The sequence below is a fragment of the Lampetra planeri genome, chromosome 8 (genome assembly GCF_965212315.1).
Source record: "Lampetra planeri chromosome 8, kcLamPlan1.2.h2, whole genome shotgun sequence".
Lineage (NCBI taxonomy): Eukaryota > Metazoa > Chordata > Hyperoartia > Petromyzontiformes > Petromyzontidae > Lampetra > Lampetra planeri.
In genome coordinates, this window is record NC_136114.1 from 4901889 (window position 1) to 4973977 (window position 72089).

General features: G+C 45.6%; 1 protein-coding gene and 1 pseudogene across 1 annotated transcript; one reads left to right on the forward strand and one right to left on the reverse strand.

Moving 5' to 3' along the window:
* Positions 1-21580: 21580 nt before the first annotated feature.
* LOC144720475 (fin bud initiation factor-like) lies at positions 21581-33750 on the forward strand. The gene is made up of 2 exons (XM_078597275.1): positions 21581-22270; positions 32589-33750. The coding sequence occupies exons 1-2, from the start codon at positions 21959-21961 to the stop codon at positions 32925-32927; spliced, it is 651 nt and encodes a 216-aa protein (XP_078453401.1). The 5' UTR covers positions 21581-21958; the 3' UTR covers positions 32928-33750.
* Positions 33751-71370: 37620 nt separating this feature from the next.
* On the reverse strand, positions 71371-71448 carry LOC144720486 (U2 spliceosomal RNA; annotated as a pseudogene).
* Between the last annotated feature and the right edge of the window lie 641 nt (positions 71449-72089).

The window sequence follows — 72089 nt, forward strand, 5'->3', positions numbered from 1 at the left end:
TTCAATGTTTTAACCGCCGCGCTCAGGGATAAAATCGAACCGGCTTGCAAGTCTGCTGCACCGATGATTACACCAACACCACGGCTGCAAACCGTGCGGACGAACAGGAAACTATGCAGGAAACGAGGGATGAAAACAAAACCAAGAATAATTAATTCTAGATTTGAAGCTTTCGTGACTGCAAGGAATCATATTCTTAGGTTTTTTCGGTAAAGTCACGGAGGTAAAACATCAAAATTAATGAAAATAAAATAAAATAAAAACAAAAATCACGACGTTTCGGAGGCAACACAAGTCTCCGTCATCAGGTGGGACCGTCACAGCCAGATTGTGACGGTCCCACCTGATGACGGAGACTTGTGTTGCCTCCGAAACGTCGTGATTTTTGTTTTTATTTTATTTTATTTTCATTAATTTTGATGTTTTACCTACGTGACTTTACCGAAAAAACCTAAGAATACAAGAATAATTATTCGCATTCTTGGTCTTGTTTTCATTCAATTCAAGCATAATCGATGCTGGAATTGAATCGTGACACTGTCTCATGGCAATTCCTGGGATTGCTGGGAGGGTGACTCGTTGCACGATATGAACAGAAGAAGACAAGAGTCATTTTTTCCAACATGAAAGAAATGTATATTTAACTCCATCAGCCTATGATCTTTCTGGACAAGTGGTTTCCATCAGCATGTGTTTAGCGATACTCTGGATTGCCTTAAATATCTTGTAAGTGAACAGCACCTCCCTCCTGTAACGCATAAGGGAGCATGTTATGTTATACACCGATTAATTTATTTATATGCACAATTACTACCAACAAAGCTTTTACCCGGATGGAAATTTGGTGGTAAATCTATTTTTCTATTATTCCAACAAAAGTCTGCTCAAAGGAGCAGTAGGGGTTATGCTCACATCGGACGTGAGTTATGAACCAGTGGTGTAAATTCCACATTTTTATGGCAGAGGCCAGTCTTCCCATAAGACGAGAAAAATTCACGACTTGATTTGTATATTTTATAGTCAGTAACAACACTCGACGAACAATCCGAGCAGTGAGTTCTAATCCCGGTTCGGGGTGGATTCATCCTGTAATCCTCCGGTGCTGATAAATGATGTACCATTTTGTAGAATGGTAAATGTTATCCTCTGGAAAGCCTGGCCACTGCAACACCAATATAATTGTTTTACTTCTGACTCTGGGTCACCAATTGAAATGAGGCTAGCCAAACCCAAGCTGCATCATGTTTTATTTATTGATTGGTCTTAAACTAGTTAATTATCTCCAAATTACTCACTAGTATGATAGAAAACGGTTCTGTTTTCATTTGATTAGCTCAAATGGGGTGCGCACGTGGAGAAAGCAGTCTCAGGCACAGTTTAGAGCTTCACATTTGTCCATTTCCATTTGTTGTGCATATTGTCTAAACTGTACTCTATTGTAATTGCGCACTGCATTTGGTCGGCAATGCCTTCTTTGCAGAGTAATTATCTCAAATACCCCTTTGCTATGACGCCTCCAGATGGGGTGCATTGGCCACGCCATGTAATAAATAATGATGATGATGACAAGAGAAATGATTACATGTGAGATGTCATGATTGTAATATAAAGCAGGGACGCACCAAGACCAACAAGTTTAATCTCACTCACAAATGTGTTTGGTCTTCTCTCTCTCTCTTTTGGCCATGGGTTCCCAGAGAGAAGGAAGATAATTACAAAACAAAACTCAGCCAATGCTGCTTGTGGCTCCAATTAGCCGGCTAAACCTAACCCAGGGTGCTAATTCCCACTAACACTCTAAGCTGGCTTAGGCTCCCTAACCCAACTCAGATGGGAGATGGAACTGCTAATGCTGACTCGGTCAATCCGGCCAGGGCCCATCCATCGCTCTCCACCCCAGGAGGGGAGAGCTTGAGACAGATAAACCTTCGAGGTTTACATTCCCGATAAGCCCCCCCCCCCTCCTCGCTTAAGGCGTCACTGCCGATCGGCCACTCACGATGATTTCACAACACCCCCTGCTGCACCGCTTCTGCGATTCCAACCCCCCCTCCGTTCCATTCGTCCTTTTTTCTGTTTTTGCTTGGCTTCGGTTTTCGCTCCCAGTGGCCGAGCAGCGCAGCTGGACAGCGAGACCCCCGCGGAGGGAGATGCGGTCTAAATTTGGAATGATGTCGAGGCGCCCTCGGTTCCGACCTCCTCAATAATTTCGGGCGGAGTCCTGCACGTGTTTTCCAGTTACAGAGCAGATAACCGTGTGTACTTAGCGCCCCTCGCTTAAGCGACCGCTTCCAATTGCTCATGCCCACGTGTGGGTGCGACGGCGTGTCAGGCTGGCACGCGTGCTGTCGACTGTGTCCGAGTTTGTGAGAGTTGTGGAATGGCGTTGAAACGTCGCAGCACACCTTGGGATTCATATTGCGTCTCATGCGACCACTTCTAAAGAAAGCCGTACAGGATCCGTGGGGGATTTTTATTTTCTAGAGAGAAAAAAAACAGCAGCAGCAATCATAGGCAGAGCTCAAATAGGAGGGTCTTGATGCCACACTTGAACAGGGGCAGGGAGTCAACAGCACAGGAGGCTGGGGTAAGGACGTTCTAGACTGTGGGGACAGCAGAGGAGAATGAATATCCTCCCACTCATGGGAGTGAATTTGTTTGTTAATCCATCGGATTGACAACGTACGATGAGCCATTGAAAAGTCTGTGCTCTGACACGGGAGTGGTTCTACTATAAATACCGGAAATTCTGATCACGAACCATTATTTTAAATAGGTATCAAATCTTATTTGTCATAGATTAACCACAAAATTGTTCTATGTTGTTTGAAATCATCTTGTTGTTTACTGAAATATTCAGAGAACTGAACAATCCAAAATAAGTCATAGGTAGTAAAAATTACATATCGTCCATAGAAATGTTGACAAAGGCAATGCAATACTTATTAAACATGCTTTTTCCAGTGACTGCGCTTATTTTACACCGAAAAATAATAATTTGTGGGGAACACTTTTTTTCGAGTGATAATGAAGCGATTTTTGCCAGCGAACAAGCGGTGTGAGGAATACAACCTACGTCTAATCTGGTGGTCGCCACCATGGCGAGATGTTAACTACCACGCCTGGTCTACAGAAGGTCGTGGGTTCAATCCCGACCCTGACGCCTGCTGTATATTTAGAGTTTGCATGTCCTCTCTGTGGTCGCGTGGACTTTTCTTCGGGTCCTCCGATTTTCCCCTCCACATTTACAAACATGCGCTTAGATTATTTGGCTTGCTGTACATTTCCACGTGATGAGCCCGCTACGTTGAGCTATCATCTGTGGCCAGGTCGCTTCTAAAAAAACAGCTATACAGCTGGGTTGGCCTTACCTGGTGAAATAAAAATAGTTTATAAGTTTTTTTTATAGTTTGCAATCTCGCAGTGCCACTGCTATCGCATGTTGTGATGGGCAGTGCAACAGCACTTGAGGCGCGTGGGCTGGAAGGGCCCAGGTGCCGGGGCTACGACGGGGTTGTGTTGAAATCAGACAGGGAGGCCGCGTTTCATGCCATAGTTCATTGTCCATCTGCTGATGGATGAAAGCCTCCCCACGTGTCGCGCATCCCTCACCGACCTGTGGTACCACACTCCATCTCACTCCTGCACAGGAAGTAACCTCATCGCTCCATCTCCACGGTGGTCGTTCTGTCGGGAACTCCCTCTCATGTGGCCGCCGTTCTATCACTACATGTTTGTCCAATGATTCATAATTGATTCGTTGGGTCAAATCGCGTGAGTGCAATGTGTGTTGTAAACCCTCCACCACCTGTCACAGCCGATTGATACAGTTGTCAGGTGAACGCGCGTTTAACAATTCGAAAAATGTTGTGGATTGCCCCCCAACACACCACTGTTTAGGTAAAGGTGCAGACCTGCAATGGTTTACTCGGTCCACTGCTGGTGGAAGGACCTCCAGTTGGGGGCAGCTCTGGAGAGCCACTCTACAGGCAATCACCGGTCACTCCTCACAAATCACTACTCCATTATTCAACTAAACAATTGTTCTTCTATTTTAACAGGTAAGACCACTGAGCTATCTCTTTTTCAGAAGCAACCTGGCCACAAATGACAGCTCAACGAACTCGCTTATAAAGTGTAAATATAAGGCAAATTCTCAAAACCCGTTGATTCTAAATGTGGAGGGAAAAAACCGGAGGACCCAGAGAAAAATAAACTCGACCACGGGGAGAGAGACACGCAAACTCAAAATATACACGCGTCAGGGTTGGGATCGAGCACCATGACCTCCTGTATACCAGGCGAGGTAGTTAACATCTCGCCACCATGGCGAGTACCTATATATGTGCATGTATGTTGAACTTATTTCACACCGCACGTAGCCAACCGTGCTGATCGTAGGTGCGGGGGGTATACAACCAACCAAACTAAACGCTATTCTAACGAAACTAGTTTTCAATCCAGATGTGAAAGTACATAGCTCCTGTGGCTTCCCAATATCGCACGAGCAGCGGTGTGCATAGCGAGCGTGCGCCGTGCCAAGAATGCCCTAATGGAGTTTGGTGACACCGCAGAGGATAAATGACTTCTCACAGATGCCGGGATTTTCAGCTACGAACGGCGGCGCTGGGTGCAGATTAATAACGTGGGAGACAGCTCTTTTATTTACTCTCCTCCCGCTTGCAGGTGTTCAATAATAAATCAAACTTTTTGAAAACATTTACATTTTTTCGTTATACATTTATTACGGGATCTACGATTCCCACATTTGCGCAGAAACCATCTACTCAACTGCAGCTATGATATTGTTTACATGCAACATGGTGAAATAAGGTAAAGGTGCAGCCCTGTAATTGCTTGCTCACACCACTGCTGAAGACAGGGTCTCGACTAGAGGCAACTCCGATCAGCACGGTTGGTTACGTACGGTGCAAAAGAAGTTCAACATACATACATACATACAAACATACATAAATACATTATTTGGTGCTATTGCTGCAGCAGCTGCGTTGGTTGTGGTGCACAATGATAAACAACAAAAAACTCAAAAACATGTGTCCGTAACTGTTTAAATAAATATATGTACTCGCTGACGTTTTGGACATTGGCCCTTCTTCATAGCACTTAAATAGAGTGGCTAAGTGGATTATACGAATTGGAGACTGCCTTTACACCATGGAGCTTCGTGAGAATAAATAAAGCCAATGCTCTATGAGATCTCTTTTACCAGTGGCAAAATATAGTAGTAGGTTTTTACCCTTTTAAACTGGTACAATAATAATAAAGCCTATGCTCTCTGATGGCGTATAAAAAGTTACCTAATTAGTGGCTGCATAGTTACGTAGGAGATAAAACCTTCAATATTGGTGCCGGCACGCGTTTTTATTTTTCCATAGCCAAGTGGTGAGAGTACAAAACGTGGCATTGGCCACACACAGAAAAACACAGCTGCCTACGCAGGGAAACTGCACCATCAACTGGGCAGGTAAAGCAGAGGGAAGCGGACGACGTTGGGAGTGTGTCGTGGTCTGTGTTCACATGCACATGTAAGGCCCATTTGTGATTCCACTCCTGGATGAGGGCTTCGTTATGCCAGGGTGGCGAGATGTTACCGACATCGCCTGGTATACATGGAGGACGTGGGTTCGATTCCGACCCTGACACCTGCATATTTAGAGTTTGCTTGTTCTCCCTATGGCCACAGTGATTTTTCTCCGAGTCCTCCTGTTTTTCCTTCCACATTAAGGAAAATGCGTTTGGAGTATGTATGTAGAACTTTCGCACCGTACATGCTAATTGGACTACGTAGCCAACCATGCTAATCGGAGGTGGCTGCTTTAAATATCCACGTAATAATCCACGTCTGCTATCATTCGTGGCCAGGGCGCTTCTGAAAAAAAAAGCTAGAAAGCTCAGTGGGCCTTACCTGGTTAAAAAAAAAATCGTTAACAAAAATAGTTTACTCTGCAGTCTAGGTCATGGGGATTCTACCATACTTCACCATGCTGATCAATGGGGGGTGGTGGGTTGTCTAAAGGAGGACCCAGGACCGGTTCGGATATGTTAGTCCTGGTCGGTAATTGTGACTCAGGTTGTTAGATTCACAAACGCAGCATGCGAACAACTGCGCCACTGTTCAGCCTGAGCAATTTCCCATAACAAAATGCTGTCCTGAGTGTCAAACAAGCCCTTGACACTGCCAGTGAATTTCCATTAGTTTTATTTCGGCAAAAAATGTGGCTATAAAACGACTAATACATCAATGTATTTATTTGCACGAAACAAAATAAAACCCAGGCAGGTTAGAGATGCATGAACATAGAGGTATTCACTTTCACAGTCCCTGTTTGAAGCTCCAAAGCCCTCAAGTTGCACGAGCCAATCAAGCCCAAAGCAGACCCAATGAATCCCAACTTCTGCTGGCTAACGTAATGCCCAGTGTTTAAAAAAACACTCCAACGTGCGTGGGGGTGCTGCCGCTGTATAATGGTCAGCACACTGGATCAATTGGCGACGTAAATCTACATGAGATGTGATGAGAAAGCAGCTGGCTTGATCTCCCAGCCCTGGCAGTTGAATCAGTGGAGACGTTTATAAAATTCTAGATTTGAAGCTTTCGTGACTGCAAGGATTGATACTCTTTGTTTTATTTTCGGTAAAGTCACGTAGGTAAAATAAATGAAAACACCTACATTAAAATTAAATTAGTTGTATTCATTTATTTTATTTTTTACCTACAAAGAGTAAGTTTATCAAATGACCACACCTCATTCTGCCTAGCAGTATAAATGGGTGCGACAGTCGTTAAATCGGCAAGTGCCTTGTTGGTGGAGTAAAGTGTGGGTACTCCCGTCTTTTCCAAAGATCAGTTGAACACGTAGGCTTTCGCAACTAATTGTGTCCATAATAAAGGTGTATTTGGGGTTAGATCGTGTACATATAAAAGTTGTCTGGCCAGCTTGGAAGAGTAGGCCAAATGCCCTCTAACGGGGACTCAGGAGCCCACTCTAATGGAGGCCCTTCTGCCAGCAGTGGTGAAAGCAAGACATTGCAGGGCTGCACCTTCACCTTGAGTGTACACGGGTGTTGATTTTGCCCCCACACTCACACCCATGCCTACGGACTTCAGAACGCGTTCCTGTAGACGTCTTTTCATTCTCAAGGTGACACGGATCTCAGGGTATTATTATATCCATTTGCCCACGTTGTGTTTTTCTGACCCACTTTCCATGCGCTGATGACCTCAGTCATCATGGTATTTGGATTATATGGGCCACTTCAACACATCTTCTTTATAGCGCAGATGGTGGAGTCCGAATGGTACTTAAGTATAGTAAAATGTTAGGAGAGCAGTAAAATACTAAATACAGCTCGTAAATGTAAAATGATACATAACGCAGCATGTGAATGGCAAGATCATTGGAACCGCAATGGCGTTCTGTTTCGAATGTCCCATTCTCTAGTTGTGTACATGTCGGTCAACATTTTTAGAACAATGACTACAACATGTACCATCGGACTGGAATTTGAAAGCGTTTCTCTGAGTGCGCTATAAATAAGGCAGTGTGAGGAATCATTGTTTAAATAAAGCCAACGTTTAGACATTTAACAAGTGTGCGCACGACTCACTGGGGATGGCGTATCGCTTTTGTCGATATTGCGAGAACATTGGGTGTCGGGTCAGAGTCGACAGATTTTCACTCTGTCATTTAGGCGCTTGGAACAAACCTTTGCGCTCATTATAACGCGCGTAGATCTCTCCGGGGCTTCAACGGGGAAACACGACACGTCGTTTTTGTCCTGACCGCTCTCGTGCATGCGATGGACATGCCATTAACAGCTGAGTGGGGATTCGTGCACGTGAAGTCTGCGTGTGAGACAGGCGTCAGAGCAACAATGGCTTTGCTACTCGCCCCTGAAGGCGGAAGAACGCCCCACGATATTCTGTACCAGTAAACGGCATATCGCTGTCAGTCGATGATTGAAGGTGGACGGGCTTTGCCTACTTTAACGTCGGTTTTAGTGGCACATTCTTACAAAAAGGTAACCGCAAAATTAAAATGTAGCTATTGGAAAGTATGACATCGCAGTTGTTCTCAGCACTTGAAAAAAAACGTCTGAAGGTCAAACTTAAAAACCAAAGTAGTAAATAACAAACAAAAATTGAGTCTTCAACGTTTGTGCGGTGTGAGGGAGGGAGGTGTGGACGGTGCGGCAAATTTGAAAATCAGGCTTTTGTATTTTAAAAAAAATAATGTTTTGTGTGTTGATTCAATAGCCTTACAAACCTCCAGATGCAACCTTTTGTCGGGCTCGGTCACGAAAATGTGCATTCAATGTTTAGGGGCCAAACAATCGGGAATTGTTAGTCAAACTTCAAAACCCGATGTCATCTTGGTTCAGTACCTTTGCAATCTGGGGTTGTGCGTAAATATCCTCGCTGCAGGTTTACCCTTTCCATCGAACAAAGACGGTCACCGCATCATGCGCTTTCAGATGCGCTTCTGCGACCGTCTGAAATGCTCTTCCTTCCGATATTAGGAAGCCACTGGAGCTATGCACTTTTAAATCTAGATCGAATACTCATTTATTTAGAACTGCTTTTTGTGTTTAGTGTGTTGTCCTTCTCCCGCACATCCAATTAGCATGGTTGGCTGCGTACGGTGTGAAATAAAGTCAACATACATATAGCAGATGCACCACCATCCGCTCGCGTGACACAGCCGATGCATCGACACCGAGTGAAAGTTTTGCAAGTGCACAAGTTGCGATATCGTGTCCTCGCACGCATGGTCCATGGTCCATCTCGTGTAATAAAATGTCAGCGCGTCTCCTTGCTTGAGCCTCTTGACCTTGGGGGTGGTGATCATCTCATTTTCTGGCACGGACTTTTGGCCATTCCCATGTAGGGAGACAGTCTTTGCATCAGATTTTTTAAATAAAAAAATTGACTTCCCACAGTGTGGTGCTCATTTTCTCAACTCTGGTGGGATGATGGTTAAAGTATAAACGCACTACATTCCGATTCGCACACCACATGGCTGGATTGACATTGAAGTGCAATGCCTCTTATCTGAACAGCTGTTATGCGCCTCCTATCACAGTACCTATACCCCCAAAAATAGGTCCAAGCATAAATTCATACGAACCTTTTTGGAGTGCTCTTGCCAATAACATCTGATAAGCCAGCAGCATATTTACTGACGGGTACCAAGATGCACGAAACTGGTGCAAAATTTACTTGCGTAAAACCAACGCAACTTGTTAATATTGGTCCAGAAAGCCAAGAGGACACTGGGCCGAACTCGCTCGTGTTTATATGTACGTATGTTGAACTTATTTCGTGCATAGCCAACCTTGCTAATCGTAGGCGTGTAGCCAACCGTGATAAAATGTGTAAACAGAGCGACGTACTCCTCACATTTGGTTTTTGCACACAAAGCCCTAATATCGGTGCCTCAATTCTTCCCATTGTTCACGTTTAACCGTGGATGGGTCCATACTCTTTTGTTCTTTCGGTAAAGTCACGTAGGTAGAAATAAAATTAAATAAAACAAATCACGACGTTTCGATCGCAACACAAGCAATCTTCATCAGGTGGAACAACCACAGCAAGAAAACTGCTGCAGTAGGCGAGAGAGCTGCCGTGGCAAGAGGTTATATAGGTAAGAAAGGGGGGAGAAGCAAGGGGGGGAGAGAGGATGGGTCATCTGACAAATAAAAGGGAGGTCCACTTTAAGCAACCACACTAAAATTTGAGGAATAAATGAGAGAAATCTCTCAAGTATTTCAAATCCTCTATATCGATCTACATGTCGCGCTACACGTATGCCACACGAGGACCAGTCGGTGGTATCGAGATTGCGTGATGAACGGTCCTCTCCATACAACAGGAACCACTTGCTAATCGCCGACCCCACCGTTCATCTGTAGGGGTTGTTACGGGGGGAAAGGCGGACAGAAACACAAGGGTGTCTGCACCCACACACGGGTGTCTACATCCACGCCCGCATCGGTTAACCCTGGGGGGGCATGGGGGCGCTGTGATCCCCCATAGCCCCACCCCTCGGAGAGGATTCCAGTGAAGACTGAAGACCGGCAGAATAGGCCCTGGGACTCCCCTGGCTCGCTGTCCTTGTCAGGGCCGAGCACGGCAAGCCAGTGGCGCGGCCCCAAGAGCTCCAGGACCGCTGCTCTTGTAAGAGCACGGCCTGGTTAGCTGGGTGCCAGGATCCGTGCTTGACCAGGGCCGGATCAGATAGCCTCCCATAGCACTCGTAGCGGAGGACTGGGAATAAGACAGTCAGGGAATAGTGCTAGGGGTGTTTCCCATTGAGTACGGGTGAAGGGGCCGTTACCCCTTCAAGTATTGCTACCGCCTTTTGGTTAAATTAAAGAGTGTGCCTCAACTACGTCGTCTGTCTCCCTGGGAACTCGCTACACATCTACCGGGCGAGGTGCTGCCGCACCAGCCTCAACTACGTCGTCTGTCTCCCTGGGAACTCGCTACACATCTACCGGGCGAGGTTCTGCCACACCAGCCTCAACTACGTCGTCTGTCTCCCTGGGAACTCGCTAAACATCTACCGGGCGAGGTGCTGCCGCACCAGCCTCAACTACGTCGTCTGTCTCCCTGGGAACTCGCTACACATCTACCGGGCGAGGTTCTGCCACACCAGCCTCAACTACGTCGTCTGTCTCCATGGGAACTCGCTACACATCTACCGGGCGAGGTGCTGCCGCACCAGCCTCAACTACGTCGTCTGTCTCCATGGGAACTCGCTACACATCTACCGGGCGAGGTCCTGCCACACCAGGCTCAACTACGTCGTCTGTCTCCATGGGAACTCGCTACACATCTACCGGGCGAGGTCCTGCCACACCAGCCTCAACTACGTCGTCTGTCTCCATGAGAACTCGCTACACATCTACCGGGCGAGGTGCTGCCGCACCAGCCTCAACTACGTCGTCTGTCTCCATGGGAACTCGCTACACATCTACCGGGCGAGGTCTTGCCACACCAGCCACGGGACCTGTTCAAGAGGTTCCACACCGGCCTGCAGGGACCTTGTGCAGTCAACCTCCATGCCCAGGGCACACGTGATCACAGCTCACTGTGGATGTGGTCACGCCTGGACTGGCCATAGGGCAGACCGGGCAAATGCACCGGTGGGCCGGTACCATTCAGAGGGCTGGTGGGCCGGTCTGTGTAAGTAACAAAAAAAAGTATATTTTTAGTATTAAAATATTTTACTACCTCTAATGTGCATGCTTCATTGCTTATTTACGCTCTCAGTTGGAATTAAGTCCGGCAACCTCAAATATTTCACCTGAACGTCCCATTTGTTTTCTGGACCAAATTGGCCAATGAGATCGCAAGACAATTCGGGCCGGTTTGTTGACAAATGCCTGAGCCGATTTTTAGTCCCAGTCCGTCCACTGGATGTGGTCGGCGACAGGCCGTGTCACACATTGTCGACAAGTGGCCCCTGATTGGGCATGACGGTGGACTCCTCAGGTGGACTCATCAGATGGACGACTCAGTGGTTCCTTCCTCCACACTGCTGATGAAGCGCCTATCATCTGGCTCCGAAAGCTACGCCTAAATATTCAAATTCTCTCATCCCTCTGCAAACATATGGAGCCATCGATGTATTTATAACTGCATTCAATTGTCTGTTGTGGAGAGGGGAATCAGAAATCAGTGGGGAAATATAGACAAATAAGCACGTTGAGATATTTTCAAAAAGCCCAACATACTAAACATAGGCTCACTAAAACATAAACGAATCGCGAATACTTACAAGCGTTTTCCCGGCTACATTGGTGACAAATAATGTTTAGTGTTATTCGCTTATCAATGCGTTTGATGGATAATGCTTACTGTCGACCAATGTTAATTCCCTTGCTAGTCCAATGAAAGAGAAACCCTCATTGCAACAGAAGGCAATGCAGGCTGCACACTTTTTTGCACACTGCAGAACAAAGTCCGCAATATGTGTTACCGAAATTCCACGGCGTGAGTGGAGACAGAGTGCCCCCCATTGGCCACAATTCTGCTCCACCGAACGGCGCGTGAAGAAGCCGAAGTGCGCGCATGAACCTTGCAGACGGTTGGGACCTATGAGGCCATGCCCAGGGGTGGGCAACCAAACTAACAAGTAGAGACATTTTTTTTTTCGAATTCGGTACGAACAAAAAAAAACAGGGTGCTTCAAAAAAATTTTAACGCTTCCGAGAATTTGCAACAATGCCCACGGGAAATGTGCTGCCTTTGGGCTCTGGAGACCACCTGGAGAAGATTCCAGGCACGCGTTGAGAACGACGGCGAACAAGTGGAGACTCATACTCTGAGGTTTTTTCGGTAAAGTCACGTAGGTAAACAATACAGTAAATTTAGCTGTGACGGTCCCACCTGAAGACGGAGACTTGTGTTGCCTCCGGAACGTCGTGATTTATTTTATTTATATTTTTATTATTATTTTCTACCTACGTGACTTTAGCGAAACAACCTAAGAGTATGAATCCTTGCAATCACGAAAGCTTCAAATCTAGAATTAAGTGGAGACTCTTTGACTTTGTAAAGCTATTAACATACATTTGTTATCATGTTACAGTGTATTAGCCGTTCTTTTTGCATTAAAAACGATAGTCCCATATAAGTATTAACATTTTTTTTAAGCACCCTGTTTATGTTTCAAAAGGCACCAATCCGCGTGAATACGCAACGGTGTTCCTTAATAAATAACAGAACGAAGCGGTCCTTAAAGAGCCGAATGCAGACGCCTGATGCCGCAGGTTGCGTCAGTCCATGGCAATTAGTGTGGGCCCACGATTCTGCATTTTTATTCGAGATTTCATGATTCTGCCCCACTGTGATTCGATTAATCTGTCACGAATCTGCGTCCCAATTCGATTGAAAAAAATCATTTTTAGATGTAAAGCTTTCGTGACTGCAGGGATTCATATTCTTGGTTTTTTCGGTAAAGTCACGTAGAAGGGAAATAATTAAATAATAATGAAATACAACGTAATAATAGGACGCTGTCTTTCCGACAGCTCTGTTTCTTCACCTGAAGATGGCTGCTTGCGTTGTGGCCGAAACGTCGTGAGAATTTTGATTATGTTTTATTTTTATTATTTTATTATTTCCCTTCTACGTGACTTTACCGAAAGAACCACGAATATGACAAAAAATCATACTTGTTAACAGAAAGTCACATTCGTCAACAACGATGTGACCAACAAATAAATATAGGTATATATTTACTTGGTGACGTTTCAGGCACTAGCCCTTGTTCACGGCATATAAAATCAAATGCCTGTGTATATTGCGGTGAACATAGCGCCTCCGGTGTCTGCAGCGATCACACGAGCCAATGTCCAGACAAGTCAAACACATTTGGACCATTGATTATCACGTAATCCAGTGAACGTACAGTATGTCTGATTACGTGTCCACAGTTAAAGTAATGAAAGCAAACCTCAACACCACCGCCAGCGTACGTTCGTCAATAGTTACCCCACAAACGCGTCGGAATTCAACGCATTCAAAGACTATGAAGAGTAAGAAGAAAATGGAGACACGGGTAATCGTAATGTTTTAAGTGCACCTCTTCCTTTCATGTTAACAAAGCGCACATGTGCCGTGATGGACAACGCTGATGAATAATGCCACCTCACTCAGCGGCAGGCAGCACTGTGGTCAAAAATGCACCGCCCCCTGTAACATCCCACCTGTTTTCAAGTATTCTTTAATATCGCATTTTTTTCATACAATATCCAGACCATCCCCCGTGGTGATGAATTGTAAGCATGTGTGGCTCGCACAGTTTCGGTCCATGTGAATTTCATGATAAATGTAAGACTTGAGTATTCAGACTTTTAAAGTTTTAGCAACATAAAAAATATTTACTTTTACAATTTTCCCTTACACCTTATTTTAAATCTTTAGATTCTTATTTTAATTCCGCGATTGGCATCACGTCATGAGATCGAATATCGATCTGGGACTCGATTTGGTGAACGACCCGCAGGACGAGAGATTACAGAATTTCTTTCGAAACCTCTTCCAGTGACCTCTAGTGCACACTAGGGGTGATGCACTTACCCGCGCCTTGCTGTGGATATCTTTTGGTGACTACATTCACACACACACACATTGATGACTGTACTGCACTGATGGGTCTTAATGAGGATGAAACCGGTCCAGTTGTATTTCTTTGTCTCACTGCTGCCTGTGTTGATGGCGTTTGGACAATGCACGAATTCCGCCTGTTTTCGTACGCGCTTTTGAGTTGTTTGAAATGTGTACAGATGTTTGTAGTTAAATTGTTTTTTTTTATTCTCAGCGCTGCATTTTTTGCGTGTGAAAAATTAATTGAACAGCCGCACTTTAATACAATTTCGCATAACTGTACGCATTTATAGTGAGCTTAAGAATTATGTTTAATTCATGAATCGGTACATTGTTACATGTTCACTATTTCATGCAATTAAAGTCATCTTAAAAGTTAGCAATGACGGGAAGAGGGAAGGATCTGATTAATTGGCAATTAATTATGCATCGATTCAATGCATAAGTGATCGTCTTCCTGAAGCGATCGCTTGTGTTGTGATCGAAACGTCGTGGTTTTTATTTTTGTTGTATTTTAATTCACTTTATTATTTTTTTCTACCTACGTGACTTTACCAAAAGAACCAAAGAATATGAACTCCTGCAGTCACGAAAGTTTAAAGTCAAAGTTGAGGAAATCTATTGTTCGAATTTCTAACCATCAGCCATGGTCAACACCCCTCCTCCGCCCCCCCCCAAGACAATGCCACATCTCACGATTGTGCCACGTAGTAAAACACCTGCACACAACCGGATGGTGGCGTGGCATCTCCTCGGTGCGCGTCCTCTCGGGAGCCTTCAAACACTTTGGCCGCCACAAACCATCATCCCGTCGAGCTCGCCACGTTTTCTGTCAATATTGTAAAATATACACACACACACTGCTTCGTCAATCTCTCTCGGCGCAGAGCCTGCCCGCGTAGTATCAGTCGTGCACGTTGTTTGTGCATACTTCACCACGCTGACCAATGGGTGTTGGTGAATGGGTGGGCGTCCAGGACTGATTGAGACACCACTGACGGGTGATGTTAGCCGTGGGTGGGAATCAAACTCAGGTAGTGATGAATATATAATCCCCACTTATGCACAATGGTGCACAAAAAAACTGCGAAACAAAAACGTAAGTTCACCAAAGCCAGCAGTGCAAATTTGTATTGGGTGTGTACACTGACCATGGCCTTTACAAAGCGCATGTGTGTGTGTGCATTGCAGCAGGGCCAATTGTCGTTTGTTGATAGGAAACCAACAATCAGTGACATTCGTGCCCAAAGACTACGTGACTTGGTACCGCTCCGTTTATTGCAAATGTGGAAACCGAACTGACTTTCCACTTTTCGTTTTCCAAGACCAACAATGTCGTGTCTGCTGACGGTTATTTATTTACTTGCCAACTTAGTCGTGGCCTCATAAAAATAATGTACGGTTGGGTGGCCCTGCGGTTGTGGCATTTGGCTCATCCCCTAAAACTCATTTCTTCTACCTAAACCATCCATAGCTACCTCTAACCCTACCCTCTACCTAACTCTACCTCGATCTAGTCTCAAACGGTGTTAGACCAGAGGACACCAAAAGGAGACGAGGCTCGAAAGAAAGCTGACTGGTGTGGACCAATCAGTTTCAAAGACAATGCATCTATTATCAAAGGATGTTTTTGGTTTGCATTCTGACCACAGGTATTGTGGTTAATGCAGACATGATTCCTTGCAAAAGGCTTCTGTTTGGCGTTTTAACATCTTAACACAGCTGTTTTGTTGCCAAATAAATAGGGGAAACCTATTCTCATATAAGAATTCACTTTGCCATAGTTGCCATTGTTGGGGCCCCTCTCTCTCCTATATACAATGACGTGGTAGCAGTGGTAGCAGTAGCAGTTTTATTGAACCCGAGGAGGGATGATGTGATGAGTCAACATCCAAGCAATATTAACGTTTCTCATTGTGAGGCGAACAATGTGGAGACAGATTTCCCCATGAAAGTTTTTGTTTTTGTCGCAATTCAAATTGCGATTCCTGCCATGGACACTTGGTGGCACTCGTAGCTATCACAGCAGAAGGACTTGCATAAGAAACACATTGTCCTGCGGAGGGAGCTGGTAGGAACGTTGGGTTGCTCGGTCAATGGCCAAAATGCCCGACTGTGAGGGCGGGCACAAGCCGTCGTGAGTAGGTTAAAGGTTGAGTTTTATAAGGGCACCACGGGGTGACCAGCCCCTCCCCACCCAGCCCCACCCCTCCCACCTCCCACCCAGCCCCACCCTCCCCACCCAGCCCCTCCCCCCCTCGCCACCCAGCCCCTCCCCACCCAGCCCCACCCCTCCCACCCCCCACCCAGCCCCATCATCCCCACTCAGCCCCTCCCCACCTTCCCCACCCAGCACCTCCCCACCCAGCCCCTCCCCACCCTCCCCTTCCCACCCAGCCCCTCCCTCCCCACCCAGCCACTCCCTGCACGACGGAGGGACACAATAATCCCCTGTGGGCTGGTGTAACCAGGAGGTTCCTACCAGTATAATGTCCGACACTGTGATAGCGGAACAGCTCATGAGAAATAATTCTCACGTCAGAACAATGAGCAGACACCACTGAGATAATTTGGTCACAATAACCTAGCGTTAAAACAGAGTTCGCAAGGGCAGCGAGGTGATAGTTTCGTCCCAGTAGAAATAAAATCAACGACAATTTGGGTTTCAATTAATCGTCAATTTCCCAGCATTGAATATTAAATATGCAGATGTGATTATAATGCGCAAAATTCCTTTGCAATGCGTTTCAGGGTGCAGTGAATGATATTTAAGGGATTAAAGAGATGAAATAACATGATGGCGTTTCTCTTTATGATAAAAAGGCGATGAATGATTATGATGAAAATCAAGGCAATATTGATGCATGTGTGTTGAATGTATCTTTGGGTGTTTGTGTATATACGTTGAGTAGATATTACGCACGTGTATCCACGGCTATTGGATGATTTTAGTACATATAACAAAGATAAAGATCCCCCGTATAGCATTTAATAGACTATTGGGGAAAGTCCTGTTAGCCGGAACGGCACACGAGGAGGTGGGTGGCCAGCACCACGCGATGTTTAAACTTCGCACCAGGTTCTCATTTGAGGATGAGTCGACATAGGCAAGGCCCATGACCTGTTTTGATAAGCGTCACTGGTGTTGCCGTGATCGGGAATCGAACCAGGGTCGTCGGGTTCAAAGCGCTGCACGCTAACCACTGCACCATCGCTCCCCACGAATTAAAATAAGAATCATAAAAGGTGTAAAGACGCGTGGATATATTTCGCCACAGGGTGGCAGAGTGTACGTACTGATAGCGGCAAGAAAGGCCCCATGTTGTACGAACTGCATACGGAGCCTGCACCGCCACGCACTCTCTGCTGCCGCTGCTGGGGGCTCAACGCCCAAGACGCTCCATCACGCAGGCAGCGGTGTGGCACGATGTGGTGTGCGTGGAGTGGACGCCACAGCTTCGTGAAATGCAAACGGTGGAATCCGGATTCCCCCCCGTGAACTTCCTGGAATTAGCCAAACATTTGAATGAAGCACTAGGGTGGTATGAAGTTTTCCAAATATCGCAGTTCAAAGAATATTTTCTATGTAAATCACGTCAAATTAAGTATCAGTTTTACACGTTTACCAAATAATTAATATATTACTCGGAATATTTTTTCCCCACGAAATGACCAATGGCTTACGTAAACCTCAAACTCGACCATCCTTTCACCCGCACCAAAAAAAAATTACCAACTCATCCCAAAACCTTCAGACATCTGCCCGAAGAGCATCATCTCCAGATGACGACAGCGCACAAAGAGCACTGGACATAACCTCCAAGACTGCACGACTGCATATCATAGTCTCAAAATCCAGCATCGTCCGTCCTTTCTCGTATCCATCGCCTCGGCCGCGGCCTCCAGCCCTACCCCGTAAGCTGCTTTGATTTAAGTCGTTTCGATATCCGTCGCGCCTTTCAGGAACGCATCCCCCGATGCATTCACTCCGTCTGACTTCTCGTCATTTTGCTGTCTGCATCAACACTAAAATATATATTCTTGGTTCTTTCGGTAAAGTCACGTAGATTAAAATAATAAAATACATTTTTAAGTAAAAATAATAAAAGCTTTTATTATTTTAAATGTAATATTTTTATTTTAAAATAAAATGTGACTTTACCGAAAGAACCAAGAACATGAATTCCTGCAGTCACAAAAGTTTTAAGACTAAACTATATACAAGCTTCGAAATTCACTCCCATGCAAGTGTAAAACATACACGTAATCATCCCAAATTAGCACGCGTGCTTCACAAGGCATGTACGTCTAAGTGTTTGCGTGCGCGCGTTTGTCTTTGCCAAGTCGAAATACCCGGACGAAATGGATCCTTACTTAAGAGACTGCGTTTGCCAGCTTATTTATAGGTTAATAAAACAAAAGGTTTGCGTGGCAAAGAAAGACTCACGGATGTTAAAAGAAGAGTCAACAAATTCTAGAGGGAATTCAAAGGATAATCAAAGCTGCATGGAGTAGGGAGCGGTTGCCACAATCATGAAAAATGTTGTCATCCCATTACATAAGTAGGATAGTGGTATAATTTTTTTGTACTTTTTTTAGCAGTTCCCTGGAATGTAAGGTTGCACCAATTCCATTTGAGTGTTTGGCTTGTGGGGTGCTGCAGTGCCGATATGTTAACTGCCTTGCCTGGTTTACAGGAAGTCGTGGATATACAGGTTATCAATCCCAACCCTGACGCCTGTATATTTGAAGATTGCATGTTCTCCCCAAGGGCGCGTGGATTTTCCTTCCGTTTCTCCGTTTGTTCCCTCCACATTTAGAAACTTGCGCTTAGTTTTAATAATTTAGTTTAGTACCAGAGAAAACCAGTTCACATTACAGGATAACACTGAAAGTTCTGCAGAGATAGATTTAATCCATTTATGTCCGTGCATGCTATCCTTCTCCATATATACAGTACACGGTAGACATCTAATGATGCATCTATTCAGAATAAAAAAAAAATTCTTATTATTATCTGCGGGATGTATTCGTCAATCGTTCAAGTTAACACTCCGGTAAAACTTCGTATCTGCACCTATATGAAGGGAATATCGATCCTGCATCCATCACATGTTCCCTCCATAGCATAATAATAATCGCATGTAGTTTTGGAAATTGGATGCTTATTTCGGTAATATCTTCATTCTACACACGTGTTGACCACCACGACCTTGTGATTGCATTCACACTTTCCATGTGTGTGTGCGTTTCGATCAGCGCATATTGATGTTGGTGTTTGTAAGGTAAACAACCACTGCTGACGTCTCTCAAAATGGAGCTGCTTTTATTGTCATAACGGACGAATTTTCAGCATTCTAATCGCATCTAACAGATCAAGCCTCCCGTAATTCACGTCACAATGTAGCAATCCCTCCCCTCTCCTTCCCCATGAAAACAAGCTCCATGCAGCTCACGTCTGCCTGCTCCTCCTCCCTCCCTCTCATCACCGTCTCATCCGCCACTTCTTGGCCGAGTCATTCCTTCACCACCTCCGCCACTTCTTGCACGGCGCTCCTCATGTATTCCCGCAGCCCGTCTTGTGAGACGGGCCCTCGGAATCTGTCTTGGACTTTCGTCCTTGAGTCCCTTGCGTTTTCCGCTTCTCTTGCCCGGTCCACCCATTCATTCTTTGCCATAATTTATAAATCCTTCACTTCACGTGGAGTGCCTTGTGGGTAAACGTTTCATATCTTGATTTGAAGATTTCGTGACTGCAGGAATTACTCCGTGGTTCTTTCGGTAAAGTCACGTAGAAAGAAAATAGATTAAATAATATAATAGGACGTTTCGATTGCAACACAAGCAATCGTCATAAGGTAGAAAACAAACCTAGTGAACTTCTAAATTTGAGAGTCAAAACACAGACAGACACACAAGCAGAGGGTGTGTCTCTCTCTGTGTGTCTCTGTGTTGTCTCTCTCTGCTTGTGTGTCTGTCTGTGTGTCTCCGTGTCTGTGTATTGTCTCTCTCTCAAATTTAGTTCTACCTGATGACGACTGCTTGTGCCGCAATTGAAACGTTGTATTATATTACTTAATTTATTTTTTTCTACGTGACTTTACCGAAAGAACCAAAGAGTTTCATATCTTCCTTTATTTTAAAAGTAACAAAATGTGAACGCAATGACACGCCATTTGTGCTCGTAATATGAAGGGGGCTCAACCTTTACACCCCTGCATTTGAACGTTTTAATGTACGTCTCGAATTTGTTATATATATATGGCTGGAGATATTTTATGATTATGAATAAATCTAGTTATGAGCGAGTTATGGTGCCTTTGAAGAACAAGACACATTTTGGAGCAAGGCAAGGATTTGAGTGGAGATAAATTAATTGATTCATTAATGGTGACTTTGAAGGTCGTCGTGGGTACTTAATAATTGATCCTGGAACAGCATGCCCGTTGGTAGCGATGGTTCTAGCGATACTGGTGGTAGTGGTGTGTTGTTTTCTTAATTTTTCTAAATCGATGGTCACTTCACATGGCCTCAACACAAAGTGTATCTAGCTCAGGGCTCGGCAATCCTGCGGCTCTGTGGTTTAACCTCTTGTAAATCTTCAATGTAGTTTTACGTCAAGATAATTTATTAAATATCGCAGAGATTGTGTCACCTGTATGGGATGTCTTGGTGACAACAAAATGTACCAACTGTAGTGTTAAAGAATATCTAGGGGGGGGGACTAAATAGACGCAGTTTATCCCATCACCGATTTTGTTTAAGTCAGAATTTTGTTGCCATCTTCTGCTGTGTTTGTGTATAAGTAGCTTTGCGTGTGATGCTGCTCTCGAATTATTTTGGTCAAAATACATGTTTTATCTTCTTCTTTGAAAGGTTGCCGATCCCTGGTCCAGCCTGTTTCCAGCCCTGTTGCCAAGGCTGGATGCACTTGTCCAAGCCGCAACGGCGATAAGGTCACAAGGAACACTCAGCCCAGAGAGCGGTCTGACAGGCAGGGCCGCCGTGAGCAGAGCTCTGGGGTGGGCCTCAAATCGCTGACACAACTGCTTTTACTGGGCATGAAGGTCCATTATGGAGAAGGGCCATTGACTGAAACGTCGCCTTCCTTTATATTTGTTTTCCTTTCAAGGCCACAGTGATATTGACGTTCATGTTGAGTTTGATTTAATAAATGTAATTCACCGATTTTTTAGAAAGCTAACATGTTATAGCGCGTAATGACCACGTGGCGGCACACTCAGCTGCTAAATGAACGTTTGCAAAAGCGTGGAGCTCACACGCGAAGAGTGCAATAATAAATAATAATAAATGTAGAAATTACAGCAACAGATGGATGATTTAGGGATGCGAGTGTGTGGGGAGTGGGCGTTTACACATCCCAATGGCCCCACGATAAAAAAAAAGGACCAGAACATTGACCACCCCAGTAACGCTCTCGACAACACGCAGACAAAACCACTTCGCAAACGACGCGTCTCCTGAAGGCTTCAGATTGCAAAGCAAATAGCGCAGCGCACGTAAACCGACAGCCGATGCCCTCCCTACATTACCATACACACCATCACGAGCTTCAAGGGCAGCAAGGGAGTCCCACACACTTGGAACCAAGGTGACAAAAACATTAGGCGCGCGCGCGCGCGGACGCATCTACGCAGCGACGTTTGTGAAATCCTCAGCGGTGAAAGTCAGGAAAGGTCAGAAACAACTCTGACGCGCCGGTGGGAAACCCGTCAGAGCCGAGAGCAAATCCCGCAAACGCTCGTCTCTGCGACGGGAGCTGACATCGTCGGCAGGCGGTGGCGGCGTCAGACGCCGACAATGAGCGTGTACACGTTGACCGGTGCGCTTCTTCTCCTGTGCGCCCTCGAGTCCTCTCTGACCGCGGTGGAGGCTGGCGTCTTCGACAACATCTACCCCGAGGTGATCAACAACACGCTGCACTACTACTTCGTGCCGGACGGCGTCTACGACGACGAGGAGGGCATCGACAAGTGCCTCGTCGAGTTCGACCTCAGCGGACGCAGGCTGGACCTCGACGATCGGCGGAGGAGTTCGTGGAGCGGCTCCGACTTCGATGGCTTCAGGCGTGAGACGAAGGACGACTCACGCGTCCTTGAGAGTCTGCTCAAGGCAAGGGGAGGGGGGGCACGACCTGGTGGTGGGTGGAGATGTTAACTACCTCGCCCGGTGTACGGGAGGTGCGGGGTTCGATTACCTGAGCCCTGACGCCTGTTGTGTATTTGTTCATGCAGTTGACACTTCTTCGCTTGTTTCGATAATCGACCCGATGAAGCTGGCTGTAGTCACCGGCGAAACGTCGTACTCGAATTGTAAGTGTTGTGTGTTTACTCTCCAACACACCGGTGTGCTGAAGTAGCAACTAATCGGCACGTTTTGCTTACGTGACAAAGCTTACTAATTGGCTGTGTCGGTTCGTGGCAGGTTTAACAACACATTTATATTTACACGATGTGACAAACAAACAAACCTTATTATGGATTATTATATATTTATTTTCATTCGCATGTCTCTCTCTCTCTCCCCGTGGTCTGGTGTATCTTTCTCCGGGTCCTCGGGTTTAGAATCAACATCACGCGTTTAGAGTGCTTGGCTGCTATACATCTCCACATGCTAAGCGACTTCGCTGAGCAATCATTTGTGGCCAGGTCGCTTCTGAAAAAGAACTATACAGCTCAGCGGCTCCTACCTGACTTAGTTGAGTTTGATTTAGAGCGCAGCATTTAGCAAGGCTAGAGGCCAGCGTGAGTAGTATATCATTCAGGGCTCGGAAATCTGCGGCCCCAGCGTACAAGTGCGGCTCTTTAAATAAGGACTGTCTCATATTCACATGCATTGTGGATCACGAACTATTGGTTTTACCGATTTCGAAATAATATATTTTCTTTTGGTAGCCGAACCCTGGTGTCTATACAGGACTGTGTATCTTCAGTCTATTTAGAGTACAGTATATCTCAAGGCAAGCGAATAAGCAGTAAGATTGAATAATCTTCTTGTGTGTAGACTGTTTTGCAGGGTGGCTCAAAACCCTACTTAGCTTCCCAGATCTCAGAAGATCGTGATCACACGCATGTCCTTACATCACTTCTTCTGGGACGTCTGGCAAAGGTGGAAGAGTAGGCCAGATACCCTCTAGACAGGCTCTCTAGAGCTCCCCCTACTGGAGGCCATTCCGCCAGCAGTGGCACGAGCAGGGAATTGCAGGGCTGCCCCTTGTTCACATTTCTATACAGAAGACACCCACACGCATAAACCATCACGCAAACTCCGGTCATCCTCGCAGCGGCTTTTGGCTAAGCATTGAACAAAGACGGTCAGTGCATCGCGTGCTTTCAGATGTGTTTCTGCGGCCGTCTGGAACGCACTTCCTTCCGATATGAGAAAACCACTGGAGCTATGCACTTTAAATCATCGAGATTGACAAAGTAGAACTCCTTTTTGTGTTGAGTTTGCTGTCCTTCCCCACATCCTCCGATTAGCACGGTTGGCTTCGTGCGGTGCAAAAGAAGTTCAACATACCTACACGTGGTATAGCGATGTGTATCGCAAGGCTAGGGGCCACGCCAGTGGGATGGACGCCTTGGGTGACACTTTGTACATTTGAAACGGTGTTTAGTCGGCTTCTAATGACGATGTGACTTGACGAAAACGTCCACGGTTTTTTCTGTCAACTAAACTCTGTCGAGATATCGATTCATGATTGCGACACACTTTCAATCCATATGAAAGAAGACGTAAAACTAGACGAAGACTAAACATATTTGAATCCTGACCAAATAAACACCAATCTCAAGCCCATGGTCTCACCAACACCACGTGGACCTCCGTGTTGCAGAGGTGCATGCGGTTCCTACAGCGTCCCATCGAACATGGAACGTTGGGGTCAACGTTGGCGTCGGTCCAGTTCTAACCACGTGCCAATGTTGGCCGCACGTTGCATGCGTATTGGGTTTGTCCTTGTGGTTCTGTAGAAGGCAAGGGGCCATCGACGAGGTGGGCATCTTAGCTGTGTTGTCTAAAGTGTGATTGATGATGGCACCAACAAATTCTGAAATATAAAAACAAATGTCACGGACACTTTGTCAATCTACTGCTGGATGAAACCCGCTTTCCATGCCGTGCTATTTGCTGGGGACGGGTTTCTTGCCAGAGCTGGTTCACATATCACGTGTGCCACTGATGTGAGTCGTGGCCTGGAATCCACATCAGGTGGCCGGGCTCGTACTTATTCATAGCCCAGCGCACGCACTTGTTGTTATGTATGGATGTATGTTGAACTTCTTTCGCACCGTACATAGCCGACCGTGCTTATCGGAGGTGCGGGGAAGGACAACAAACTAAACACAAAAAGCAGTTCTAGTGAAATAAGTTTTACATTTATATTTAAAAGTAATATTGGAAGAGCGTTCCAAACGGCCGCAGAAGCGCATCTGAAAGCGCGCGGTACGGTGACCGTCTTTGTTCCATGGCCAGCCAAGAGCCGCTGCGAGGATGACCGGAGTTCGCGTGATGGTTTATGCTCTTGGACGAGATCAGCAAAGTATTGTGCTTCATTTGTGGCACGAACTTTGTGTATAACACTGGTCAACAAAAAAAGCATTTTTTTCTGGCCTGGACTTTTGCAGCTGTTGTAGACTAATTTCAGGGTGCTGATTCCAAATCTGATCTCAGATTTGCTCTATCACATCTCATTTTTATGCTATCGGCATACCCCATTTTCATTGATTTTACCCGAAATTAATTCTGTCACTTATGATTGCAAGTTGTTGCGAGTCAGTGACTGCTTTGGTGTTAAAATATAGTGTTGTATATTAAGGATAGTCTGTTTATAATATATTTTTATGTAGATATCCAGATTTATTTAATATATTTCTTCTGCAGTTTTTATTGAAAATGCAATATTTGATATCTCAAAAACCTCATGTGATAGACAAAAACTGATGCCAGATTTGGAATCAGCACCCCAAAAATTACCTTACAACCGTTGGAATACCTTATGCCAGAAAAAGTGTGTTGACCAGTGTGATGAGTGTGACGGCTCCACTTCCATCGCTGTGCATGGTGAAGTATGGTCAAACACCTCGTGCTCCAACACAGCGTGCGGAGCCGTTCATCCAGCAGTGGATGATTGACATCGTGGTTACCTTATATACAGTTGTGATTGTGATCTCCATCAACATCGTCGACGTCATCATCTCTGTAGCATAGTCCAGTTAAACTATCTCTAGAAGCTGGGCGTCTTGGCGAAATTCACCTCTGTATCGCTGCAGTACAGAGTTACATCTCAATGTCAGGTAGCACCAATTGAGATTAATACATTTCTACATTTTTATAAATGTACTATCGTATACTATATCAGTGTAGACCACCAGACGCAATATTTGTCTCTCCGCCTCTGAAATCAGGGAGAAAGCAGGAACATGAATCTCTGCCTCTATGTGTGTAAATACAGTATATAGTTCGAACGTTATATGTGAAGGCAACGGGACCATCATTGAGGCTGATCAGGTCAACTGTGTCTACGTAGTCCAACTCAAATCATGGCGTTATCGTGTGATTTATATGTCCAGCGCTGTATATTGTTGGATGCTGCCAAATATCCGCAGTGATGTGGGGACGGGTTTCCGAGATCTAATAACACTGTGTAACATTTTTTTTTCCTAGGTAGTAAGTGTTATTTCCTAGTTGATTATGCCTCAAAAGTACAGAAAATAGCTATTATTCCCTACAAACTTTACTTTTGTGACCAGGACAGTGATATTTTGAAATGTACCTATTTTCAATGAGAAAACGGGCGAATTCGTGTCTTTTCGCTCACATAAAGTCAGAAAACAACAACATATGAATAAAAATTAACATGTCTTTATACTAAAGTAATACAAAATTAGTACAAAATATTTAGACACCAAGGCGCACTACCACAGGCGGGACTGGCCACAGCGGACCGAGTTCTCTGTGTGAAGGAACAACGTCAAGTGGGAGCCACTGGTGGACCCCCGGAAGGTGCTGAAGCCACCACAGCACGTCAAATTACGCCTTATAAAACAATTTGTCAGAGCTGTAGATAAGGAGTCGGCAGCCTTCAAGTACCTTCAATACTTTTCCCCTAAGCTGTCTGAGGCAAAGGTCAAAGCCGGTGTCGGACTACAGATGAAGAAGATCCTGGAGTGCAATGAATTCCCCAAGAAGCTCACTAGTAAGGAGAAAGCGGCTTAGGGCAGCTTTGTCACAGTGGTTCGTGGCTTCCTGGGCAAACACAAGGTCTAAAACTATGTGGAGCTGATTGCAACTCTGGTGAAGAACTATGGCACAATGGGCTGTAGGATGTCCCTCAAAGTCCATATCCTTGATGCTCATCTTGATAAATTCAAGGAGAACATGGGAGCGTACTCGGAGGAGCAAGGCGAGCGCTTCCACCAGGATATAGTGGACTTTGAACGCCGCTATCAAGGACAGTATAATGAAAACATGATGGGAGAATACATTTTGTGGCTGATTCGTGAAAGTGATTTACAGTATAATCTTACATCTCGAATAACTACTAAATTCTAAATCTTTTGTAGTAATTTTTGTATTACTTCAGCATAAATACATGTAAATTTTGATTCATATGTTGTTTTTTTCTGGCTTTATGTGAACGAAAATACACACATTCTCCCGTTTTCTTATTGAAAATAGGTACATTTCAAAATATCACTGTCCTGGTCACAAAAGCAAAGTTTGTGGGGAATAATAGCCATTTTCTATACTTTTTAGGCACAAGCAATTACGAAATAACACTTATTACCCAGGAACAAAAATTGTGTGACGTAGTGTAATCCACAAGCAGCCGTAATTTTACTCCAAAATTCCGCGTGAAATCACGGATATTCGTGGATTATATGAATTCCAACCCCCACTCCACTGCAGTTTTTTGAGTTGCCGGAAACCATAAAAGGTGCTGCAATTTTTAGGATCCACTGATCTTTCGAGAACGATTGTAGTTCGACTGTGTATATATGTACGATATATATATATTGTACAATGAGTCACCAGTGAGATTAACCTCGCTATCCATATAACCTGCCACAGACCCCATTTAAAACAAGATTAAAGGTAAATGAGCTTAAGAACTTATTTTAAAACGTTACTTCAAAGGCACGACTCGAGAGTAAATATTAATGAGTCGGGCTAGGAAGGAAAGGGGGACGCTGAGCTGGTACGAGTGAAATGTTTATGCACCCGGCAGGAATGTTCTCATTTACAAGAGACAATGATTTACAACCCTTTCTCATTGCAGTGCTAGGTGGAGGCCTCCCCCATGCCATGTAGGCCACAGGAGGTGTTTGACCATGCTTCACCACTCTTGTTTGTGGGCTGGTGAAGATGAGCTCAGGATTCGGTTGAGTGATGTTCGCCATGGCCAGGAATCAAACTCAGGTTGCCAGAGTTCGTAACTTTGTGCGTCTGCCACTGCGTTACCGCTCCCCGACGAATCTACGTGGCAAGAGTTTCATTTAAACCACCTATTATCGTGCAGAGCAGTGGTATGAATGATACTGTTCATACCATAGCAAGACATACGTTAAAAAAAACATCGTCATTGTAACCTTCCTAATTGTTGTACTATACTCCTGGAATGTGGTCATTTTCGTAAATTGCTTTGAGATTCACAATTGCTTTGAGATTCACAATTACAAAATCCAAAAAATATATTCGAAGTACCATCAAGGCCTTTTGCAGACATGCACTGTCGTGTACTCTCAGTCATTCACCCCATTGTCTATGCCTCTTTGCTTTGCAATTTGCTGATGGAAGTTAGGCGGTGGTCAATGTGTTATACCTGCTCTCCTGGTCAGTTAACCTCAATACACAGAGTTGCATTTTCTAATTATTCACGAGTTAGAGGCGGAATGCCAAACATCATTTAGTATATCAATAGCAGCGGTGATGATGGTGATTTGTACAGGTAGAAAAGACTTTGTTTACATACTGGCAGATCAAAATGTGTTAATTGTAGCAAAAAATGTACGTAACACATGCATCAACAACGCTGCCATCTTAAACATCAACTGTGTATAATAGGTGACGTTTTGTGCACTGGTCATTTTTTCACCGCACACAGAGATGCCAGTGTGTTTGAGTGGATAAGAGTTGGTGGAGACGGCACTTGATACACAATGGGGCCTGGTGAGAGTTAAACTATAAAAAAACTGTTTCCTGGTTAACAGAGTTTTACACAATATACTTAGCGATGCATTCCTAGGTTATGTTCTCATTTCAATAGAATTATAACAAGCATATTGCACTTGGTGATGGATTGTCTGGGCTCAGATAATTTGTTCAATTCTAGAAAATTAATCTACCATCCCTCTGGCATCAGTAGCATGTGTACCACCTTGTGGGAGGTTGACATTTGTCATCCGAGATAGAGGCTGGACCCGAGCATGGGAATAGAGGGACTCCTCTACTTACGAACATTCGACATACAAACTTTCATCGATACGAACACACCTGTCCGTATGTCCAGTTGACTGTTCAGACCAAGAGTGGCATGTTCAACTGCTGCGCAATAGGTGGTGGCACCTACATCTGCAGAACATGAAGAACCAGTGGCATCTACATCTACAGGAGATTATACAACGTTTAAAGGCATTCACCCGTGTTTAGTGTACAAGCCATACGACATGTTTGTAATCGACAGGAGTAAAGTTAGACGTACGAACAAATCGACTTACAAACAGACCTCTGGAACCTAGCTCGTTCGTAAGTAGGGGAGCCCTGTATGGAATTTCCTCCCATGGCTCAGAGCCACGAACGTGGATTCGCATCGAAACAATTTGACTATAATGCGCTGTGATATTTAAAGTATTCCTTGTCCGTAATTGGTCATTCCTTTCAAAGGAATACAAATACGTGAATCCCATTAGCGATGCCTTGTGGAGCAGGCGATCCAAGGCACTGCAATGCTGATACTCCTCCAATCGCAAACGTTGTGCAGGCCATGTTATTGGAGCAATGTGAGCTCTGTAGCAACTCTCACGGGGTGATTCCCCAGGTAGTTACAGGGATACAGTCTTAGAAGAAAACAAATGATGTGGTGCTTACTAATTTGGCATTGGTGCAGAAGCACAAATAATAAAAAATCACATTGCTGTAAAAGGAAGAGAATATATAGTGGCCCAAAGTGAGGGCACATGGGGTTTTTTCATTTATTTTAACATTGAGATGAACAAAAACATCCTAATTGTTTAATTTAATTACTATTGTATCGACTATCATTATTAATATTTAATTTTGCTTCTTCCTGTGGGGTCACCTCAAATCCGTTGTTCACAAAACTCGACCAAGACCCCTGTATGAATTGAGACAAAAGACCTGTCATCTTAAACACACAGTCCTAAATTAATCGCAAAAGAGAACTCATGCACGCATGGATAACGTTTGTTAAAAAACAAATTAAATAACCCTATCGTGATTTGTTTTGAATAAATATAATATAATAACCACGTTTGTCCTGTTTGGCCCTCTGTACACCTGGCAACGGCCCTTCTTCATGGAACAAAGAGAAAACGATATGCTCAGACATTTTGCCCCCCCCCCGTCCCCCTGGGTGATTCAACGACTTGTTGTAAATCAGGGTTGTGATTATGAATATTTATTTATTTATTATGTGGCCTCGAGCGGCTTGAGAGGTCCTGTGAAACCATTCCAAGCAAATACAAAAAAAAACACATTCTTACACACTCGATACAATGCACGTTTTGCGAGCAAACAGATTTACTTGAATCGATGCATTGATGCATCGTAACATTCCTTTTCGATGTTGATCGTACAATTCTGATATATGTCATACAAAACTAATAGGTACGACATTTAAAGCATGCACTACACTGTATAATTTGTATGAAAAGGTTATTTTTTTTTCTAACAGCTCCTCGACGTGGAAATATGCAAAACTAACTTTCTAGAGTTATATACACACAGTACCTGGCATTTAGGCACATGACCAAATGCTTGGTGTGAAAAGTTGAATTATGCCCTTGATTTAATGGTGTATTACGGCACATGCAGACAGAGGGCCCTTTAACCCAATCACCCTTTGCTTCACGTCTTCTGGCTGTGACCACATGTGGAGCTTTTTCCAAGAGAAAACGTTTGAGTTATGGAAATTTCAACAGACGTAATTCACGCAAAAAAAAATCATTCCGAGCTTTACACAAAATCCTTGACTTTCAAAAATTATGCAATACTGTGCTTCCATATCGAAACTCTTAAATGTCCTTCTGGTGTGCATAAAGTGTATGACGACGCTCTAAGCTGTTTAAACGTTGTTTTAGATATTCGGTATCTGACGAAGGATGTGTTTAAAATGTGTAAGTGACAACTTGCTAATATTTTATTGGGATGGCAGACAATTGGGCTATTGTAAAGGACTGCCTGGTGTCCACATATTCAGGATGAATATTGTTTTCCACGTTAGTAATTGAAAGATATATATTACGTATTATTATGCATTAATCCTCACTGAGTATCAAGGCTCTTTTTCAGGAGGGTCCTGTCACGTTTTCACCGTAGCGGGCGATGTTACTGCTGTGTGTGTAATCCCGAATGAGAAATTTGCAGGTCATTTTTCAGCACTGGGATGTTTGGCCAATAGCACTGACATAGTACGTGTTGTTTTAGCGATCGGAGGAAACCGGAAACCCTGGAGGAAATCCTTGCAGAACAGGGGGAGAACATACAAACTGTTCTCCCCCTGTTCTGAATGTCAGCAATCGAATCCAGGCCCTTCTTCCTGTGAGACTCAAGTGCTACCACGATGCCACCTCGCTGCCCAATTATGCCTTACAAAAAAAAAATCGAATACATTTTCAGGCAGTCGGGGTTTTAAGAGCACGGAGAGAAAATAATGAATATTGACATTTGGAATAATTTTTTATTGCCAAAAAGTGAAAGTGGGGTGGTGCTTATCCTCATTAGCATCCCAAGCCAGTCTCAATTGAACATTCACTTCTGAGTTCCTACAACATCGTGCTCATGTTATTGATCCCAGTTGGATGATGTTCTGAGCTAAACCCTGAGCAGGATTTTAACTCCTTCCGATTGTGAGTTGATTGCTCTACCAACAGTCACACTGCGGTGTTGAGTTCAAATACTTTTCAAGTAGAGACCTTATTTAAGATGTTTGGCCAATATCTTTTAATCTTTTTAAACAATAAATAATAATTTTTAGAAAGCTATCTGGCTGGGTGGTCGGAGAGTACTCATCTTCCCACCGGCAGGTTCCGAGATGAATTCCCAGTGGCGAGGGGGTGGGGTGTACTGACTGTACTCGGCTAATCATCCTTCTGGGGTCCACAAAATCAGTACCACTTTGTGAGTAGTTAACATTGGTTCATTGGTTGCCTCGTGGTCTTTGCCGTGGAAACTCTTGCTCACGATTGCCAATAAAGATGTGCACGGCCGCACTGCTCATTCGAGCAGGGCTTGGGTGGGTTCATCTTCTTGGTTCTTTCGGTAAAGTCACGTAGAAGGGAAGTAATAAAATAATAAAAATAAAACATAATAAAATAAAATAATTCTCACGACGTTTCGGCTACAACGCAAGCAGCCGTCTTCAGGTGAAGAATGGTGAAGAATGAGAGGGATGCCAAGCTAGGAGCTTATATATAAGCTGGGTTGGAGGTGGAAGAAGCTTTAAATCGAAATCTTGGGTGGGTTGTTCGTACCCTACATTCTATCTTGAGATGCTGCTGTCGTGTAATGGTTGTCACACCGGATTTCTAATCTGGAGGTTGTCGGTTAGATCTCCCGGCGCGGCATTCGAAACAACGGTGCACGTTTCTTAAATACCCACAACTCTGTCCACCCGGCAGCACACATGCCTTAGCAGATTCGAAGGTCGCGTGTGGTGGAGTAAAGAAAGTGTGGGTACTCCCATCTCTCCCGAGACGTCTGGCCAGCATGGAAAAGTAGGCCAAGCGCCCTCTGAATGGAGTCTCTCTCTAAAGATCCTTCTTAGTGGAGGGCCTTTCACTGGCAGTGGTATGATCAGGTGGGCACAGGCTTCTGCGTGGATACAGTGCAGGAAAAAAACATTCTAATTTGCGTGGGAAAATTAAAGGGCCATGTTTCGGGAACAAAACAAACGAATGCGCTGCATTAAAGCAATGCCTTGTTAACAAAAACACTGACGCATGAAATGAAACGAATACCTCACGAACAGTGCATTGTCGAGTCGCCGTGGGGGGTAAGGACGGGGGGGGCGGGTCCGCCTCTCTCTAGGATGAGGGGGGGGGGGTCTTGATTGGGGGGGGATGCCCCCTATCAAAAGGTATGTGCCTTGAACTTCTTTCGCACCGTACGTGGACATCCGTGCTCATCGGAGGTGCTGCTGCTGTTGCCCCGTCTCTCTCCCCCCTCCGCCCGTCTCCCCGGGGGGTCGCAGGTCATCCAGCACGACACAGACGGCGCGGAGAGCTACAGCAAGTACCTGCGCAGCGAGCTGGGCACACTGGGCCAGGCGTTCGGCGACGCGGCCACGTCCCTGCAGGAGCTCGAGTCCAAGCTGCAGGCCCAGAAGGAGGCACTGAACGCCGTGGTGGTGGAGGAGCTCCTACACCTGGGCGCCGACTCGACGGATCTGCTCAGCGAGGTGCTGGGCGCGTCGGCGAGCTCGCACGAATCGAGCAGATACGTCGAGTCTTTGGTGAATCTCAACGACGCGCGGCTCACCACCATCTTCCACAAATACATCGAGGCGTGGCAGGTCTACTACGCCGTCTGACGGGACGGCCGTGGCGCGTCGTGGCGATGGGTCGTGCGTGCGGTGTCCGTCTCCGAGAGGGATGCATTGCCGAGTTTTAGGATGAATTTGGAGAGGGGGGAAAAATTACGAACGAAAAATCGGGCCTTGGGTGTGAACATTTTTTGGGATGGTTCAGATGTTTTTTTGTTAAGGATTGATCCGAAGGTGAGATGATGCAGCAGGGAGTGGCGTCGATTCTGCGCTTAGCCCCACAAAAGTGCCCTCATGCGATGTCATTTTGACGATGCGTGACGTCGCTTTTTGTTTAAATTATTAAAGTAGTGTTTACATTTAAATTATTTCTTTATTGACGGGACTACGTTAAAATTGTGCATTCAATTATTAATGTTTACAACGATTAAAATGGGTAAAATTTAGTGGTAATTATGAAACATATGAAGCTAATTACAGTGATACTAAGTAGAATCGGAATATGGGCCAAAAAAATCTGAAAATGTAAAAAAAATGAAATCTGAAACTAATCTCGAGTGTCTACCATGAGCGAACCCTGGCAACTACTCCAAAAAACGCCAAAAGATAACATCTTACAGAAAAATATTCACACGAAAAAATGCCCTCAGTAATTTTCGAAAAAGTCAACTCACGGATTGTTTGCGTAGACCGGCGATACAATTTGCGGCCAAGTTATGTTTAAGTGGTACTTTTGCTGACGGCGGTCACTGAAATAACAACGCGTGCTCACCAGACGAACATCAGTGACGAAGCCACTTCCAGGGCAACTTGTGACCATGTGGCTGCAGTTAGTGATTACGTAATTATAATAATAATAACACAGGGTATTATTGTGTAAAAAAACTAAACGTGTTATTTTTTTGTTACTAATTCACGTCTGCTTTAGAATTTCAAACGTTTTGTCATCATTCACATTGCACTTTTAAAAGTGTGTAAAATGTACCTTTTGTTGAGCCAGCAGGCGTTTGGGATCAAATATAATGTGTATGGAAAGTGGATTTTTTTTGGGCGAGATTTTTGGTCTATTGCTCAGTTTTTTGTACTAATTTTATTTCTCGGGTTATAAGCAGATTGATGGATATAGTACAGAAGAACCCCGCTTACCCTCGACCCTATTAGCTGCAACTCATTATCTGCGGTGGTTGCAGGCTCCGCAATCATCCTATTATCAATGCCCCTATTTCTTCCTACTATCCGTGGTTATCCACAATTTTGCCTGCCATGCATAGTAAAGCGACTTCCTATTACTCGCGATTTTTCACGGATAAGAGTCGAGCGGCTAATAATTCCCGATTATCCGCAAGGGGTTTCCCTAAATTAGTTTTCTATAAGAGGAGCAAAATTGCGGATAAATCCCGTGAATTATAGGATCCGCCGATATTGGCCCTCCACGTCACCGTGAATCAGACGAGTTCTCCCGTATGATAATCATTCTCAAAAGTAGACCTGTGTGTGTGTGTGAAACTCCGAGTGCTGGCCACCGCCCATGCTGCCCCCAGCCCATTGCCTTTGTTTGTTATATTTGGCTGAATTGTTACGACGCCGATGACATCAATGCTTAAACGGAGGCTGCATGTTCCCCAGTGTCAATGTATTCTTAACGAGAAGCAGAGCTTTGGGCAGTCTGTGAAGCACACAGCACCAACCGCTACACTAATTTACTTAAGCTTATTTGAAGAAAAAAAACGGGGATTTGTTTTTGATATATATATACGAATGAATCGTATGTGCAGTTAAGTTTACTTGACTGAGAGCTACGCTGTCCTGGCATTATTTACCCAACGCAAGCAGCTGTTTAAAAGTATATATTTAAATGTATTTAATGTTTGTTTAAGTGTGGAACGATAGTTACAATTATTGCGTAGTTCCATTTGCAATAGTTTTCACTTACAGGCTTTCGCTCAAATTGACAGTTTAAAATCTTTAAAAAAAATGTAAGGGGCCAGTGGCCAGTTCTATAAGTTGTTTGTTTTTCAAGCTCAGAGACATTCATTTTCTTTGGACACAATTATTAGCTAAGTCGGAGAGCGAGGCTTAGACTGCCATTTCAGATGTCATAACAATTTGCTGTCTCAGCTACAATGCTCTGAGGGTTGCGAAACATTTTAACTCAATGCAGTGTCATTTTTAAACGGCGGTAAATTCTTGTACATAGAGAGTTGCAATAAATATATTATTTTAAGTGCTTCAATATATTGGGGTATTTCTAAAGCAAATATTTAATGATTGTACACGAATGCAATGAGTATTAATTTCAATGCAATATGTAATCGCTCAAAAATCTTGGCAATACTGTTGCTGAATTAACCTCTTCATCAACATGTTATCTGTTTGCAATAACACTTTGTATTATTATATGTACATTTTAATATACGTTGCAATGCTTTGTCAGTGTTAGTTTTTGACACGTGTTTTGTTTATATTTTTCGTTGAAATTGTTCAACTTCATTACATACAGAAGGAAATCAAACCCCCAAACCAAATCTGAATCAAATTTACAAATATATTTTAAGTATCGTTTAATAATGAAATGAGCACACCCTTAAAAATTTACAGGGCTGCATTGGTGTACCGGTTAGCACACTGGCCGCTATGCGACTCATAATGAAAATACAAATCAATAATCATTGAATCTGATCTTGTCCACCAATCATGATAATCGATTACATTCGTGGTGTTTTTCGGGGAAGCTGTCGTTATACGCTTAATATATATATATTTTTTAATACAGGAAAGTAGCTATGTGGTCCCGTTGAGAAGAGTCACATGGACCCATGGATGACGGCATGGCATATTGGTTGCCCTTCTGTACATACGTTGAGGGGGCGGGTAGCTCCCCGCATATATCTCATTTTCACATTCATGTTTACATCCATCCTCTACAAAACGCATTCTTCACAATACACATTCTGTTCTGCAATGTAAAAAAACACTCCTTGAAGTCAAAATACATTGGAAACGTTTTCATGATTCGTTCGGAGTTATTCCTATACTGGACCGTAACTAATATGACCTTTTTGACTCGTATATTATTTGTTTTTATTTCTATTTTAAGGTAGGACATTGCATTAATGTTAACTGCATTTAGCAATGTTGCATTTTGTTGTCAATTTCGGAAACATTAAAAGCTACATTTACTTCAGCTTTGTCAGATCCACTGCTGGATGATGGTCTCGTTGTGCCATGATGGGATACAGCAATCGTTTCACCATACTTCACCACGCTGTTGTTTACCCGTTTGAAAGTCATTTTGTAGCGGTTTGATGGAAGTTGGGGGGGTGACACCGGTTTAGATATCATTCCCTACTGATTTAATAAAACCTATACATATAATGAATGGGTAACATTCAAAACCGATGTTAAGCTGCATGTGTGTGTGTGTCACTGGTACGGATTCAATTACAAATCAAGATTTGCATTGCATTTATTATTTTATTTTACAAAAGCCGTACTTCCATCACCCATGGTCCGTTACAGAGGTAAACACGTGGCACGTGTTGTTATTGTAGATGCTATATGAGATTGCCAATCTGGTCTATGCAGCGAATGCTCTGAATGTCAAGACTGTAATATCCCCCCACAAAAAAGGCATGATGGTATCATCACACATTGCGTGATGGTATCATCACACAACGTAGTATGGGTTTTTGGTCCCGTGTTGCCCTGTATTGCTTAAAACGTCCAATTCAATTTTGCTCGAGTAGATTTTAAAGGTTGACGAGGACGAACTTCGCACATGGTAGAGTCACGCTGACATCTGTGAGTTTGGCTGCAGCGGTAAGAAGGCCAACGTTTATCCACAGCAACTTCAACCAGAGGTGGGACAAAGTCATTGTTATGCAAGTCCAAGTCGAGTCGCAAGTCATCAAATTCATGACTCGAGTCTGACTCGAGTCCAAGTCACATGACTCGAGTCCACACCTCTGACTTCAACACGATGGCACATGGCATGGTTCAGGTACACTGTGTTGTCAGTTGAAGGCCATGGATTACCGATGGGGAAGGCTATGGTTTTGTCACCGTAATTTTTTGTAAAATTCATGGCCGAGGTGCAGGAAAAAATCAATAATTTCACAGCAAGGTCATGGAATATTGGTGGCACAGTGGCCCACCTATAACTCTGTTTGAACTTTTTTTTCTTCATAAACATAGTTATGTCTTGAGGACATTGCATTAATGTTAACTACATTTAGCAATGTTGAATTTTGTTGTCAAGCCAATGAACTGAAGATACAGTATATTAAAAATACCTTTACAAATAATAGCTTTTGCACGAAATAATGTGTGATGGAGTACAATGAAAAGTTTACCTCCAATTTTTTTTAAACAAACTAATGCATAGGAGGTATAACAATTCACCCACCCAAAAGTGGAATTAATCACAGTGATATAACCATTACATCGATGCAAATATATGCTTACTTCCACCATACATGCAATTAATTATCTATTTATGAAGAGATCATGTACAATATCATGTGCTATAAGTAATCTGTTTCATGCACGTATTATAACCGTATAAAAAAAATTCATGAATTGTAAAACAAAATGAATTTATCATGGATTAAGGCCCCCCCCACCCCCCGCTTTGGCGTGTTCATTAATGTGAGTTTTTTGTCCATACATCGCTGGTCAGTGCAGATTGGGTGAAGGGGTGGTTAAGCGCCGATTCAGATATCACTCGCTGCTGGTGTTATCCGTGGCCGGGAATCGAATTCGGGTTGCTGGCTTCACAGCAAAATGTGCTGACCACGGGGGAATTCTTCTTGCATCGATAACATAAAACGCACGTGTATATCTTGGTGACCTGTGGCATTGCTTTCTTGCGCAAGTATAACAACCAATATGGCTCCGTATTATTTCACTTACAGAGAGTCGTTTGAAAAAAATATATATATATTACACTGTGTTTTGTATTTTGTGAACAGTTGATCTGTTGAATTCATACGACCGATTGAAGTTGGTCTCCAAGTACGATGTGTTAAATGAAAACTTTCGTTTGTTTCATGTATTGAGCTTTTTATACGCTGATCAATATGAATAAACAAATGTATAAAAGTGGTTAGAATTGTCTTGTTTATTTCATTACGCGTGATATATATTTTTATTGCTAACTATAGCCAAATTTATCCACCACGGCATGGAGCGAGGAGATTGGTTCATGTTCAAGTGCTGGGTGGATTGTTAGATAGCAGGACCATGGGGGGGGGGGGGGGTGACGACCAGCTGTGGTTATTGCAGCATTTGAACCTCATGGTAGGACCCCGGGGTTCCGAATAAACGGAAGTCAAAATCGCAATTTAATTATTTATTTTTGGCGACTCTGTCCCACCGCGGACATAAACGCCGCGACTCCCCTGGCGCGCATCATTCTGTAAAAACGCGTAAATGCCTAATGGTGGCACTAGCAGAGCTGCTGACTCACAATCGGAACGCTACTGGTTCAATTTCTGGTCAGAGGTCAATTCATCCCATCATCGCTCCAGGGTCAAAAAGAACAAGTACCCCATTGTGGGTTCATGAAAGTGGTCAACATATGACGAGTCTGACCAGGAATGTGGAATTTCCACAGCATGTACCCTCTTCGAATATGTACATATTTATGACAACTGAAATGGTAAATTAGTGGGAATTTACTTAGCTAAATAAAGAACATTCATTTTGAAATTTCAATAGAAATCGTCATATATGTGCTAATGCGGGGCTTGATATATTACACTGGTCAACAAAAAAAACACATTTTTTTCTGGCCTGGACTTTTGCAGCTGTTTTAGACAAATTTCAGGGTGCTGATTCCAAATCTGATCTCAGATTTGCTCTATGACATCTCATTTTTATGCTATCGGCATACCCCATTTCCATTGATTTTACCCGAAATTAACTCTGTCACTTATGATTGCAAGTTGTTGCGAGTCAGTGACTGCATTAGTGTTAATATATGGTGCTGTATTTTTAGGATAGTGTGTTTATAATATCATTTTATGTAGATATCCACATTTATTTAATATTTTTCTTCTGCAGTTTTTATTGAAAATGCAATATTTGATATCTCAAAAACCTGATGTGATAAAATTGATGCCAGCTTTGGAATCAGCACCCCAAAATTACCTTAAAACCGTTGGAATACCTTATGCCATTAAAAGTCTGTTGACCAGTGATTTATCTATGCTTATGATAATTGGAAGAGTATATGGATTTAAATGGGTACGGAACATATAAATAATGTACTACATAATTAGAAGGCAGATATTAGGAATATCGCTGTACAAGTTTAATTACATTCTTGTGCATGGCAATATGTTCAGGAGCTCAATTCCATTGTCAAGGTCTGCTAGCCACAAGCAGGCTTCAGGAGAGAGTTTGTATTGCTTTCTCCTCCATTGAAAGAGCTCACACCACAGTTGCTTACGATGCGATCGATAGTTTGGGTTGCATGTAGGCCTCGGCAAGGTAAGGTAAAAGGTAAAAGCAACGAGCCTACCTTTACCCTACCTTTTGCCTTACCACAATACAATCACTCTACCCTCACCTTTTACCCTTTAGCAGGTAAGGTAAAAGGTAAAAAGCAACGAGCCTACCTTTACCCTACCTTTTGCCTTACCACAATACAATCACTCTACCCTACCTTTTACCCTTTAGCAGGTAAGGTAAAAGGTAAAAAGCAACGAGCCTACCTTTACCCTACCCTTTACCCTTACCTCTTGGCATGTGGACACCTTTACCCTTTACCTTTAACCTGTTACCCGGTAAAAAGGGTAAATTACCTTACCTTGCCGCGGCCTAGTTGCATGGCCACCGTCGCACTGTGGCTCGTCTTTAAATTCCCATTTTATATTGAACGCACGTGCAGTACAGCACACACGTGCGTTACGGCTCTGTCACTGCGCGGAGGATTTGAACATCTGGTAGCGAGACACCCATGGGTTACTAACCTCTACACTCTCAATTACCCGGACCCTTTGTCAAGGGAGTCTTGAATATGTCGTCATACAATTTGTGATTTGTTTTTTTATGGCTGAAGCACTCGCATACGGCATCTCTTATTTTCACATGCAAGTGCAGCACTCGACTACACTGCTAAATGTTAGCACCGCTACTCCCTGCCATCTACATACTTCGCACCTCCGATTAGCACTGTTTGCTACGTGCGGTGCGAAATAAGTTCAACGTACATACATGAGACATACTTGGAAGGTTTTTAATTAAAATCGTGGCCCGAATTTGACTGAAACGATCATCCTGCGTAGGTCTATAAAACTCGTACCACTTTGTGGGAGGATGATGGTTGGCTGATGCATAAACTGGTCCCCACCATGCAAACGTGGAATAACCCCCATGAACTCAGAGTAGCAAAAGAGTGGTGCACATTGGGTAACTGTCGTTTGAACCTGAAGACACTTTAAAGTTGACAGCATCTGCCGTTATTGTTAATCGAACTGCATCCACTGCTAAACACATTTTGCCTTCATCAATAATCCTTATTTGATGTTACATTAATGTAGATTTTCTTCAGAATTTGACATCTTTTCAAAATATCCTTTGTCATCTCCTGAAATTGACTAGTTCAACAACATCTTTGGCTGCGTTTTGACCTGAAGATTATGTCAAGTCAAGTAGATTTTAGTTTTGATTTTCTGCGACAAAATCTACCAAACTGAAACGCAACGTAACATTGGAAAGCTTCTGTACCATCAGAAAAACATATTTATAAACTATCGACAGTTATTTCAAATATAAATAATAATAATAATAGCAAGTTGTAGTGCTGAATTGGCTCTTGTATGCAAGTGCCAAGGTTTTTTTTTTCTATTTTTATAATTGTATTATTTCCGTTCTACGTGACTTTACCGAAAGAACCAAGAATAAGTGCAAAGGTGTTGTTGAGTTGTGACTTGAATGCAGTGATGGAGTCGATCGTGTGGATTGCTTCGGGAGGATGTGGTGCTACAACTGGGAAACACCTCTCGCCCCACGGTTATATGTCCAGTTTAAGAGTCAGCTTACGGTCTATTTGTTATGGAGCAGTCTGCTGAATGTTTGAAGTTTAGCAGGTTCGATACATTGTATAAGAAACTGCCACGCTAGGAGTGGAAAATGTTGCATGAAAACTGCTTATAAGCACGCTGGCAAAGGTAGATTTCACAACTTGAATAATGAAAGTACATGTGTACTTTTCTCCCCCAATGGTCAGGCAAGGTTACGTTTCTTGTAACATGCGATTCGAGAAGAACACTGCTCTCCTGCGAAGAAATTCAGGCAGCGGTTCAACATTCCTCTTTTCAGACCCCATTTCAGTCATGTGTGATGCTCTGTCGAATGGTGCATGCATGCAAACTGCAATAACTGTGTGCGCATTCACACAAAAGAGACAGATTCCCGATTTAACACTGGAGAACGATGCCTCGAATCATCGATTAGCGCCGATTATTAAGCTCGTGATACAAGCATCGACTCGCATAAGTAAGAAATAATAGTTTCCCGATTCGTTATGTGCTCATGTATGCATGTATGTTGAACTTCTTTCGCACCGTACGTAGCCAACTATAAGCGAACGCCAGCCTTGCAGCCACTAGAGGCATTCCCATTCACCAAAGTCAAGAGACTCAAGAGAATCATTGAATTTCGACACTTCACCAATCGCGGGGGGGGGAGGATACGGGTTGAATCGTTTTACCCCAACACCACGTGGGTGGAACACGTGGCTCGCATGACAGCATTGCCACCTCACCAGCGCTGATGTTTACACATCGCGTTCTGTACTCACACAAGGCAACGTCTACCCAGGGGGGACTCCAGGACAGGTTCGAATACAACTTGCCCTCTGATGGGCACCGTGGATGACCGAACCGACACTGCAGGAATCATAGTAACAAACACAGGAGACATTCCTAGCAAAGTCGATGAATTCACCACTTTTATTTGAGTTTAATCACAGTCCTATTGCCATCCGAAGCTTGATGCAAAATGGTATCAAGGAACCAGGCATCGACTCACGGTGTTTTGCACACAAAACCATGAGTTGAAACTCGATACCGCGTTGCAGGCTACACAGACTTCGAATAAGGAATGCAGACATTTTATTAGAGCATAATTTTTTTCCCCATTTGGGAATACGGCTCGAGTATGTGTATATAGAATGTGCAGGTTATAACGCATTTGTATAAAAAAAAATATCCCCGCAAAGCCTAAACAGACTGTAGGAGCAAGTGCTGTTAGCGAGCACCTATGAAGGCCAGTAAGGCACACGCGTGAGTGGGAGGCCAACACCACGCCCGGCCGCCTTTGTCTCCCTGTGGCGATGTTTACACACCGCACCAGATACTCAATTAAGGCTGAGTCGACCTAGAGAAGAGCCAGCACCGGTTCAGATAATTGTCACAGGTGTTTGCCGTGAGCAGGAATTGAAATCGGGTGGCCAGGTTCGTAGTGCAGCACGCTAACCGCTACACTACCACCCCCCCTACTCCCTCACATATGTAATGCATATGTAGCTACAGATCTAGATACATACATACGCACATTTGCACAGGTATGTTGAACTTCTTTTTCACAGTACGCAGCCAACCGTGATGATTAATCGGAGGTGTGGTACTGGCTGTCACATTGTATCCTGCTACGCCTTTCACTGCCAAGGTGAGGGCCCATCAGTTGGCACATATTAAAGAGACACTGAAACACAAACAGATGGGGATGGGCAGCATCACGCCTGGCCGCATCTGACTCCTACCCCTGCATTGGTGTTGACCAAACCGCACTCGGCATGCATCTTAAACGGAGTCAACCGGGAGGAGGCGTTGGCCAACTTTCAAAAGTGGCCAACAACAAAAAGTGGCCAACTTTCAAAAGTGGCCAACAACTGCGGCTCGTGTTCTAACCACGGGGCCGGCGACTTTGCTGCGCGAACAGGAACAAAAAAACCGACGACGACTTCTTTTCGAGATGTTTTCCATTGGCCACGACCGTGATTGTTAACGCATTCGCCGCAGAGCTCTCGAAAGCGTGAAGCGCGATCGCGTCGCGTGAGAGTGAGAATCCCACACGCTGCTCGCTGCGATTTTATCTCCCTCTCGGGCACGCTGCCTGTTCACCGTTGGCAGAGGCGAGTCAAGGCTGGTACATGCCGTGACTCCAACTCTCTCCGGTTGCGTGCCGGGAGGCGACGCGGCCGAGCGGTTCCACGTGTCCTTGTTGTTGCAGAGGGCGGACGTGTTAACCACACAAATACGACGCACCGTCCGGTTCGCGGAGGACATTAGAGATCCCCGTGACGTTATCTGAATAAGAGTGGGCCATGCGTCGGCCGATGTCACAGTCAAACTTTGACACATTTGAAAAATTACTTGCAAATTGATTAATTTGAATAACCAAGAGCAACCCGCCCCCGACAGCCCCTAAGATTAATAAAAAAAAACTCCATCTGTACATCGGAATGACTGAGATGAGATGTGACGTCAGGCGCTTTGAGATGCTGGACTATTTATGATGCCAAGAAACGCAAATCCTTATCCCTGCAGCTCTGCTCAAGATCAACAGGGTTTAGCGCAACCCAAATCAATGATGCCACCTTGCCTTACCGTATGTGTCAGATCCCACAACATATGGACAGGTGACACCCAATCTCTCACAGCAGGCCGCAGACCGAACACGGCCCACGACTCCTGTTCTCACGGTTAATGGCCACACGAGACCTACCACTTTGAAACGGCCCACAAACGATATCTATTCATATGTATCACTGGAGGCATCTTTGCCGTACTAATTCGGGCACGGAAGAGGAATGTTTTCAATCTGGCCGCACTTTCTGATTTGACCGTTCCCAATCCCTTCTGTCACCGCAAGGGCTGGGGGCAGTGGTTACGCATGCGGCTCTCTAAGTAATTGCTTCGTGACGTTATTTATCAAGGACCGTCTCGTAATCACACGCATCGCGGCGAATTGAAATATTGAGGGTTTTTTTTACCGAATTCGAAAAAAATCGCTCTTCTTGTTATTTCGGTTGCTGACCCAGTGGCGGCTCCTGCAAAATCTCTCAGGGGGGCAAATGTCTGGATGATTGATAAGGATAAGGTCCACCCATGCAATGGATAAATTAACAGCTTAAGCATGTAAAGGCAACTTCACTTCTTTAATATTAATGAAAAATAAAGTGACTCTTACAATACATCGTGTTTGTTTCTATACTCACTATTAAAACAAACGACTCAAGTTTATTTTAATAAAGATTCCACTAGATGGCGACAAATTATATTGTTGGATGAAACGTGCTTACGTATGATGACGTAAGCACGTATGATGACGTAAGCACGTTAGGGCGAGCCCTCCCGGAAGCCATAGAGAATGCATTGCAGCGCCCCCGTTCGAAAATAAACATCTTTGAATGTAAGTCTATGGGACCACTCGGGGCGATTCTCAGCTGGAGGGAAATCGCCCAAAAAGAGGCGGTACTCCACAGAACGTAGCATGACGCTGATTGGACTATATCCAGAGGCACAGTGACGGCTAGCGTGACTGTGGTTGAATGACATTGGTGGTGCGTCGCCCAATCGCCCTAATGAAGAAACCGCCCCTGTGCTGACCCCTGGGCTGGAGGATGACTATTATGAGGGTGTTACATATATCTACGTTTTTTTTATGAATGTGGTTTTGAAATAGAATAAAATCCATACATTACCTGGACGAAATGATCCGTATGTTTTATATAAATATGGATTTGAATATGTTGTGTCTATATTATTTGTAAAGAAGAAAAAAAAAACCACGCGAACACTTGTTTTCACCAAAAAGTATTCCTCGGCAGACCTTTGAGAGGTTTTTGTGCAATGGGCAGGAGGAGAGAGAGAGAGTGAGAAAGGATGGGTGGTACGGTATGTGTGAGCAGGAGAATATTAAACGAAATGTGTTTTTTTTTCATCCGTCAATACCAACCATAACTCACGTTGGGCCTCACTGTTTGTATTGCTCTCTTGCTCCTGTTTTTATACTTTTTAGCTGTTTTCCCCCCTTCTCGATGTATTTGTTTTCAACGCAAATCTCCCTTGAAAGAGAGACACCTTTGGGCATCAATGGCCACTTACCTGGATGTAAACAAAATAAATCAAATTAATTCGGTGATGCTGCGCCGGCAGTGGTATACAAGCACAAATGGATAAAAAACAAACTCAACACATTCGTCATCAAAAGTGTGGCCGTAAAACGTAAAAAATGCAATGGGTGACTTTTCGGTGAATGGTCTTTCTTCACTCGCCCTTCAAACCACATAAATCAAGGCCATTGCTCAAACCGTCGACGATGATATATTTTCCCTTTGAAGGTCACAATGGTATTGATGAATGTGTTGAGTTTTTAGGTTATAAACAAAGGACTCCTACCAATGCAGATTATAATTACTTATACGGTCATAACACTGCACATAGAATGCATTCGACCAGATGGAACTGGCAGTTTGCTTGACCCACAATGGGAAGGTTACCAGTTGATAACCTGGGTAGAAGTTTTAATCAACCCATCATCCCTATTGGGGTTACAAAAACAGGTACCTCTTTGCCAGATCAACGGTGATCGTCCAATGGGAACACTGACCTGGGCTATTGCCAAGTGGAATCTTCACTACCGGATCAGGACTTAGCACCACCCCACTCTCATCAAACATGGAGACGCTTTGACGTTTGTTGATTTGATGCACGGGATATTTGGTATTTGCTTGTATACTGTTTAGGCTGCCAACCCCGAACTTTGTGTGCTATTTGCGTCACCGCTGATACGATAGCCCGCGCAACTGCGCACAATTATGTGCATTCCACCGTTGATTCGCACAGGAAGGTCGCTGTTTGTTTTGGTGTCTGGTGAAGAGCGCTCCTCTCCTTTCACTCAAATTTGCCATTTAATGGGTTACAGTTGCTGTCGGCCGCAGACTTTTGCGTCATTAGCCACCCGTGCGCAGTTGGCGAATGCCTGCGTTCGTGCTCCGATATGCAAAGACGAAGTGTCCCCGTGCGTCAACGGCGGCGTGGGATGGCGCTCACCATCTGCTGGTGGCCACGAGTCAGCGGTGAAAATTCTACGAACATGGCACGAACGGAGGCAGTCTCCCTTCCCGCCCCGCCAACAGCACAGCCACTTTCAAATTGCCACACGTTTTGTGCCTCTTCTTATCGGCCCTGAAAGGACGATAGACCGATTTGGCCATCATCCAGGATTTAAATCTACAGACTTCCCATGATTCTTGGTTAATTGGCAAAACAAATAGCGACGTCACATCCGACTGTGAATCTACTGCGCTATACTCGCCTGCGAAACAGCGCCAATGTGATTGCCCTTCGCTATAAGAATGGGGCGAATGTCAAATGTACGAATGATGATGGTTACTCAAACGCTCACTGAAGCCAACTATATCTAAATAGGAGTTTGGTACTTGTTTTTTTAACTATCTATTTATTTACCTCTTGCTGGTCGTCAGTTCAGCGAGGTTTATTTCGCAAGGCCAGAGTCCACGTGTTGCACGTACAATTGAACAACCGGCAATTTAGAGGCTAACCAACTATGAAAAAAACTGGTGTTAGAAACGTTTTTTTTCCTACCATTGCCATCATATTTTCTGTTAGAGAAATGATGAATAAATACCATTATGATTAACCTTTTGTAGACAATGAAACGGCTGTTTATTCCGTGGAAACGGAAACAAAGCAAGAACGCAAGCAGAATAAGTTAATAATTAAAAACATTTACAAAGGCTGGAACTGCTACGCTGAGATTACATACAATGACAAAATACAACTCAGAAGATGATATTCAAACCAACACTGGAAGGGTTTTTTTTTCTTCCAACAATTGTATTGAAGAAATATAAGCACATACAGATAAATGGTTTAAAAAGTCTGTGCACCATTCACGCTGCACTGACGACACGGTCATTATAGCAATCAGTGGTAATGGACTACAGGAAATGATTTAATAAGTTACCAGAGAGGACTTCAAGGGGGGCTCAAGATACACTTGAACAAAACAAGGCAGGTACCCCACCAGAACACCCTTACACAAATACACAGATCCCCCATATAGCCTTATCGACTGTTGGGGCAAGTACTGTTCATGAGAACCGATTGAAGCCAACATAGTAACAACCCAATCTGGTGGCGCCGCCAGCACTATGCCCAGCTAAGCCTTGGTCTGCACAATTGATGCTGATATTTACAACCATCACCAGGTTGAAGTGACCTGGGGAAGGCCCAGTAGAAGTGAAACTGCCACTTGTCACTGCTGCGATCCATGCGAGGCAATCGAAACCAGGTGGCTGGGTCAATACGTGCGCTATGCACGATGCAATCGCCATATTTACGTAAATGCATACACACACACACGACTGATTTGTTTTACTAAGGAAGGCCCAATGAGCTGTAAGGCTTTCTTTGAGAAGCGACCTGGCTATCACAAACTATAGCTCAAAGAATTGGCTTATCACGTGGACATTTATCGCAGCCAGAAAACGGAGGACACGGAGAGAAGTCCATGCGACCCGTGGAAAGAGACATGCAAATTCCAAATATACAGCAGGCATCAGGGTCGGGATCGAACTCACGACCTCCTGCATACTAGGCGAGGTAGTTAACATATCATAGCCACCGTGGCGCCCCCACTAAGTCTGCTGTTTCCACAACACTGGAAAATACCGGGGCAGGTGCTTTGAGACCGATGCATGAGCCCATTGAAATTCCATAGAAAATGTGGTCAATTGCACGTTCCCAGCGGAATAAAGAAACGAATGCAAACGTAACTCGATAATTATTCCTGTTTCACACTCTGGGCCAAACTTAGAGAAACCATACAAGTACTGACTTCGGTTATTTACACAAACCGCATTCTCGAATTCTTGTTTAAAAAATTAACTCATCCAACACTGCGTGTGCGTCACTGCGGAGGAGCACTGGAATCACGATCGTTGCGAGTTGGAATCCTTGCCGGAGGCTCGACTCAGCTCACCGCATTGTAGAATGAGCGCCACTTTGCCACGAGTGGTTGTCTCACTCGTACAGATTAGCCACCTGTGTTTTTTCTCTCTCTCTCACACACAATTTTGTGGAATTTTTGGCTACAGGCCGAACGCTCAACCCTTAGGTGCGCACTTTGGGTCATTATGCAATTGCGGCATGAGCAGAGCAGTGGAATGAGTGCGTTTTTGTGTGTAATCGGCGAAAATGTATTTGCAGACAATTTAATTGGGCCCTTGGCTTCAAGTTTTTGACAAAGCTCATTGCATTTTCCTCTTTGTCTAGTCAGATACCTATAGACACTGATGTGTGTGCGGTCAGCTATCAAATGGGGGCAACTGGCCCCTCTGAAAATTATAATTATATTGACATTGACCACAGAAAATACACAGAATATCTTTACAAAAAATAATTGATAGATTATAATTTTGGGACCAACTCTCATGGGATAATAGTGGAGCGTGCTACCCATATGACCGTTGCACTTTAGCAGAAAAGCTAAAAAAAGACAAAGATTCTCTGTGTAGCCTTCAAAAATCGTTGGGGCAAGTGCTGTTCGTGAGCACTTACGAAGGCCAAGCAGGACTCAACTATGGGGGGGGGGGTGTTGTGGTCAGTACCACATCGAGCTGCATTTGTCTCCCCAGCGCTGATGTTAATACATCACGCCAGGTACTCATTTAAGGCAGAATCAACTTGGGGGAAGCCCAGCACTGGCTGAGATGTTCATCACTGATGTTGGCCGTGAGTGGAAGTCCAACTCGAGTCACAGGGTCCGAGGGGCAGCACACTAACCGCTGTACTACCACACACAGGCACACAGGCACCTAATTGCTCCTTGGGAAGCATATTGAGCCTTAGCAACCACTTCTCGGTTTGTGAATTTGAACAGTGAAAAAGAAATGCTCCCTGCAGTGTTTCATTCCGATTGATGGGTAGCTTTTTATTTTCCAAAACCGATTCCAAAAAGGAGCAGCTTTATTTTCAGCAAAGTGCTTCTCATTATTGTTATTGGAACAGGAAAGAAGCTGAATATAGGACTGTTTTGAATTCAATTACAGTGACACACATACACCTACGACTTATCCACACATAGACACGCACATGTTTACGGATGTAAATAACTGAATGTGCTTTGTTTAAACAAGCGGGCGAACATTAACATATATTGTCTCTTTTTGCAAGATGATAAAAGAGTCGAGGTACAGGGGAAAGTGTTGAAATTCGTTGAATTTGTAACGACTCTATTGAAATACTTTTTTTTACTTTAGAATTTTAACTGGGAGCGCAATGCGCAATGGCCTCGTCACCACAATGCAATGCAGAAATGACAAGATGGACGTTGTAATCAAAGCATCAAGTCTATGCAAGCTGGCTCAATGACAAACCCCACCAATGACTAAGACACCCACACAATATATCAAGGGAACAAAAGGTGCAATCGCAAGACATTTTCCAGAATATATTCTGCTATCTAGCAAATATTTAATTATATCTAATATACCATATGGTACGCCTCCTTGTGGCGTGTTATGAATTCAAGAGCCTCTCTGCTCAAGTGAGCACTGAGTGACACTCGTACCCATTGGCATCCCTGAGCCTGTGGTGGAAATTCCACATTAGCATGGAGGCAACCAGTCGATCCCCTGTAATGGTTCTCATTTGAGAACACCTGAAAGGGATGGCTCCTACTTATCTGGTTGAATACCACTCCGGCCTCTCTATGTGTCATGAAGAAGGACCATTGCCCAAAACTTTCGTCCTATTATATTTTGGGACGTATTTTTTGCAACCCCGCTTGGGACGACGGGTTGTTTAAACCTCTACCCATGATTTCAATGGGTAAACTTTTCCGTTGTGAATCAAGCACTCTGCCGCAGTGCCGCCTGGCCGAATGCTACGTGCGGTATTATGGTTATTGTACTATGCAAGTAGCAGTCCTTTGTTTATGATCAATAAATAAATATAAACACGACCGTAAAAAGAAAATAAAAAAGGCGATGTGTCAGGCAATTGCCCTTCATCGTGTGCTATGAGGGCAGTGTTGTTGTCGACCGTGGTGAGTTTTTATGTTGACTGCGCTCGTGCACCACTGCCAATGATGAAGCAGCGTCACCCAAATAACTTGTTCAATGAATCCTGGTCACTGCAAGTCGACCAAGTCGCACCAGATCCTACAATAACCGTAGCGGGAGACACATCCAAAGCCATTCTGCAGGGTGCCTTTGTTTTCGTGGCCGCTGTTAGTGCGTTAAACCTTGCTCTGTATAGAGCCTTGGAATGCACTTATATGCAGATGCTTTCTAAATTCAAGTTAATATTATTAGTGTCAAACCAAGATTATAGCTTAGGGTTGTTCCTCGTTTTGTGAGGTTGGCCAATGATGTGAAAGCTTTGAGCCAAACATGTCCACGTTTGCAAATGCTAAACGATGCTGTTATGAGTGTAATGAGTAACAATGAAGGGCCGTCAATTCACGTTTCTCTCTCCTGGTTAGGCGTTTGGCCGCTCTCTCAGCACCCAGGTCGACACAAACATAAGAAAATATCACAAAAATTACCATGGTTTCGGAGTAGATGTTGATACTTTAAATTTGCCAAAGCAAATACACGTTCTCTCAAGGCTGGTACGCGTGCTTTTTCAGCATCTCAATTTTCAGTTGTCAAAGTTTGGACTTTAGCCACTGAAGTTGAAAAAAACAATTTCCCTTTTTTGGGGGTTTTACAGCTTTGCACGATGAAAATATTTGTGAATACAACTCGACGTTTCTTGATTTAGGCACATTATAACACTTTAGCAGACATGGCCACTTGGATTTGTACTGCAATGGTAAGTCGTCATTTTATATGTGTGTATATATGTATAGAGTATCCTGATTTGAAGCTTTCGTGACTGCAGGAATCCCACTCTTTGGTTATTTCGGTAAAGTCACATAGGTATAAAATAAAATAAATAGCGATGTTTCGGGCGCAACACAAGCGTCCGTCATCAGTTGGGAAAGCATGGTCTGCTGCCGAGGCAGACTGTTTTAAAAGGTTTGAAATGGGTGTAGCCCAAGGGTCATAAAGAAGTGGCCGGGGCTAGTGATGTTAACGTGAGAAATTAGCATGTAAATGTAAGATAGATGGAGAGCGGCCTCCTCGACGAGGGCAAGGAAGTGGCTATGTTAATGTGAGAGATTAGCATGATGTTAATGTGAGAGATTAGCATGATGTTAATTTGAGAGATTAGCACGATGTTAATGTGAGAGATTAGCATGTAATTGTAAGATAGGAGAGTGGCCTCCTCGACGAGGGAGTGTAACCCAACGGGTGCAATCCAAAGGGCCTACGAGTATGAGAGTGGAATGCAAAAGGACATGAGAGCATGAGAGATCTAAGAGAGAGGCATAGAGAGAGATAGAGACACAGAGTCGGAAATAACAGCTGACATAGGCAGGTAGGATGGAAACATCACAGTCAGTTAAGACTTTACCTGGTTAATAACGTCCTTCCAATGATTGCTCAGTTTGTACCCATCCTCTCGGTTGAAGTTGTGTCTGTGTTTATATATCTGGATGGCTTCGTGAACAAATCTCTGAAGGTAGCCGGTAGGTTTGCAGAGTACCCCTGTCTTGGAAAATTCAATTTCGCGTGAGCCCACAGCGTTAAAACAATGATCGGCAACGGCAGAGGTATTGGTCTTACCGAAAGAACCAAAGAGTATAGAGTATCCTGTAAGAGAGTCCCGATTGAATAAATCAAGTGGAAGTGTCTCCATTCTCAAACGACGCAACCAGGGTGGCACTCATCTCCATTGGTGGTCTCGGGACAGGAGTGTAAAATTCCACGTTTTAATCGCAGGGTCGGCCCAGCCATAGTTTAACCACTGTGGACCTGCTACAAGGAAGGTGGCGTATGCGAGGCATATCCTCAGGAGGGGTCAGCTGCAGACGTGACGACGGTGAGTTTGCAAGGCACCAATGGCAGCCAAGAGGAAAAGAGGAAGTGTAACGGAGTCAGTCGTGAGGACAATGTGAGCAGCAGGACGAGACTCTGCACGAGAGACGCTGCTTCTTGTTCTTCTGTCGTAAGGCTGATTTCAATGCAGAGCATCAACTACAAATCCTGGTCGAGCCAAATAACCGCATCAGGAGCAGCGGAGTAGTGTGTGTCGCTGTGATGTCTCCTTCCTATGTGTAGATCGGTCATTGTGTAATAAATGACTCTGTCAGGCAATGCTGGTCTCCGTTCGTCTTTTATTTAGGTTCTTCTCCGCACCCCCACTGGCCTCTTCTCCCGGACCAGTGCTGTCCCGCGTGCGCCCACGCACGCTCTCTCTCTCTCTCTCTTGCCCCGCACACTCTCCCGTTAGCTCCCTTTACTCCCGCACTCCGCACACCGCTGGCCGACGGCGTGCAGAGGTCCTTCGGCCACATGGCCGATGGCGCGGCTCTTCCTCACCACCCAACGTGGCTTAGCCTCTTAACTTCCCCGACTGCCCCGATCTCTTCCGGGCTGCCACTTATATACATTCCCCCCACGTGACCCTAATTACTCCCCTTCCGGATCCTCAGATCCGGCCTTCCCATACTACCCTGCTGGCTCCGCCCCATTCACCTCGCCTCCCATTGGAGGCGAGGTGAACGGTGGCCCCTCCCACATGCCCCGCAGACCAGGCTCTGCCCCCCAATACACCGGGCAGTGTGATTGGACCCGAGCCCAGCAACAACCCCATTTACGCTCGCATTACAATTGCGTCGTTCTACGTTGTATAGTCTGTTGTGGATGACCACAGTCGCATACTGGAGAATTGTTTTTATTTCCATTTGTGCATCAGGTATACACATCTGCCATGGTTTATGTGGATGCTGTTTAGGGTAGCCCATGAGCTTCGTGGAAGATCGCTGAAGATCGCTGAAGATCGCTGAAGATCCCGAAAGATGGAAAGCATCTGTCACAGATGTCAGCCCTCTGATCTATAAAGAGGACCCTAAAAAAACTGTATCAGCTCCAGAAGGATAAAGCGCTGTGTCAAACTCCAGCCTGGGATTTTAACTCACAAGCTTGTAATTGCGTGTGTATCTCCCTTGCCACAATTTCATGCTTCCGGGTTGTATAATTGCACTTGATAAATATGTTGGTATGAACGTGAACAAAAAATATATATTAGGAGTGCCAATTTTTTGGGGGAAATTGTTTTCACGTGCTGGAAGGAAACAACCTGGCATTTGTCTGTGAAGGAGCTGTTTATTTAATCTGAATACCATATACACATCCAGAACCAGTTACACGGCCTATGATTTATATGAGACGAAGTAACGAGCTAATGAAACTTGGAGACAGCCAGAGTGCATTGGAGTACATTCCTACAAGAACACGTGTCGTTTCTGCATGAAAGAGCCAGGCGAGGGAGGAGGGACGGTACCCTGTCTTCTCTGATGCCCTTAATGTCCAATATGGCATTCGCATTGAAATCAACTATATGGCATTCTCCGTTTAATACATGCTGAATGTTTAAATACCTTTTTTCATATTATGAACAACAATCTTTAGCTGTTCACATATTATTTCATTATATTTTAATTGCAGTATATAAATTCATCAAATGGTTATTAATCACCAAATCTGTCATGAAAGCCACATTCTTATATCAAACATCTGCTGATGGCTGGGTAACTCATATCACTTCATGCCCATATACCAGCAATTGAGGACAGGTTTACCAAACAATTTACATCTTTTAGGTGGGGCGGAAGTAAGTTCACCTAGACTAGTTGCTAAAGGTAGGCCCGGTTAAAATTATGAAGTAAATACGCATATGAGAGTAGGTTGCAGGTTTTTTGAAGTGCTTCCCTTGATTATGAAAAAAAAATCAACGTGCCTTTATAAGAACGGCTTTACTTGGCATATACCATCTCCTGTGAAACGATGCAGAATATGAGATAAGTTATACTGGTAGGAACCACCTGGTTCCACCAGCCCACAGGGGATTATTGTGTCCGTCCGTCGTGCATCAAAAAATGGGAGGAGTGGGGCTGGGTGGAGAGGGGAGGTCGGGGAGGGGCTGGGTGGTGAGGGTGGGGAGGGGCTGGTTGGGGAGGGTGGGGCTGGGTGGGGGGTGGGAAGGGTGGGGTTGGGTGGGGGGTGGGAAGGGTGGGGCTGTGTGGGGAGGGCTGGTCACCCCGTGGTGCCCTTATGAAACTCAACGTTTAACCTACTCACGCCGGCTTGTGCCCGTCCTCACAGTCGGCCATATTTGCGGAATACACCACGCCGCCGTTGACCCTGGCCATTGACCGAGCAACCCAACGTTGCTACCAGCTCCCTCCGCAGGAATGTTTTGGTGATGCTGCTGAGTTGGCAGTGGTGCATGAGCACAATTAACACAACAAACCTCTTCTTGGTTCTTTCGGTAAAGTCACGTAGAAGGGAAGTAATAAAAAAAAACATAATAAAATAATTCTCATAATTCTCAGTGGGAATTATTTTATTATGTTTTATTTTTATTATTGTATTACTTCCCTTCTACGTGACTTTACCAAAAGAACCAAGAAGATGAATCCCTGCAGTGACGAAAGCTTTAAATCGACAACAAAACCTCACAATCGTCAATAATACTGCGGCCTTAAATCACAAAATTTGTAATAGGCGACATTTCAGGCACTGGCCCTTCATCTGCTAGAAAGAAGGGCCATTGGCCGTAATATCGCTTATTAGATGTTACGTCACGGCAGTGTTTTTTACGAATGTGTTGAGGTTTTTTTTAATTCATGGTTATCACCAAAAAAACCCAGAACAATCACCAAAAAGTGCGCAAAGAAGTACGGCGTGATGCACAATTGGCATTACATCAAGAGGCAGAAAGAGGAATGCCTGGATTAGGGAACATACGAAGGTCAGTGACATCATTCAAACTATCATGTCAAGGGACATCGCAAGATGCCCCAATAGCCATTGGTCAAGAATAATAATAATAATGATGCAGCTGCAGCCAAGGAATTAATACATCCACCAAGGAGACGGAGTCACGAAACCAGTTCGTGTGCAGGTGGATTATTATATAAGATGATCATAAGTGGTGGCAAGGGCTTGTGGAGGGTTTCATCCAGCTGCGGGTTGACCGTGGCTGATTATGACAATTGTATAATTATATTGTTGGCCTAATTGAATAAATACATTAGGTGATTGGCACGCAATATGGACCACCGACTAATGTGGGGTAAGAGAAGCCGATTTACGTGAAAGCAGAGTTATTTCTTGTCGCATTAAATACTTGCGCATTTCGCTCAAAGGCTGATTGTTAACATCTTGCAGTGGGAAGGTTTTTTTGGACACAGGGCCCAAGCACTGCTCCGACTTCAAAAGCCAAAAAATCATTAACTTCTGCACAACAACAACACGGGGATTTGCAACACAGAGATTTGCACCAAAGGAGACAAATGATTGCAGAGTCCTGGAAAAGCTTCTGGCAGGCCACTGAAATCTCCGAGGTAATTAAGAATTGGACAACGAGGGAGGAACTGACCTTCCACGCATTTAACAAAAAACACAAGGCTTTAAGCAATGTCTGGAAGTTGCTGTGGAGTTCAGCTTAGTTAGGGACACAGACGGTCTGCCTCAAGGTTAGGTTACCAAACATGTCAAGAATTACACATTTGTATAAATAAACAGCAGACCACTTGCATCGTAAACTGGGTCCTTGTGTAATAAACGACTGGACCACGATGTCTGGCTCAGTGTCCTTTATTCGGTTCGTGCTGTACACCCACACGGCTGTCTTTACTCTGTAGCTTCTCCACGGTGCTGACTCCAATGTCGGCCCGATCCACGACAGCAGCTCCGCTGCTGTTTCTCTCACGCAGCCCCCCTTGGCTGTACTCGCTGTAACTCCTCTCCCTCCGCAGCTCTGACAGCCTCTTGCTGTCTCTCTCTCTCTCCGCAGCTCCTCCTGGCAGCCACACCGCTGCCTCTAACACGCAGCCCTCTCTCTCTCTCTCTCCGCAGCTCCTCCTGGCAGCCACACCGCTGCCTCTAACACGCAGCCCTTCTGGCTGTCTCCTCTCCAGCTGCACACCACTCCGCAGCTTCCTCTTATCTTCGGGGTTGGCTCCCGATGGCCGTCGGCGCCCCCCCCTCTCCACACTCGCCCGCGTGGCCTCACTCTTTTCCGCTCACACCCCGACTGCCTTCCCCTTCCGGTTTACCCGCTTAAGGACCCGAACCTTCCCCCCACGTCACATGACTCCACCCCCCGTGACGTCACATCCGGAAGGTCGCTTACGCCCGCATTACACCACCCTCCCCCGTAGAAAAATCCCAGCCGACCTCGGCTGACCAATAGCAAATCGTAATGCGGCGAACCGAGCTTCCCCCCCTAAAGGACACTAAGCATACAATGTAACAGCAAGAACAACAACAACGCAATTAACATCAACGAACGTACAAAAAGCATGCAATAAATACAACTGTAAGAAAAAAATAACAAGACAACAACAATCAACGAAACGTAAGCGATTTGGAACGTGTGCGGGTCGCCGGCCCGTCCCGGACGGTCGGCGGCCCACTCGCAGAACGGGAACGCGATGAAAGTCGAGGAACGACAGGGGGTAATCCCCCTGTCGCAGCTGGAAGTCCACCGCCGTCCCGTGTCTCTAAAGAGTTAGTCTTGGGCTTGTCCTGTGACCGTGCCCGCAGCTGGGTCGGAAGGGCTGCAGGGCTCGAAGGTCCCGCAGACCTGGCAGGCGTCCTCCGAGCAGGGCCCCTCGTCCCCCGCAATGTCACGGCCGGCCTGTCTGGAACAGGTGCGACAGGCGCTCTAGCAAGATCAATGGACGCAGGCAGGGGAGAGTCAGCAGCAACAGACCCCGGCAAGGCAACATTGGGGGATGACGCATCATGTAAGGGAGCAACATATGGTTTCAAGCGCGACGTATGCACAACCCAGCGACGAGACCCAATCTGGACGCGTGCTGACTGTGGGTTGGGAACCGCAATGAGGCGTACGGGACCATGCCAGGGTTTGTGCAATTTCGGCGAGGTCCCCGGACGTACCTGTGGACAATGAAGCCAGGCTAGGTCCCCAACCTTCCAAGGGCACTCCCCCTCAGACCGTCGCGCATATCGCTCGTTCCGGGCCTGGGCTTTGGCCGTAGCCACGCGGGCATTCTCCCGCGCCTCCGTGACTCGGCGAACCGTGTCCTGAATGTATTCAGGAAGTGGTTTACGAGGTCCCTTCACCCCAGTTCCCAATTGCACATCCACCGGCGGCACGTTTTCCCGACCATACATAAGGTAAAACGGCGAATATCCTGTAGCCGCATGAGGCGTCATCCTGTACGCCGAAAGCACCCCGGGGATGTGCAGATCCCAATCTGATTGTTGTTCACTCACGGTATGGCAAAGCATGGCAGACAATGTCCTGTTCAGCCGTTCAACCATACCATCCGTCTGCGGATGGTATGGGGATGTCCGTACTTTCTTAGTCCCAAGGCCCGCGCACACTTCCGCCAATAATTTAGAAGAGAAATTCCTGCCCTGGTCCGTGAGGAGTCTCTCAGGCGCCCCTTATCCATAATATACCCAAACAAAAAGGCGTCGGTAATGGCCGCGGCCGACTGATCGGGCAACGGCCAGGCCATCGGCCAACGGGAGAGGTACTCAACCCCTACCAGCAAATATTTATTACCCCTCGCCGATGGTGGAAAAGGTCCCAATATGTCCAGTGCCACCAATTCATTGACTCGAGACACCTGAATCGACTGGAGAGGCGGCACGTAAGGATGTTTCGGCGGCTTACGTCGTGCACACGCAGGGCACGCGCGCACGTGCCCTACGACATCTGTCGCCATGCCGTGCCAAAAATAATGACGTTGCAACGTCAACAAGGTCTTCTGCACCCCTAAATGTAAGAGAGTGTCACAATGGAGGGTTCTAATCAACTCGAATCGCAAGGACGTTGGTACCACCAGGCGCCAACGTTCCTGGAACCCCTCCCGCCACATAAGCAGACCATCTCGGAGAGCGGTTTGCGTCCCCACAGCCGTACTCGGACTCCCATTGTCCTTAGCAGACCGCTTCCGCAAGGACACCAATGACTCATCCATCATCTGTTCCCGGATCCAGACAGACCGCGGCAGATTCAAAACCCCGTCAGCCGGTCCCGGTTCCATCGGAGTGTCCGACTTCTCGACGGCCAACGTAAGCGGCTGAGGGGGGTTTGGAATCGGCGAACACCTATGCGTCCCCGACTCACATTTACAAGGGGCGCGCCGCGGTAATCTGGAAAGTGCGTCAGCGTTCGCATGGCGCACTCCCTTCCGATGTTGAATTTGGAAGGAAAATTCCTGTAGCGTGTCCAACCAACGTGCCAACTGTCCGGATGGCTGGTCAATTTTAAGGGCATATTGCAAGGCCGCATGATCCGTACGCACAATAAAAGAACGACCGTAGAGGTATGGTCGAAATTGCCGTAGGAAAAAAACAACCGCCAATAGTTCTCTGCGAGTGACACAGTAGCGGGTTTCCGCAGGAGACAAGACTCGGCTACCATACGCCACGACACGCTCTACACCCCCTTTAGACTGTGATAACACCGCCCCAATACCTGTGTCACTCGCGTCCGTATCAAGAATGAATGGGTGATCGAAATCGGGATAATCCAATGTTGGGGCCGTGGCCAATAGATCACGCAGACTCCGAAAGGCCGCCTCCTCCGGCTGTCCCCAAACAAACTTCCGTCCTTTACCCGTAAGGAGATGCAAAGGCCTCGCAATCGTCGCAAAACCCGGCACAAATCTTCGGTAATACGAGGCAAATCCCAAAAACCGCCGAACATCCCCCACGGTGGCCGGAGTCGGCCAATCCCGGACGCACGCCGTCTTTTCCGGATCCGTGGACACTCCCTCAGCGCTCACAATGTGCCCCAAATAGCGGACGGACCGTTGCAGTAGGTGACATTTCTTTGGTTTGAATTTCAATTTGGCAGAACGCATCCTCGTGAACACTGTCTCCAGCCGCGTCAAATGTTCATCGAATGTGCGGCTGAAGACAATGATATCGTCCAAATATATAAGACATGTCTCCCACTGCAACCCCGTCAAAACGAGCTCCATCAATCTTTGAAATGTAGCAGGGGCCGCATTCAATCCCATCGGGAGACAGTTGAATTGAAATAACCCCTGCGGCGTACGGAATGCGGTTTTCTCCCGTGAGGACTCGTCAAGGGGAAGCTGCCAAAATCCCGAAGAGAGGTCCAGTGTGGAAAAGAACTTAGCCCCCGACAATGCGTCGAGGGAGTCATCCATACGCGGCAGGGGGTACGCATCTGCCACTGATATCTTATTCAATTTGCGGAAATCAACACAAAATCGCAATTTGCCATCCTTCTTCTTAACCAAGACGACTGGAGCGCCCCATGGGCTGTTAGATGGCGATATAATGTCCGCAGCCAACATGTCTTCCACTGCCCCCCGTACGTGTTCTCGCTCCGCAGGACTCATCCGATGCGAATTTAATCGAATAGGGGCAGCATCGCCCGTCTCAATGTGATGGTAAAGCAACGAAGTGCGGCCCAAATCCAAATCATCGGAGCTGAACACATCGGAATATGTCAACAACAATTTACGCAGCGCACCACGTTGCTCCATGGACAGGGAAGAATTTTCGTCACATAAATGAGCAACCCAACGATCATCCGAACTACTTGGCTCGGAAACCCCAGCAACAACTCCCCGGCTATGTGGACAATCATGGGTCGCAAACGCCGTAGTGGCATGTGCCACAACCGTACTGGCCGGGACACGGACGTTTTCTCCCCCCGCATTAAGCACCTGTAAAAACGGTAATTGATCCGGCCGGACGATGGTCTGTGCCCCCACTAACGCCAACCCGGTTGTTATCGTGGCGGACGGTGACAACAAGACCCCTACTGCTCCTAGCCGATCAGGCAGGGGCTTCCGATACCGCAAGGGTATAAGCATCTGTGTACCAGGTGGGATGTCCACAGATGCGACGGACAGCGCCTGCACTTGTACGGCCGAAGCAGGTCGCCCCCAGGGCGACGGCAGAAACGAGATTTGACGGCCCCCCGGCAGTTCAATACAATTCTCATTGATTTTGATCAAAATGGGCATCTTAGCCAAAAAATCGGTGCCTAACAAACAAGGAACCGCCAAAGATCTCGATATCAACACAACACCCGAGGCCGACACATCCCCAATAGATATCTTAGCATCCACCTGACCCACGATACCCATGCTACCCCCGTTCGCAGCGACGCACGACCCATAAACCGGACGCACAGCCCCCGGCGGAATGCCCAACAGATGGAAAATGACATCCGATATAATAGTCGCAGACGCCCCCGAGTCGACCAAAATGCGCACGTCCACACCTTGTATGGACCTTGGTACAGTGGACGAACCCGTAGCGGCCGCGACAACTCTCCGTGCCAATTTGCGCCACTGCGTAACTGAATGACAAGGCCCCGTCGATGGCCTTTCTTTAACAACAACAATAGGATCGCGCAACACAGGTGGTGGGTGAGGTGGAAAGCCTTGCCGAGTGTCTGGTGCGTGCCGACATGCCTGTTTCGGAGGATCTTTAGCCGACTTGACCGGTGCCGAGGCCTCCTGCTGCGGCGGAGCCGGGAAGCGGGCCCAGCAGTCTCTGGCATAGTGGCCCCTACGCCCGCAGCGGAAACATTCGGCCTCGTTGCGCCGAAGCGCAGGCCTCGCCTCCTGACGGCCCCGTTCTGGTAGCGCCGCGCGCGGTCTCGGCCCGCCGCGTCCCGTCCATGGAGCGGAGGCGGCCGTCAGTTGTTGAGGGCCCCGGTCATCCGGAACATAGACAGCCTGCGCAGGGTTCCACCCCAGCGCATCCTCTTCTTTGACGGGCCCACCCGTCCACGCCGTCACTTGTTTCCAGCGACGGAGGTTGAATTGCGCATCGAGACACTTAGCAGCCGTCCGGGAAGTTAGCTTCTCATGCCCACACACAGGCATGGGGATCCCTAGATCCCGAGACAGCTCCAACATTTTCCCTAATATGAGAGGCTCGAGCAGGTCCTGTGGCGTCTCAGGATAAGCTGCCATGGCCAGCTCCAGCACCGCACCCCTGAACGCCACGGGCGACTCCTCTGGTGCTCGTTGTCGTTGAGCGAATCGCCGATGCGCATCATCTGGTGGCTCATAAGCATCGGCCATTTCTTGAAAAACACCACATAAAGTTGCCTTCTTATCGGTCGTTATGGAACGGAAGAATCGGACAGATTCGTCGTCCAGGAGAGTCGGCAACACCTCCAAAGCCTCCGCATCGGTCCATCTTGCTGTGCGTACCGCCGCCAAGAAGCGGCAGGCGAACGCGCTCCAGTCCCCACCGACGTAAAATACTTTAACCGTTGTAAGGTGGCGACTCCGACTCCTCTTCCCGCCGTCTTCCAATGGTGGTGGTTGTGATGGCAAATTCAAAATGGCGTCGGCCCGCGGCGTGGCCAAGATGGCGGTTTGGCGCCACGGAGCGCGCAAAATGGCGGCCTCTTGCCGCGTGGGCAATGGCGGCGGCAGGACAGGCAACGTGGCAGCCCGCGGAGCACCACTTGCATCATCCATCGTCCCTGGCGCGACGAGATGGCATAGATGCGCCAGGACGTCCTTAAGTGCCTCCAGTTGTACCGCCATCGCTTGCCATCGTTGATCCGCGTCTGATGATGTCGACGGACCCGCCACCGCGCCAACATCCCCCACTCCCGTTCCCGTGGTCGCCTCAGCCGGGCTCTCCTCCACCACCCCAACAGGATCCGTGGTTGGAGGGAGTTCGTCGTCGTCGGACGAAGAAGCCGATGCAGGCGCCGGATTAACTTTCTTCCTCACTTGTTTCGACATGCCGTTGCACTTCCGACACCAGTGTAATAAACGACTGGACCACGATGTCTGGCTCAGTGTCCTTTATTCGGTTCGTGCTGTACACCCACACGGCTGTCTTTACTCTGTAGCTTCTCCACGGTGCTGACTCCAATGTCGGCCCGATCCACGACAGCAGCTCCGCTGCTGTTTCTCTCACGCAGCCCCCCTTGGCTGTACTCGCTGTAACTCCTCTCCCTCCGCAGCTCTGACAGCCTCTTGCTGTCTCTCTCTCTCTCCGCAGCTCCTCCTGGCAGCCACACCGCTGCCTCTAACACGCAGCCCTCTCTCTCTCTCTCTCCGCAGCTCCTCCTGGCAGCCACACCGCTGCCTCTAACACGCAGCCCTTCTGGCTGTCTCCTCTCCAGCTGCACACCACTCCGCAGCTTCCTCTTATCTTCGGGGTTGGCTCCCGATGGCCGTCGGCGCCCCCCCCTCTCCACACTCGCCCGCGTGGCCTCACTCTTTTCCGCTCACACCCCGACTGCCTTCCCCTTCCGGTTTACCCGCTTAAGGACCCGAACCTTCCCCCCACGTCACATGACTCCACCCCCCGTGACGTCACATCCGGAAGGTCGCTTACGCCCGCATTACACTTGTATGAAACGTCTGACATTACTGTCTTAGAGATTTTTAAAACTTTATATTTTTTATTCTGAGGTCAATCCTTTATCGTAAATCCACTACCGTACTTTGGAATTCGCTACGGTGTGTAATAAATAGGCTTGTATTTCAAAATAGAATTTGTCGTGAAGATTTAGCTTTCATATATTGATATTTTATGTGTATGGATTTTAATTTCTCCCAGTCTTTAATCAATTGATATATCTATATTTATCATTTTAGACAGATGCAATGATTATAATAGAAGGCCATCGAGGACAATTGTCAATTTGTGTTGTTTCTTCCCAATGAAATAAAATCAGAGTTAAATATTTCTACAAAGTTAATTGGTTTGCAGTCTATTGGCAAATCAAGATAAACGATGAAATATTGGCTGAGGTAGAAGCCACGTAATTGAGCTGAATTGAGGCCCCAAGATTAACTATCGCTTAAATCAAACAAAGTCATCATTCAGCCATGTGGCACTACTGTATTGGCAAAGCTTTCAACTCCCAGTCGGACGAGTGCAAGTTCATCTCAACCGGACCTCGATATAAAAAATCAGAACCACTTTTGCGGAGAGGTCAACGGCGGCCATCCGATGGGAACGCAGAATGCCAAACGGCTGGCCCAGCGCTGCCCCACAGGGATGATGAAGAGGGGACCGCTCTTCATCATCTCTGATGAAGAGCGGAAACAATGGCCGCCTCGCGGAAAAGACCCCCCCCCCCCCGGGGGTGCGCTCACTTGCAGACGCTCCCCCTTGGCTCGCCGTTGAAAGCCACGTGGGCTCGCCCACGTGTTTATTTGTTGTAGTTGTTGTTGTTGTTGCTTGGGGGTGTCAAGTGGCTTGCCCGTAGCTGCTGCGGTTTTGTTGTTTTCCACTTGCCTCCTTGTACACGTGACTCTCACCCCCCCGTCTCGTAGACACAATAAATAACAAAGACCACAACAATCCACCCACCCCCTTCTCATTCAGCGCTTTGCACCTGCGTCGCAGTCAAGAAGCCAACATGGGGGCGCCAACTCTCGCACGCGGTTAGCACCGTTTGGACGAACGTTGGCCCAACGTTCCATGTTTCACCCGCAGATGCAACAATGCATCTGCCAATGAGACCTCGTGGGGGAGAGGGGGTTTATCATGGGACCTCCCTTGCCAGTATCAAAGTATAAGAATAGTCCTGAGAGTGGCATTGTCTTTGTGCTGTTCGCTTTTTGGCGTCCTCTGGTCTAACACTGCTTGAGACGAGGCGCTAAAGAAAGCTGTCTCTGGTGTGGACCAATCGGTTTCAAAGACAATGCACATACTGTCAGAGCATGGTTATTTTGTTTGCATGTTCACCACATGTATATGTGGTTAATGCAGACATGATTCCTTGCAAAAGCTTTCAGTTTGGTGTTTCAACATCTTAACCTATCTTTATACTTTTTTAATGTTTGTCGCCTGAGGAATGGAGGTTGCCTCTGCGTCTCCCGTGCTCCCAGCGAGCAGAGGGGAGCCACTCGTCAAAGCTGTCGGCTCAGAGCGGCGGTGGAATCTCCACAGCCCCGTATTGAGGAACAATCTCTGCGTGACAACCGCGCTTTGGCCTCCCAAGTTGTGGCACTCACATCATCGACCCTCCAGGGAGATGATGGGATTCATCTACCCTGGACCAGAACTCGCACCCTTAGAACTGGACGTCGAGTTCGATAATAATAATAATAGCAGCAACCCAGCCAGATCGCCTTTACTAACCTGTCTACTTGTAACTCATGTAAGACCCCCTCGTAATGTTTATGTACATTTATATATGTCAATGGGTTATTACTGACCCACACAAAAATAAATACTAATATCAATCGCAATTTACCGGATTTTGACAATTCACTGCTATATGAAGTCCTCCCCATGCGTTCAGGTCGTGGGGGTTGTTTGGCCATACTTTACATTGTCAGTGCAGATTGATGAAGCATGGACCTATGGTCAGTTTAGATATCACTCACCGTTGATGTTGGCTATCCCTGACCAGGACTCAAACTCAGGCTGATTCCTGCCACTGTGTTTGATTCCTGGCCACTGTAGCACACTGCGCCAAACCATTCTGCCACCACTCTATTGTAAAAGTGAACCCAATGCTCTCTTGCAGTTCATAACAAATGACAAGACTCACTGCATGATGCAAGATGTTTTATTCCTTGGTCAATCATAGCATCAGGCATTCTCTCAAGATGACATTGTTGTTGTGCACTTTTCAAAAACAATTGATGTAAACCTTACGAAGTGCCAAAGTTGTGCGTTTTGGCACAATTTCACGGAACTATTTGGCAGAGCTGACTAACTCAACTCTAAAAAAAGCAAAATATAGGACACGGAAAAATATTCTGCTCGCATGAGTTGCTGCGACGTCTACACACTGCACTGAGTCTGGCACTCTATTTGACACAATGACTGCACATTTATAGCAAAAAAAATTACTTTCGACTTCCTGTCAGCTGGCATTCATAACACGATAACTTGAAGCTGTCAATGCCAATTAGTAGCCATTGGCAGTTGTTATTGGTCGTGGTGATAGTTGTTAGGCGGTAGTAGCTGTGACCTTGTGGTGGCAGTCGTAGTTGTGGTTTAGTTGTCATGGTAGTGGTGGTTGTGACAGTGGCTATTGCTGCGTTGATTGAGATTTGATAACGATGTAGTTTTTCAAGTTTCAAGTTTCATTTATTAGGAATAGCCCTGTGAGCCATGCGGCTCTTAAGTCGGGTGCAACCGCAACAAACGAAATATTGGGAATGATATTTTTGGTTCTTTCGGTAAAGTCACGTAGAAGGGAAACAAGAAGCAATAAAATAATACAAATATAAAACAATATTCTTTTACTTTTTTTATTGTTTCCCTTCTACGTGACTTTACCGAAAGAACCAAGAATACGAATCTCTGCAGTCACGAAAGCTTTAAATCGAAATTAGGGATGATGTTACAGAATGAACCTCGGAGAGCTGCACGGAGTTCAAATAAAATAAAATGAACTCTGCTGTAGTGTGCGACTGTGGCCATCCAGGGCACATAACGACGCGATGCCCGATCGACAAATTTGAAGGAGACATCGCGGCGATACCATTCCGCCACTCCCGACGCGGTTGTCCGTCTTGACCACCTGAACGTGAAATTGCAGCCGTTGCTCTGCATCGACATCAGCCGTAGGAAGGAAGAAGAATGTCACAGAATTATGGTTCGTGGTGGATCTGGTGGAGGTTGTAGCCGCCGTTTAATGCTTTCGTGGTGGAGGTGGTCAGGTGGCTAAGGCCTAAGGGGGTGGGGGGGGTCAGCGATGCCAACATTCTGGGCTCGTGTGACGAGGAAAGAGCTGCATTCACGCCACCACTGGGAGCTAGGCCCAGAATCGACCGCCTCGGGTTCGGCAGCCAAAGTTGAGTTCTGGGTCGTCCTCAGAGCCTCCCACTCTATCGTCCCCATTGACCCCCTCCCCTTCTCTAACCATTGACACAACACGTTTCTCATTAATAACGTTTAGGATCGAATTAACATAGGTTTACGCTATGTCAAAATAACACGTGTACTATTTGTGATTCTCGACTGTGTGTTTTTTCGTAACCAAAACACAGCCCTGAAGTTGAATTTAGTGTGGGATGATATTCCCAATGGATCTCTCTTCCGCGTTAACCATGTGATGTCACTAAATCTTCCAAATATTCAATATTCCTTCAGAACCCTGTCCTCGTTCTCTGCAATGTTGATAATTGCGTCTTTTGTTTTTTGTTGCTGCTGTACTCGTGCACCAGGAAACTGACTAAACAGAACCTATCCATGTTGCAAAATCAAAGAAACTCAACTCAACTTCCAAATGGGTCACGCGATAGCATGTAGAACGATGTGAAAAGCACACTCAACCCCACGCAGAGTGTTGACACCCAGGCCAACGTGGCACCGGTTTGGTTCAGTTGCATTGCCGTGGAAAAGCCAGGCTTAGCCCAATCGCTCGGTTGATGAACCCTGCTGGCTTTCTCCCTGCAGTAGTGGTGGAAACGCAGCATCAGTCTTCCTCGGTGGTATATTGGAGGCTTGTTTACTTTAGACATAGACACTGGTTTTCTCTACAACACATTTTGGCTCCTGGAACGATTTCAAAAACCGGGGCAGCCATTAACCATGGTGCCCATGTCGTGGAGACAAGGTGCTCCACATGGATGTTCGGGCCCGGACAGAGTATTGTGCGGTACTCCACATGGCTCAATTTCTCCTTTCCAAACGATGGGGAGATGTGCCTCCACCTCCATTCTGCTCTCTACGTTCCCAAGCCCGCACATGTTACGTTTTAATTGATGAGGACTTTACAGGATGACATGACGTTGAAGATAAACAACTCTCACCTTGCAAGAACAAATAGAGGCTGTCTCCCGAGCTGCCTGACTCGAGTTTTAAGCTTGCTTATTTGAGAACAAAGATACTTTAAAATCATTCGTGCATCATATCCTTGACTTTGCACTTCATTAAACATGTGGGTGTTGCAATGTTGTCAATGCAGGGCCATAATTACAGGCTTGAACAAACTATTTTTTGTGGAAGTTCCACATTCCCATGGCAGGGGCCAATCTAAATCCAGGGCGACTACTGTTGACCTCTCAAAAAAGTGGGCTGCGTTTGAGCCACAGATGAGATATAAACCCTTAACCTCCGCATTGTGCAATGAGCTAATCAGGTCTAAACCCCGATATAGCACTTGCATGAGTGCCTGCCACGTGAAAAAGAGAGGTGCAGTGGGCATTGTGGGCAATAGAGGGAGTACAGCAATATCCATTGTTATACAGAGGTTTTTGGATTAGATCGCATAAATATAAATGTGGAGTTAAACACGCCACCACCTGACACAGCCAATTAGTAAGGTTTGTCACGTAAACACAATATGCCAATTCGTTACTACTTCAGCACACCGGTGGGTTAGAGAGTAACCCAACAACATTTACAATTCGAGTGCAACGTTTCGCCAGTAATTACAACTAACATCATCAGGCGACAGCCAGAGTTGAAGAGAAATCCACCTATTTCCGGCTTAATTAGAGGGGTAAATATGATGTCGATCTCACCCAAAAACCTCTATTTTGGATAATATCGGTAGCGAAAACCGACGTGTTAAACTGAATATCCATTGTGGTTCTGCACTCTCCCTCGCCATCACCAACGTGCACTGAACAGTGCGGTGAAGCAGAGTCAAATTTCCTTCACAGCTCTGGAAGCACGGGGAGGCACTCATCCAGGAGCTGGTTGTACATGTACGAACGCTCGAGCCAAAATTGCGAGTGAAACGTTGGACACGATGATGATTCAAGCATTATGCGAAAGTATTGGTGGAGTGATGGGAACGCATATTAAGCATTTGTAAATTGATTCAGTGATTGCTCATTCTAGATTTGAAGCTTTCGTGACTGCAAGGAATCATATTCTTAGGTTTTTTCGGTAAAGTCACGTAGGTAAAACATCAAAATTAATGAAAATAAAATAAAATAAAAACAAAAAAATCACGACGTTTCGGAGGCAACACAAGTCTCCGTCATCAGGTGGGACCGTCACAGCCAGATTAGCTGCATCAATTAGAGGGCTTGATGCAGCTAATCTGGCTGTGACGGTCCCACCTGATGACGGAGACTTGTGTTGCCTCCGAAACGTCGTGATTTTTTATTTTATTTTATTTTCATTAATTTTGATGTGACTTTACCGGAAAAACCTAAGAATAAGATTGCTCATTGTTGTTCGTGCCTATGTTACTCTCACTCTGGATGATCCACGTGTTTGACTTCCAAAACAACCCTGAGCTCGGGCTCAATGCAAGTTTAAAATATTCCATTGCAGTCGATCACAATTTTTTTGTTTCTACAGTGTTACTGCGTAATGTTCCTTGGCCCTATAATTGCATTATGGCTTTCCAAATTTTTAACTCAATTTGGTTGAAGGAAACGATCTTGGTCCTGCTCAGCATCAGGGAATAACTGTGGGCATACACATAATTACATTTTATTGCTTACTTCAAATGTGGAACGTTTTAAATATTGTATTTTTTTTTATAAGTGTGTTCCAACGACCAGTCCCCTTCCTCTGATAATATCCCGCCTGATTCAGAAATGTTCCCTTTTAGATGAACCTCGTGTGCAGGAGCGTGCTGGATTGTTGCATCACGAGACCAACAGTGGAGAGATCACAGCTGATGTGCGTTTATACGTTGAACTTCTTTCGCACCGTACGCAGCCAACTGTGCTAATCGGACGTAATAATGCATTGGTGTGTGTATAATGTAAGGAGGGCGTGGTGGCACAGTGATTAGTGCGCTGCGTATTGCCAACCTGGGGTTTATTCCTGGTCATGACGCCAACGCCAGTTTGCAATGCTAAGTGAACTTTGCCTTGGCCTCTTATAGGTAGACTCAGCCTTGATGCATCAACAAATCTGACTGTGACGGTCCCACCTGATGACGGAAACTTGTGTTGCCTCCGAAACGTCGTGATTTTTATTTTATTTTTATTAATTTTTATTTCATTATTTACCTACGTGACTTCACCGAAAGAACTAAGAGTATGAATCATTGCAGTCACGAAAGCTTCAAATCTAGAATCACCTACCTATTGTTGCGTGCCTACTGAGTGCTCACTCACAGAAACTGAAGCAACGGTCTGTAACAACCAGCGTGGAACCCGTGTAAACAAAAAAACCATGACAGCCCTTTTGCCATTCCACTTGAAGATGAAGGCATCCGAACTTCACCACGAAGGGTTGGTGAACAGTTTATTTAGAATTGCCCTGTGAGCTAAGAAGCTCTTGAATCGGGTTTCATCAACAAAACAAAACAAGATAGAGTATCTAGGACCACTTCAGATATCATTCAACCGCGATGATAGCCGTGGCCAGGAATCAAATGCAGTTCGCCGGGTTCGTGGCACGAACGCGTAAAAACCACCGAGCTACAGCTACTGGCACCCTCTGTGTCGAATGCAAACGGTGAAATGCAAGGCACAGTTTGCTTCACGTACGCGTGTGCAATTGGTTTAGCCCTGTATATGCATACAAAAAAATCACTGCTTCAGTTCAATCTCTTCATCTTATAAATCAGGTGGCGTATACGTTTCCATATAACCCATGTCTATTTGAGAAATACGACCCTTTCTCCGTCAGCCTGCTGTGTGGGAGCCTGCCTCTTGGGATCGTAACTTGCAAAGTTGGCAAACATGATTGATTATGAACGCAATTAAACAGGAAGGGTGGCATACATGGAACAGTACTAGAGGGACGTTTGCAGTGAACTATGTTAAAGTTATTAGGGGGCATGCAAATGCATGGTCCATAATAATGTTACACATACACACCGCTCACAGTGTTGGCAATTGCCCTTAAAACAAGATGCTATTGAACAGGGCTGTGAGATTCACTCCTCCCGCAGCGATAAGATGAACTGTCGAGATCCAGTGCCGTGATTTGCCTCAATAATTGATTATCTCTGTTTTCGTGTGCTAAATTTCTCTCTTTCCTAGTTTGTGCAGTTTTGCTCGCGCCGTTAACCCAAGTGCAACCGCTTTATCGTGTCCATTAATCAAAGAGCAACAATAGTTACACACAAGCCGTAGCATTCACAGTTAGCCTTGTACAGAATCGCGTATAATAATCAACGTTTTGCGCGTGGCATGTTGATGGCCCTTGAGTGGAGCGCTGGTGCAGAGCCAAAACAACCCCTTGGTCACGGCCAGCTTGGTGAAATATAAAAAAAAAAACAAATCAGATGATCGACACGGCTTTGATAGGCCTTCGTCACAGCCCTCGGGCAGTTGTGGAAATTCCGTATTCCCATGGCGGGGACACAAGACAAATAGGAACATTTCCTGTTCAAAGTCAAGTCGGGGAGTCGACTCTACCCATCATCCTTTCAGAGGTCGATAAAATCGAGTATCGACAGTCTGGTCTACCTATGCCACGAGTGGTCGTTAGTTAAGAAGAGAGCAACCTCAGTGGTCGTTTCTATCAGCGAGACGCTGGCTTTATTTCGAGTGTCACAATCTCAAGCAAATAAATGGATTCCTAATTTCCCCTTCACCAATTACAGCATTGGGATTTCATTACAGCTGCCAGGCTTCCTGCAAGTTTACAATAACAGCTAAAGAAAATTTACGCTTAAATAAAAAATATGATGAATGGTCGGTGCTTAACGGCCGTTTCAAATAGCCGGCGTGTGCTTATGCGCACTTAGAACGCCTGATATTGAACGTCGCCGATTAACAAGGGTAAGTCATCTGTGCGCTGCCCGCAAAGCATTTGCAAAGTGATGGCCATTTAGATTTCGTTGATGTGGAGACCTTTTGGGTCTTTTCAGGAGCTAGGGAGTGTCTAATGAAAGTTGCTTTCAGCCATTCTCCCAAACCACTCCGCAGTTCACAGGAAACACCTAATGCGCTGCTAATCCATAACACCGAGATGTGTTGCGCAGCTGTGCAGTGGTAATTTATCAACTCAAACAAAACATGCCTCTGGTGGCTTCCCAGAGCTATGGAAACCACAGCACTTGTCGGTGTCACTTGAGTAGCATTAGTTGGAAGAGCCAAGAATCTGTTAGACCTCCCTTCTGTTTGGTAATGGAATGTGAACGTATTGATGCAAGACAGTGTTGTGAAAAAATATGGTAAGAATTCAACACGTGCACGGACGCACAAAGATCCCCCGTCTAGCCTCAACAGGCTGTAGGGGCAAGTGATGTTAGCGAGTAGCACATATGAAGGTCCGCACGGCACACGAGGGGGTGGGTGGCCAGCACAACGCCCGGCCGCCTTTGTCTTTCGAGTGGCGATGTGACATACGGCACCAGGGGTTGATTTGAGGCTGAGTCGACCTAGGGGAAGCCCAGGAGCGGTTCAGATAATTATGATTGGTGTTGACTGTAAGTGCAAATCAAACTCGGGTCGCTGGGCTCGTAGCACGTAACGCTAACCACTACACTGCCGCTCCCCACAGGTACAGCAATGTGGTAGATATCAGATATTCAACTGATACGAACAAATACTGGACTTGATCTTAGCCAAAAGGCTAATATCTAAAAACATAACGATCGCCTCCTTGTACCTTAAAGACCACAGGAGCAAGTCCTTGTTAGCTAGCGTCTATCAAGGCCCACATGGTAATGAAAATGATGGTAGATATTCAACGCGCCAGTTGACACACACGCGTACGCAACGAGAATGATCGCCTCTTTCGACTTCGAGATCACAGGCGTAAGTTATGTTAGTTACTGCGGCAAAGTAGACAGCAGCCTGGAGAAATCCCACACATTGCACGGAGATCACTCCAATTAAATGTTATTATAACAGGCTCAATGTTGATTTGAAGCTTTCGTGACTGCAGGAATCCATACTCTTTGGTTCTTTCGGTAAAGTCACGTGGGTTAAAAAGAGAAAACAAATAAGTTAAATCACGACGTTTTGGAAGCAACACAAGCAACCGTCATCAGGTGTTGACTGCTCCGGCAACATTACTGAAGCGTCTGAAGAGAGTTAATGCGAGACAACGTGTCACACACGCTAAATCTGCATCTCTGTTTGATCGACCAAGCCCGCCCAGATTACACGCCCACCCCACCACGCGCAGCTGCGACCATTGTCGATATCAACACGGTTTTTTTTTACGTTCACATAACAGCAAAGGTCACGCTTTGGAAATTTCCCACAAGTTACAGG

Excerpts from the sequence above, each read along its gene's own strand:
- LOC144720475 (XM_078597275.1), top strand. The coding sequence starts at position 21,959 with ATGAGCGTGTACACGTTGACCGGTGCGCTTCTTCTCCTGTGCGCCCTC. Across the intron at positions 22,271-32,588 it reads TCCTTGAGAGTCTGCTCAAG|GTCATCCAGCACGACACAGA; the intron begins GCAAGGGGAGGG and ends GGGGGGTCGCAG.